This window comes from Chanos chanos, chromosome 1, assembly GCF_902362185.1.
Source record: "Chanos chanos chromosome 1, fChaCha1.1, whole genome shotgun sequence".
NCBI classification, from domain to species: Eukaryota; Metazoa; Chordata; class Actinopteri; order Gonorynchiformes; family Chanidae; genus Chanos; species Chanos chanos.
The window spans coordinates 18,792,301-18,852,674 of NC_044495.1; the positions used below are offsets into that span (position 1 = coordinate 18,792,301).

The 60,374-nt window shown below is 39.9% G+C and overlaps 2 protein-coding genes across 2 annotated transcripts; one reads left to right on the top strand and one right to left on the bottom strand.

Annotated features, from left to right (window-relative positions):
- The first annotated feature begins 31,206 nt into the window (after nucleotides 1–31,206).
- Nucleotides 31,207–47,735, top strand: cpm (carboxypeptidase M). Its single transcript, XM_030782682.1, has 9 exons — nucleotides 31,207–31,227; nucleotides 31,645–31,825; nucleotides 35,457–35,554; nucleotides 38,274–38,443; nucleotides 43,152–43,339; nucleotides 43,733–43,903; nucleotides 44,211–44,363; nucleotides 44,815–44,963; nucleotides 46,731–47,735. The coding sequence occupies exons 2-9, from the start codon at nucleotides 31,660–31,662 to the stop codon at nucleotides 46,977–46,979; spliced, it is 1,344 nt and encodes a 447-aa protein (XP_030638542.1). The 5' UTR covers nucleotides 31,207–31,227; nucleotides 31,645–31,659; the 3' UTR covers nucleotides 46,980–47,735.
- A 3,504-nt stretch (nucleotides 47,736–51,239) lies between these two features.
- Nucleotides 51,240–57,508, bottom strand: mdm2 (MDM2 proto-oncogene). Its single transcript, XM_030776855.1, has 10 exons — nucleotides 57,449–57,508; nucleotides 57,262–57,336; nucleotides 56,039–56,172; nucleotides 55,630–55,679; nucleotides 55,357–55,415; nucleotides 54,019–54,085; nucleotides 52,925–53,082; nucleotides 52,622–52,765; nucleotides 52,463–52,534; nucleotides 51,240–52,264 (listed from the first exon to the last, which is right to left on the bottom strand). The coding sequence occupies exons 1-10, from the start codon at nucleotides 57,506–57,508 to the stop codon at nucleotides 51,695–51,697; spliced, it is 1,389 nt and encodes a 462-aa protein (XP_030632715.1). The 3' UTR covers nucleotides 51,240–51,694.
- Between the last annotated feature and the right edge of the window lie 2,866 nt (nucleotides 57,509–60,374).

Consider the following 60,374-nt stretch of genomic DNA (forward strand, 5'->3'; position numbering starts at 1 on the left):
GCTGTGAAGGACATGATACGAACCACTGGTCTGAAGCAGCAGTGCTGTCATTTACTCATTTTGTTCTAGTTGGACGGAGATAACTGATAACATTCTCTTGACGGTACCTCACCCTGTATGTTAATGATATAGTTTATATTTATTACAATAACATCATCTGACCAACCAAAACATAATGTGGTCATGTAACTCCATTAAGAGTCAAAGTGACTGATGCTTTTCACAAGTGCACAATTTATTAAATGTTGAGAGAGCATTGGTAGCAGCAGCCTTGATGTCCGGTGCCATAAACAGCATCATAATGATGATGGAATGCAGACAAAGCAGTCATGGCAATAGAACAACCGTCTGGGCAAGGTGAGAAATCGGTGGTCATTGTTTCATGGCAGAGACATTATCACAAAATTGAAAACCGGACAGCATCCGTCTCAAGCAAAAAAGCTTGGCTAATAGCCCCTGAAAAGTCACTGAAAACAGGAGAATTGGACATCTGTCTCAGTATATGAGGGGTGGAAAAGAAAACGAATTAGCTTCATGACAGCGAACAAATATGCTCATTAGTACTCCAAATCCTCAGTGGGTGGGACACACAGGAGCCAGGTGACTTTGGGTTGTTAGTGAAGTGAGTTCATAAAGGACTGTGTGGCTGCTCAAGCTCCTGTGGGTGTTTGAGATGAGGCCACAGCCAACGTGAGCTGGTTTCTACAGTCTGCTCTGATCTCTCAGCCGTCGTATAGGCTCTCAAATTGTAAGAGAGTTTCATGTGTTAATTTTTTGTAGTATTTACAGCTGCTATTTGCTTTTTTTCTGTTGTAGACTGGGTAGACGTATATTTTGTAGCGTGAAACAAAAGAACATACGGGATAGATATGGTTGGCTGCAAACTGTCCTTACTTACTAATTGGCCTAGCATTATACAAACACACACACATATATATATATGTGTGTGTGTGTGTGTGTATGTGTGTGTGTGTGTGTGTGTGTATATATATATATATATATATATATATATATATATATATATATATATATATATATATTTTTTTTTTTTTAGTCAGTTTGACACAGCTTGTGTTTGTAGTCATGTTTGTTGAGCTTCTTCCTACACGCCTGCAGGCATGGATCATCGACGCCCCATGTACAGGTCTCTCATTATCCACTTTCTGCCATAGACTTCAAGTTTGAATAGCTTGGTCTCTTCTGTGTCAAAGCAATAGACAGATCTCTGTGCACAGCTACATACAAGCTTAAAATATTACTGGCTTTCTGACATGGCTGATTGAAAACCAAGGCATTCTGAGCCCAGCATGGCACAGTAGGAGATACTGAGGAGAACTGAGAAACTGCAAGGAACAGTGTTTCTTATGGAAATGGTATGAGAATTTCACACCCCTTAAAAAACCCTGGCTTGTTTGTTAAGGTACACGGGATTTATGCAATACCTCAGAAATAATAATACTGCCTTTGAAGTGTTTGAACTTTGAACAATTCTGAGGTCTCTTTTTAACCTTTTTCAGTTGATTAAATGTATTCTGTATGTGGTAATGGAATGGATTAGCAACATGAAGAAAATAGCTCCCACATTGGTAGCCCTGGAATCTACAGTCTATAATACCATATGGAGTGTATGAATACTGTTATTTGCTGCCATTATTTGATAAAATGGCAGAGGATGGCAGGGGAGTAAAGAGAATATCTCCGGTATGAATTCTGAAGCCAATTGGTACTTCTGCACACTTAAACACATTACAGAAAAACCCTTCACATCGTCAACTATTCAGCTTTTCTCATAAGAGACTTAATATTCTCAAACTAACCTTGGGAAATTTCAAATGGATAGGTGCTCTTACATTCCCTCAGAAGCAAAGAAAGGATACATTTTCATTGACACAGACGCTTAATTTCCTGCAACTTCAGTGTTAGATTTGCACATATTAACCTTTCATTCCTTGGGACTATCAATTTCCTAGAAATGAGGCTTTTCCAGAATAATTTGATAAAACCATCCCTGAAAGCATCTTCTCAGGCACATCAAAGCAGACAGTTGGAACTGGAGTAAATATTCAACATTGTCGTGTTCCTCCAGTTTTCACTCACTGCCACCACTTCAAAGCCATTTCTCGTGGCATAACGCCTGTTATTCTGAGAGGATTATTACAATTGATGGTGTTTACTTAAGAGTGGAGCAGAGATTAGAGTGGCTGTTGTATGCAAACGCTGATGAAATTTTCCTCTTCAAACATAAGAAGGATAAATATAACTAAGAAAATTATAATTACAAGAGCCAATACAAAGGGAGGTCCCCAATGAGTTATTAAGCAGGTCTATCAGTCAGATGTGTTAAAAATGCTGTTCAATCTCTCATGGCTTTTTTTTTAGCCCTCAGCACATCTTAGGAGGTTGTATTGTCAGTGCAATAGCCCTGAGTGTGAGTTCATTTGATATGTGCAAGTAGCCTATACCAGCACTCTGAACTCTCAGAGATTTGCATTTCATGAAAAAAGTTTAACACTTTCAATAAAAATAGCTATTATACTGTATCTCTTAAATAGCCCATGGTGCATATGTACATTGTTCATCTCTGTGGTATAATTTTGCTCACTAAGACTACCTGACGTCAGACATCACACAGCCACTATACCATGTACACAGCATGGCAACACTCCACACGCACAACCACTCCTGTCAGACAATGCTCTCCAAATGACCATAAAATCCCACTTTGCTTTTGAAGCACATACAGCCATGAGTAGCAGCAGAGCATCTGTGCAGATACTGCCCTCTCACTTGTCAAACTATAAATGAGTGTGAACAGCACTCTACAGCTTGCTGTGCAGGATAATTATGTAAATGCAGCAGGGAAGGTAAAAGAGAAGAGCTTTGGGAAGGATCTCTATCTTCCCTGCACTGAGAAAAGCATGCTGTGCAGTGAACAGTGACAGCACAGGTCAACGGATAGAATTCAAAGGATAGAACTGCTAAAATCTTTTATGGCAATCATTGTCATATTTACACTCTGTTGCAAGGTAAACATAGGCATGTTCTTACACAACGGTGGTGTGAATGGAGAATAATACACATTGAGGGTGCATACATTCATTCATTCACTCATTCATTTTCCAAGCCGTTTATCCTAATTTGGGAAACACCCTGGACAGGTCGCAAGTCCATCGGAGACACACAGACAAACACATTCACACACACATTCACACCTAGAGGCAATTTAGTACCTCCAATTCGCCTAACTGTGGGAGGAAACCAGAGCTCCTGGCAGAGACGGGGAGAACATGCAAACTCCACACAGAGAGGACTCTGGCCACCCAGCAGGGAATCGAACCCAGGAACCCCTTCTTGCTGTGAGGCGACAGCGATAACCGCTGCCCTCCCATGCCGTCCAGGGTGCATACAGAGATACAATAATAATCTCCTAAATGTTTTACTTCATGACCTCGGCTAAGTCAGCCACTTCCTTGTTCGTAAGGCCCATATAGAAATTATATATTATCCCTTTCACAAACAAGCTGTGTCCAGACTCCAGAGCTCAAAATTTCCTTTCACAAGTCATTTTTTTACCATCCAAATCACTGGATGTTAAAGTCACATTAAGGCATTAGACCCCCCTTAAGGAATATAATGGAATATTGATACTGTTCTAAAAGAGACACCTGAGACCTTAGTGGACAGATTGATCGGTGTCCTTGTCCCCTATAGATTTGTGACTCCAACAGATCCTCATTACAGAACCTCAAAGCATTGCAGCATTGCATTCCAGACACACATCTACCTCAGGCCTCATTTCTGCCACTCATCTGAGCCAAGCCCTTACAATAAACAGGTCAGGGTGAACTGTCTAAACCAATGGAGGTCACTGAAGACCTGACAGAAGGCCATATCCTTCCACTGAATATCAATGATGACTCACCATGGCTCAGTGCAGCACTGTGCGAACAGGAATGTTCAGCCACACCTGGTGTTCCGGTGACCTCACAGCAGTCCAAATTATTTACATCACTGGTAGAGCAGTGACTGTGACAGAGACATGTGGGGAAAAGAGTCCCACACCCACATACACAATAGGCTTCACTAGACGGTACTATCATCCGTACTGAAGAACAGTTCTGTTTTACCAGGAATTAGTGACAGCATCACCAAGATGATCTCCATTCCAGACATGGAAGTATTAAGATCAGAGAGATGACTGCCCAGATTCTCTGTTCAGAACAAGAGATTTACCTGAGATCAGGCTGTGGGATATACAGTGAGCGTAGATTAAGAATTTCCTCAGACTTTCATCGTTCTTAGCAAATGTGAATAATGATTAGTAATCTTCACTCTTCTGCTTATTAAGGAATCCATCTGACCCCTTTGAGAAACTGTTCAATTTGACATAGAAGTTTGTTACCGACAAGGAGAACTATGGGTCTAACGTGCTATCAGAAAGCAAGTATACAGAATTCAGAAAGGGACCGTGTATACAAAATTTCAAACAGTGCATTGTTTTAATTAGTGCCTATTTTATTCTTAAATTTCAGCAAGTCTGTAAAACTATCTGCATTGCAAACACAACCACACAGAGGATCCCCATTTAAAATAATGTCACTTTTTCATTTTTACAGTATTTAAATTTTCAAATATAAATAAAATTATATAAATAATTTAAAAATATCGCTTCATAGAAATATGGGAATTGTGATTGTAAAATATGATTACATAAAAGCATTACTTTTACCATGAATTTGATATCTCATAGCATAAAATAATCATAACGTGTTCTTGGCATTTATGATCAGCTGATGTTTCTGTGCTAAACTTCATATTCAATTCAAGCATGAATCAAAAGAGATTCATTTCTGGTATGTTTTAGACGTACTCTAAATCATATTAAAGGCTTTCAAAATATATTACAAATATATATTTTGGGCTTAAATTGGTCCTTCCTCAGTGTTCCGAATAAGATTTAGAATCTTAATAAAAGTGACATTAAGTAAAAACGTGGATGTGGTTTCCGGAAAATAAAAATTCATCATCCATGCCTGGATTGCAGCTGGTTGACAGAATTCAGCAGCCCCTTGACACCAATCACTACGCCTTAAATTGTTTGACTTGTCAAAATCTTTTGGCACTTTGTTAAATTAGGCAGGCATAGATTTCACAGAACTGCAGTATAATGTCAGTGCAAAAGAAAACTTCTAAACGCTTTTTTTCTCTGTAGTTGAGGAGTGCCTGCTGTACAGAGGTGTGTTCAGTGACATACACATTGTACAAAAACATTGCTGATTGCTGGCCCAAGGTACATGTGTGTGTGTGTGTGTGTGTGTGTGTGTGTGTATTTGGCGGGGGGGTTCTTCTGTAGCCTATAGTCATAATTTCAACAGCTGTAGTCACAGCAACATTCTCACCTGATGGTCTTTTTCATCCTGAAATCTTTGCAGATTTGGAAGGTGATACAGTATGGTGTGAAGATGTTGCTCAGCGCTAGCCATGACTCCTTTAGCATTGTAAGCAAAAGGCTTACTAATGAGAGACTTATGTACTTTTATCTTGCTCTAAATTATAAGGGATTGAAAAGTGTTTCTATCAGATCCTGTGTGTAGGTGAATACGTCCAACTGTTGACCTCAAAAACATGCCTCAGAACAGTGGAAAAGAAGATTTTGAAGGGTAATGATGTAGATAATGAACACTTCTGACTGAATTTTGGCCTTCACATTCTCAAGGTAGAGGACACGCCTCATAGCATACTTTACCCTGTAGAACAACTGTACCACACTTGACACAATTAAGGCTAATAAAACACAGCGAGTGTACTTTAGTGAACTTTTCTTATACAGGTCCATATTCCATTTTAATATACTCAATTTACATTTAGTTGTGTGCATATATGCTGGAGACTATAAACATGATTCATACCAATATGGACAGACAGACAGACAAACAGATAGATAGACAGATAGATAGATAGATAGATAGATAGATAGATAGATAGATAGATAGATAGATAGATAGATAGATAGATAGATAGTTAATTCACTGAAAACAACACGGTTCTGTTTCAATCCACCACTTCTTTTTATGCCAGATAACAGTATGACAGCCCATGGTAACATGGAATCGGGTTGGAAAAAATCATTTGTCAGTGAGTGACAATGATGGACGACCAGCCTGCCCTGCAACAGTAATGCATTGCAAGCCTAAATACAGCATTGTCAATCTGCCATGCAGAGCAAGATGACATGGAGTGTGAAGGACAAGAAAGATGCTTTAAGAGCCTAAGGCAGAATTGAGGGGCATTCACAAAGTCACCCACACACATTATACACACTATCTAAGCATTACCCTGAAACTCAGGCTTCATCAGAGACCTTCAACACCGTGCAGACGGAATCAGAAATCACTAAGCAATCAGTAAGATTTACCCTTTTCATACAGCTAGCATGAGCTATAGGAGTTTGATATTTACAATCGATAGCGCAAACAGCGTTTTGAGGCAAATAAATTAGTAGGTGTTTTGTTGGCTTTAAAAAGCTGAAACTAGAGATAGCAGAAATCGAGGGGACCTTGTTCAGAACAGAACAAATCTGGGGGAAAAAAGTGCATTAGCCTGTCTAATTGCTTTGGTTCATGCCAAGAGGTACAGAGCACTCCACACAATCACTGCTAGTAAATTTGGCTGCGTGCTGAGAAGAACTCCCTGACATTTCAAACACAACACCTCAAAGTGTGAAAGGTCAGACATGAAAAACTCACTTTACGAATGCCAATTGTTAATGTGTCATAAGATGCTGTAAACTTTTGACTAGCAAAGCATATATTTATAACTTTGTATTCAACATCTTTGAATTCCCCACGCAAGTGTCCTAATTCACATTCAACATCTTTGGAAAGGAACAGAGCACACTCATGTTTTATGCATGCCATAAATGGAAGATTGGAAGTGGAAAATTGAAAAAGTATCAAAGCTGAACATTTGTTGCATGACTTAGCCGAGGGAATAGCCTTGGTGTACCAATGGCTGTCCTGTTACAAAACAGGCATTTTGAAATCTTTGAGACAAGTTGTGTCTGTTCAACTCCTATGTGTCCTCCCTGCCCTACAGTTAATAGTATATCCAGGTCATAACCTCTGCTCTTGAGGACTGATCTTGGTATGGAATTCAAAAAAAGTCATGTCAAAGAGCAAAGGCTCTCCATATTACAGCAGGACACATACGTAATGTTCACCACCTTAAAACACAAAGCAAAGCCTTGAATACTTCTGGTTAACTGTAATGTTTATTGACACATTACATTCTGTCTTAAGGTCGACTATTCGAGTCTTTAACTATCATAATTTAGGATTCTGTGTGAATAATTCCCACCTCAAACCACACAGATTTCACATTTTGTCTATATTCATATGTATTCATAAAAATGTACGTATACACCATTCATAAATAAAAAGATAGAACTTTCTCTTTAGTGAGTGGCTGCTGGTAATCCATCTAATAATGATTTCCAATTCATTTTCACTGAACCTGAAATAAAAAATTACCTCATTTTAGGAAGTAATTGTAGTTGGATGTTACAGGAAATTAATGACACAGACTTCTTGTACATCTCACAGTTTCTCTACATCTTATGGCTTCTTGAACTCCCCTTTGAGGACTTTGTACAAATAACTTACACATTTGACTTCCCGCTGTCATTTAATGAGCTCAGTGGTTGCTGTCGCCTTAAGCTAGACACTCCAGTAAACACATTTGACACAAAAATGGGAGAGATGCTTCTTGCTCTCCTTGTTTTGCTCTGATTTATCACACAAAGATATCAAAACATTTCCCTCTCGAATAATATTTAATCAACTGAAACAGAGAGGCGGATGGTGGAGCAGAGTTTTGACAGAGAACTTTATTTTCGCCCCCAGGTTTGGAAGCTTATCACACATTTGGATCATTTACAGCAGGATCACAAAATCAACACTCACAAGGACATCAGAAGGTGATGCACCTCCAATGGCCAGTGGAACTGTGTGTATGAGTATGTGTGTGTGTGTGTGTGTGTGTGTGTGTGTGTGTGTGTGCATTAGTGTGACAGTGCACAAAGCCGTAGCGTGTCATGTCTGATGTGTTCCACGTCCTACCTGGTTACATTCCCAATCCAACTGAAATGACGTAACGTAAAGAGCAGCAGAAGTCCCAGAGACCTAGACAGCTCTCTGTTAACCTATCATGTCACTGGTCAAAAGAAGCCACTGAAAAAAGCAAAAAGAAAACAAAACAAAACCCCACAATGAGAATACCATAAGAAATGTAATTAATTGCAGATCTTAAGTTTTTCTCCCTCCATCAACAGTTGTTTATTCATTTGTTCATTCATTCTCTAAGCTGCTTATCCTAATTAGGGTCGCGGGTGGTTCTGGAGCCTAGCCCAGCACTCATTGGGCAAAAGGTGGAGAAACAACCAGGACAGGTCCCCAGTCTATTTCAGGACAGGCACATATACAAATACATTCACACCTAGGGGCAATTTAAACCTAGGGGCCTTCTTGCTGTGAGTCGACAGCACTACCCACTGTGCCACTGTGCCGCCCATAAAGATAGACAAAGAATTCATCATTTCAAGACTGAGAGTGTCACTCAGCAACAGAGTTCATAACTGTGCCTCTCACTCATACAGATACATATAAAGAACCCTAATAAGTCTGCATCGTGCAAGATTAAAGCATGAGGAAATAACCAGAGATGTTAGATAGAAAAACACTAATTACTAAATGATTAGATGCTCTGACTGGGGATGTGGTCTTTTTAACCTTTCCATCATATTGTATCATATGGAGTGAAATGGAGTGATAAATTATGTAACAATAATATCTCTAATGTTTTACTTAAGCGTTTGAAAAATGCACAGATAAATGTCTAATTAACCATTTTGTATACATACCTGCAAAAAAAAGGATCCATAATTTCATGCATTATTTGCTCTTGTGTTCTTCCACTGTGGCTGAAATCAAACATTTACCCTCCTAAAGCTCTCATAAGGGGAATACAGTCAGTAATGTGCTTTATTTGGGATGTGCAAGTAGCCTGAAAACAACATCACTAAACAAACAAGAGCCATGCAACACATCAGCCTAATCCCCAGCCCTGCAAATGCGCTTACAAAAACCATGCCTCTGTTTGCGTGTCAAGATCAACGGCAGACACACCTGTTTCAACATATCGCTATCTCTGAAAGATTTGTTTGCAAATAAGATAAGCATATTTATTTGCCAGCAGCACAGCGATTGACATCATAGAATTTCTTATCAGCAGCAAAATAGAGCCTTGCAATACTTTATACTAATACTATACAGCATATGAGTGTGTGACTTAATTTGAAGGTGTGATTGCTTTTGGGATGTTGACATATTCTTTTGTTAAATATTCTATCTATCTTGGTGAGGGAGGCCAGTTGCACCTGACCTAGCTGGATTAATAGTGTTTATAAACCTATGCCTTTGAAAATCACATTAAGACCTCTGTTCAGTAGACAACTTTCAATGATAAACTACATCAGCAAGATTCTGGCTTCATTTGGTAAATACATACTATATTATGTGTAGTTTACACCAATGACTCAGCTCCCACCACAATCAAATGTCGTCAAATGACTGAGAGGAGTTAGTCACCATTTATCTTATACAGCACTTTTATTACTTTAGTCATTAAGGATGTATTGAGGCACAGAAAAAAGCGAGTGCATTGTTATATTCTTCATAAAGAAATTGGACGTGGTCTTTAAATAATCATACCACAAAAGGCAAAGCTTTTTTTTTTTTTTTTTTTTTTTTTTTAAGATCAATTTTAATGGGGTGAAGTTATCCATGAATATGTGCTGTTCGTAAATAAATAAAGCCCTGAACAATCAGCTAGGCAATTATATCCCAACAGCGCTAGGACAGACCTGAACACCTGAAAATGTTACATGACAAATGAGACAATGCACATACAGCTGTGCCCTGCTCTTACAGCAGGTGGAGATGGAACACTAGCAACTCTCTGGAGAGATGTGAAAAGCAAGATGTGAAGACTAAAGAGAAAAAAAAGGATCGCAGGTCTGCTTTAATTGTCTGAGGGGAAAGAGAGAAAGAGAGAGAGAGGGTGGTTGATATCTGCTTTTCAGGGCACCATTATCACTTGAATGTATTTTGGCTCTATGTATTTTTGTTTCTGGAATGAGGCGGGGGGTGTGTGTGCACACTAGAGCGCATCACACTCTGGACATACACGGTGGATGTTAACATCACTCCCAGACTCCCCAGACACATAGCTTAGTGCCAGCACAACACAATGTGTGAGGAATCTGGTGGTTAATTAGTCTCTGTTCTGACATGAGGCCATCTGCAGCCTTTTTTCACTCATCTAAACACGGTGAAAAATGACACAAATTGCAGCAAGGAAATGAGAGATGTTTGTAACACAAACAATAATTCATCATCATAGCTAGACAATGGTCAAATGCTCACACTGTAGGGACCAGTATCCATAGGTACCACGTATTTAATCATTTACCACTTAATTAATGACATAAGCAGTCAAGAACTTCCCAACTGCTGGACCTTCCATAGCTTGTCAAAGCAATAGCTATTCATGCATTGATATGAGAAAAGCCACATCAATCTATATTAATTAGCTAACTCAGTGTATTTAGAGGCTTTCTTGCATGCAGACTGTCTTAAACTCAGTCTGGAGTGTTGGGAGGAGACATTATTTGAGAATGTCTTGAATTATAATACTTTGTAAAAACTTTTCATGATTTGCTTGAGCACTTTAGTTTTTTTTATTGGTGCACTCTCAAAAACTTTGGAATTGAGTAATTAAAAATGCCATTCCTCTGTTTAGAATGAGACAATTGTCATTTTCTCAGATAACAAAACGAACAACAAAAGAATGAATGAATTTATAAGTTCACCATTTTTCTCCACTGCAGTCGGTCTGGCCATGCTTTAGTTTAGAGGCAGTGTCTGGAGAGTGAAAGCGTCCTCACTGAAGTGTGGACAGAGCAAACTCTATTGTTATTCCATCACATCTGTGGGGATTAGAAATATATCAAAACAGCTAATCAAAAGGAGCCAAAGTACTGATATATTCGTCCATGCTGAGAAACTCCAGGATCGTGTTCGACAAGACCCCCGGTGACATTTAATCAATGTGCTGCAGGAGAGTGTGGAGTGATTGTGGGAATTTCATCAGCGTGTGTCAACACAAGGCAGAACAGAGAGAGAAAGCAAGTGAGAGAAAAGGGGGGTGAAAGAAAAGGGGGATTTCAATCCTTCAAAGGAAAAATATTGGCGGTTCTCTCTGGTCAGGCTGCGTAGATCCATCAGACCACCTAACTAATATGAACTCAGGACGGAAACTAAAATTGGAAATGACAACAGGCAGTACTTTGCAACATTTATTCTTTTTTTTTTTTTTTTTGGTCACCATCATGTCTGTTCTCTTATGACCACACTGTAAAAGCAGAAAGTCCTGTTATGTATTCACCCCACTGAAAATCAGCCAGAGCAGAAGACCTTGCTTCACCTGAGTCAAGTGGGGGGGGGGGGGGGGGGGGGGGCTTGCAAGCGAAAAAAAGCTTAATTGTGTTGAGCCGCCAGCATTGTGAATACTTCACCTAATCACTCATGCTGTCAGTTGCCACTAGATGACTATCCTTTTTTCTGTTTTTGTGAGAGATGGAGAAGGACAGAGAGTGACATCACTGGCACCTGGGGATACATTATTCTGTGTCTTCTATCGATCTGTAAGGCTCATTGAGCTCATGTGGTGGGACTTGCATTAGAGTTGTGAAAGGCCACAAGAAAGTGAGAGAAATTACCACAGACAGGGGAATTATCATGTACCCTCCAACATCACACATGTCATCACTTCCCAAAGCACAGCTGGTTTTCATACATGTCACAAGACATCATAAGACCATACAATTTACAGCCTTGATTATTTTTATAGTGGTTTTCGGTCATTGTCATAGTGGTTGGTCGTTATTGTATTGTCTTATTAAATAGATGTTTTGCTCTTGACAGCAAAACTGTATTAGTATGATTTAAACAGAGGCACATCACTAGACCATCCCAGAAAATGGCAGTACAATATACTTTGTAATGCTCATAAGTTGCAATGTAACCCATATGCTTGGGAACAATGCAGAAAGATCTCTGCAGATCTCTGAATAAAACCAAGACTGTTTGGCCCTAATATCTGGCTGAGTTTAGATGCATTACAGTATGCAACTCCAGTGAAGCAGTGGTAGTAAAGCAGATTTTGAAAGCCAGACAAGAGTACAGACAAGTACAATTAAAGTGTGGGCTTCAGAGGACACAAAAAATTTGATTCTGAATTAGATTCTTTTTTTTTTATTATTCCTGTCCTTTTGAACTGAATACATGACACATACAACATAGTAACGCTAAATCTGACCAAATTATTCATTGTAATTAATCATGACAACGTTCTCTATGAACTGCATAAATTTTTAAATCTTTTGACATCCCTCATTACTGTTTTATTCCCTATATCAAGTCACAAAATTATTGATGAACTGTCCAGGAATTGAAGCAACAGTTTGAAGTAACATGTCAAGACTTTGTGCAACGTAGCCTCGTTTGGTGTGTGAGTTATTAACACAATCATCACAGCCTCTGCCATCTACTGTGAGGTTGCCCTCATCATCAAAGTGACTAAAGCCATAGGGAGGGTACAGACATACACAAAAAGTGCCAAGATTTAGGTCTCTGGGGCTGCGCAGGGCTGGTGATGTCAGTGTTACACTTTCTCCTCCTGCTGACTGCGGCATAACATTTGGGTCTCTGAAATAGGCCTTGACCCATATGATTCGGAGCAGGCAAGGGGAACTGTGTTGAGTAATAATTGGTGAGGGCACCAACCAGGATGGCTTGACGTCAACAGAGTGGGTGACTATTAAAATGTTAATCCGACCGGGAAATCCTCCAGCACGAGAAGGATTTAGCTCTGTCTTCAGAGTACTGGGGTTTATGCTAATGAGGTGTGCATAGCCTTGAGACGCTACCATCCGTTCCAAATGTGTATATGGTAAAAGCATGAGGAACAATTCTTCACACCAACCAAACAGCTGTGCACCAAATCATGAGACAAGAGAAAGGGAGGACAGGTGATCATAAAAAAACTGTTAAAGTGTCCTCAGATGCTACTGATGATTATTTAATAAAAGCACCACAGTGAATGATGCTAAGACAAACAATTTGAAGCATTTCAACATTTCTCTGCACAACTTCTTATCAAAAGACTACACAGAGAAAAAAAATCTTTTTTGTATTGCAAACCAAAATTATAAATTATGCTAAGAGTTACTCTGACATGTTACATTAGCTGTTTTGTGCATGACAGTCTGGGATGCACAAAAATGGCTGTCAGGCTGTACCATAGCTGACAATATGCTTGCCTCAGGAAAGCCCCTAGCTAATCCCAAAATGACCTACAGTTTGATGTGAACCCACAGTAGTCATTGATCGTCAGTGAATGCCGTGCCAAAGGGAGAAAGCAGAAGGCATGCAGGGATTTAGCAGGAGGGAGACCGGCAAAATTCCATTAAGTGGAGATGATAGGTAATCCACAGAACATTCAGATATCTGTCTGAACTGGGCAACAGGGGGAGGCTGATGTTGGCAGTAGAGACAGCCAATGACAGATGTGCTTTTTTCACTGCATTATAGCTCAATGTATGCTTAAAGTTAACGGTTTCTCTACAGTGTCTCTCATGCTGCAACCTCAGCAGAGAAGTTAACTTTTGAAGAAATGACCTAAGCGCTTGATCCAATGAAAAAAAAAAAAAAAAAGGCAGAGCGATAGAATCGATGAAAAGATATATATCGGTATAAAAGATGTATATCGGTTAAGAACAGATTTGTAATGGACTGAGGTCATTTTCTATATTATCTCTGCCCCTCAACATTTATTCATATAATAGCATTATGTTGGTTTTGACATACTGGTCAATATAAAAGTTTGAGATTTGAAATGGCTTTTGGCAGCAAGACGAACAAGTCAGCTGATGAAAGAATGGGCAGTTATCAAGAGTTTGATTGCTTCCATCGATTTGTATTTGTATCAATCTGTCTCAGGCAACTCAGCAAAAACCCAATATCCTCCACATAGCCAATATCTCATGATGATCCAAACAACTGATTTAAGCCTGGGTCTTGTTGGCATCTCACAATTCACTGTCTCTTAAGCCATCCAGTCACGTGTCTTTCTGCCCAGGCTGCTGGAGTTAAAGCCACTAAGCAATAAAATCTTTTGAGAATCTCACATGTTTCTTTCTTTTCTCTCAAAGTTTCTTACTGGTCATTGCCAAATGGGCAACTGTAAGCATAAGTTTATTTATTTACTTATTTATTTATTTTAGGCCTTACGGCACTGTTGGTTTGGTATGAAGATGACACTTGGCCCATGTCTACTTGGTCGTGTTTTAATATGAGAAAAAATATCATTTATGACATAAAACTTTAAAGGGCAGGTTATAAAATTTCAGTGAGACGACCGGTGCTATAAAGTGTCAGGCTGTGAGGTGACTGGTGCAGTGCATACCCTATGCCCACTGATTTTAACTATAACTTTTAAATGCATCTCAAGCTCAGTTCAGCTGTTTTACTACATAATAATCTACAATCTTGGACAAAACTTCTGCAGACACAACAGTTTTAAATTTTAATTGATATGAATGGTTGTGTGAAACTGGACCAGTTGGCCATTTGCACACATATACACACACACACACCCTTCTAACACCTTGTCTCTCATTTTATCCACACTGCTGAAATTTCCTCTTACACCATTAAAATCAACTTGGCCCAGTCTGGAAAGCAACTGTAAGACACACCGCCACACTTTGACAGAACTGAGGTTGGAATCCTTTATTCACTGTCATCCAACAAAGGTCAGTAGATCAGACACAAAGACTTAACAGGAAATCTTAACAGGACAAGTGAGGGTCGGATTCCTACTAATAATACGGATTGCAAGAGCTGTCTGGGGGTGAACAGCAGTGAAAAATTGTCATAAAATATAATTACATTTTACAAATAAAATTCCAAAGAAGAACATTAGGATGGATGTGATTTATTTTTCTCTTAAGTTTCAAACTGTTCCATTCATCTCCAGTATAAATGTGACATTGCCAGATAATTTACTGCAAATCACCCACCAAGTCCACATCTTTCCAAATATGATATTTTCAATCCTGGGAGTCATAAAAAGCATGTTACATCACAGCCAAAGGAGAATATGCAGTTCAGTGGCACCTCATGTCAACTGAAATTTACCTCCCACACCACAGCCAGTACAGTATTACCAGTTGTTGGTGACAAATGCTCCATTGGGCATTGGAGTTAAATTCTTGCAGGAGAAATGGTGGCTGATTAAATGTAAATGCGCAGTGGTAGGAGGATAGGCATTTTAATCTGTCTGATCTGTCTTGTTGCATTTACCATGATGTTCAACAGAGCACTACCAGAAATGTGTTAGGGATTTGAAACAAAAGCACCCACATAGGACTAGCTGTGTGCCAAATCCACTACGGTATCATTTCATTCCAGCTCGACTCGGGATAGTACGATGGCACGTGCAGTGTTTGTTTCCTGAGTATGTCAGTGTTAGTTGTCGAGGCAGTCACTGTCTATGGGCATTATCACATAACTGATGTCAACACTTCATGCATTATGCAGCAGCTCTCATTTACACATATATTAAAAAAGAGCAATGAAAATCCCACTTGATGTTAGCTGATATGACTGATGGCCAATTGAGGTTCTACAGAAACTAATTAAGGCATATTTTCTTTGAATTTACTTTACTTTTTTAACTTTTCATGAATGATGTCATTTATTCAAATCTACTTCAGAGCAATTTGCTCCGTAAGCAGATTTCAGTTCTTTAGATGGAGCATATTGTGTGTCAGTGAGTGAGAGTGATGCACAGTGTATCAGTGTATCAGTTAATTAACAATATATATCTTTGCAATATGTCTAATTTCAAATATATAAATACAACCAGCTCATACTCATCTGACGTCTAATAAGGCATATTATCTTTAAGTATACCTATTGATGTTCTCATGTATCACATGACAGCCATACTAAACAAAGTAATACCATCGCCTGCACATGTGAGTGAGAAGCTGGAATCTCTCTGTGCCTGAGGTGTCATTGATGAGCAATAGCAGCGACCATCGTATTTGAATGGAACGATAAACAATGTAGTTACCCTGCACGGCTCAAAGGCAGACAGCATCGACTGGCCGGGGTCTCAGCTGAGTGTGACGGCTCTACTTTCTTCCAAAAATCTTAAATGTGGAGAAGGAGAACAGCAGCACAAACTTTTCCTGAATTTTACGAGCATACATACATTCAGCCTCACAGCTTTCTCCCCTCCGAATGCTCCTGCCTGGCTCAGTGATAGCACAGCTCTCTGTTTACCCAGGCAGAGTGTAATTATGCACTGTATTATGGAGGAGAACAGACACAGGATGAGAAAGAAACAATATCTGTCTTTCCTCCTGGCCTTTGAGGCAAAGAGGAAGGATGTGTGTGCACTGGAAATAATGAAAGCCATAAGTAGAGATATCGGATTTTTATTTAGAGTTCAGTCCCATTTTATCTCTTGCTGCGATGCCAGACATGTCATACGTCAATGTGGAGAGTGACCTTTATGCCCAGAGTACTGCCTATAAGACAAATATTTGAGGAGAGGAAAAGGTCTTGTGCATTTATTTGTGCATACCTGTCACTCACGCCTCTGTGGCTTCTGTTATTATTTTAATTTTTCTCAAGGAGGGCCAATGTTTGGGATACATACAGAGTGGTAAAGACTTCCTGCTATCTTGTGGTTTTTGATTAGAGTGAATTTCATTGGAGATTGTTATTCTGACAATAGCAGTCTCGTTTACAGATTAGCCTATGTTCAATTCAGGAAGTAAGGATTACATTTCAAGTGAAAATAGCATTTCATTAGTTGAGATTACAGCGATAGGAAATCAGATATATGGTTTTTATTACACTGAATTAACCACAGGAGTCCTGCCTGACCTAACTGATGCATATCAGACTTGCTGCAGTAAAGTCAAGATCAAATAGTTAATAAAGCATGAGATGAAAACCACAATTACTAGGATGTAATAACTATTGGAGATATATAGCTGCATCATATGGAGTTAGAATATTTAATCTATATCCATTGTGGTATTCTCCAGTGTGGTAGTAAAACGCATTTTGTTTCTAAAAAATGTAGGATAATGCTGGTATTGTAATGTACTGTGTCCATTGTAAGTGACCCTGACTAATATCCCTGGTTGTCAGAGTTTCCAGAATGCTATCTGCTAGAAACCTACCACCATCTGTGAACTGGTTTCCCTCCTAACCCATTATTTTTCCCTATGGCAATGATACAGTCGTTACATCTGTAATTCAGAGATTAATCTAAATTAGGAGACATCACAACCTCACAAGCCCAAAACTCTTTCCACTGTTATAAGTGCTAGATAGTCATTAGGGCTGAGATACCATATTAGTGTCAGTGCAAGAAAAAGAAAATGTGTGAATGTAAGTGACAATGCCTCTTTGGCTGCCTGGTACACCAGAGAGACACAGAAAAGTCTGATAATTATGCCGTATGCTGCTGTCCTAACAATAGCTGCTTATTTGTAATTGCATCTTGTCATAAACGTAAAAGTCAGAGTGTCGAACGTTGGCGTTGCCTTGACAACCGGAGGAGAAAATCATCGTAATTAATCCAGGGGAGACAAAAGAAAAAACTGCACACTGTGTCTAAACAACTATTTTAAAACCGTCTTTGTCTGTGGAGTTAGACTGTTTGCTTCAGGTTGCATCTTGCAGAGCCGATCTGCTTAAAATTTTACCTCAGATTAAGTAATAGCACTTACATCGTATACACAGATTAAACATCATATTTCTTACTATGTTTTTTTATGAAGAGATGCATGAGGGGTGTATGGATAACATGGATCTTCTCACATGTTTGTGAATGAATAATGTATTATTTCATCTCAGGTGTGTTGATGTTATATAAGCACTTTGAGGGTTTTTTTTTTTTAATACCTTTTGAATGTCAGCTTTGTCTATACACTATCTCAAAAGTGAGCTCAAACTGAGGTAAGAGCACACAGATGCAGACAAAATTCCGTTTTAACCTCTGCTATCATGCATAATTATGTGTGTATCCTTTGAAACAGTGAAGAGCAAGTTTCTCATGGCTCCGCTCTGTCAGGTGTGATGGGATTTAGCACTGTGTCAAGAGTTGGTTCAGCCCCGAGGTTGACATTGAATCTACTTAAATCACTCAATGAAGTGCTTCATAAATCATCCCCTTATCAAAACGGTGTAAATCGCATCTTGAAGTCTGTCTTTTGATTATGGCCACGTGTGACTTTGGCTAATGCATGGGAATGTGGATCCCCGGAGATCATGTGATGGTTCATTTTCATTCTGCCACTGTGCTTTATTTCAAAACTCTGTGGGATCCAAGGAATCGCTGGTGTTTGTCAAGATAGCTGGATACCGAACGCATGATAAATCATCTTGTGGTATGGCTGTGGTTGAGATGGTAAACGCAAACATGAACAGCAAGCAACACAGAGCTCAAAGCCATCTTACCCGCCAGTGTTAAAACGACTTTCATCAATTCATTCATCAAATAATGTAGATAGTGCCAACTATACCAAATATTCTTTTCATAAACTTGGATGGAATGAATTATGGAAATAATAAATGACGAGCCAGATAAATGTGTGATGGGATTTGCTTCAGTCTCTTGACAGGTTTACGGTCTCTTTTCAATGGCCTAGTCCTTAGCTCTGATATTTAATCTCTATCACCAGCACTTGCTGGACCTTTTATGAGTTCGTTTTAATTTCAGCTTCTGCTGCAGACACTCGGTAGGATAGAAGCATGACAGAGCTGCGTTTAATACCATCATCAGTGAAATGTCAGAGCCTGTGTGCCTTTATTGATTGTGTGGCTCTCAAAAACCAGTTACACACACAATTAAATCAGCATAATTGCACCCTTTGACTACACCTTCCTCCCCAACATCTAGAGAGTTAGAAAACAGGGATCTTTTCAGAAGAGAGGAGTTCTCGCTTGTGAGTGCCTGTTAACGGTCAGGATTCACAAGTTCAGAGTAGAGAATGAATGTGAATGTGAAACTTCCTCACGGGCTTTTGTGGAGCTGTACCGTCGAGGGATATGGGGCATGTGACAGTGAGAGTGTTGCACTGACAGAGTAATAGAATCTCATCTGTGTGTTGGTGCACTGGCCTGATCTCCTGTGAGTGGAGATCCTCAGGGGAATTGCCATGGTAAAAGCTAACACTTTAAGAAAGAGCAAAAGACGTTGTATTTTTCCTCTTGAGCAACGGGAACAAACGCCAGCTTTGCTTAGGACTCCAGAAGACACAAGAAGGGTTTTTTTTCTTCTTCTTTTTTTTTTTTGAGCTTGTTTGAGTCTTGAGAGTTCTCAGGATAACCTAACTAAAATGAGTACTAAGGTGGAGGGCGGGTTACTCCTGGATATGGCTAAGGTAAATCCCTGTGTGGAGTCAATGTATGTATGACAAAACAGTGGTTCAAAGCGACTGAAACCAGGCCTCAGGCTATTCACTACTGATAGCAACTGCAACTGGATTTTCATTACCAGCAGCCAGACAGTCAATCACAGACCTGGGGATGAATACATGAATGCATAATTGTGTGCCTCACTAATTTAATTCACTTTGGCTTGATGAGTTTACTGAGTAATGAAACAAATAATAATTAAAACTAAAATCTCATTAGGTGAGTCGACACCTGAAACAGCAAACCGTTGCATTAATTTAACATATTCACTCCCCTGACTGAAATATTTCTGTAACGTCAGTAGGAAGTTTCAATTTAATGAGTTTCACAACACGTTCTTGATTACACAGCAAGGTCAGTCGAATAACCACAAATTGTTTGGGACATAATTCCCTTGTCACAAATCTGTTTTATTTACAAATTCATTGGCTACACCAGCATTCACACACCAATCCATACATTTGTAAAGCACATTAAAGAATAGCACTGTAGGCATGGCGTAAGTGCATGTATACAGATTCAATTTAGACTACATACATGATTCATTTCTCCACAGTTAACTGGAGCTGAGTAACAGCTGTGATTGTGATTTTGGCTTGATTTCTCATAAATCGCCCTCTCCATCTGTTCTTTGATTTTGTCCCTATACTTACATAATGAAAGCACACGGATGTCTCGGCTTTGATTGCGGAGGGGAAATAACCTGTTGAGAAAGATTCAGGCTAGGTTTCCTGCCTTCCTGTCACACCCCTGGGAGTCTGAGAGAAAGTTGAAACTGAACTTTGCCAACCTCTCCCTGCATCCCAGGTTTCCATCTTACGTAAGACAGATGACTCAGCAGTTCGCCCACACTAGCTGATGCATCTCTATGAAAGGTCGACCCCCATCGATTCCTGCTGATGTTGTTATACACACGGATTGTACGGTCACTGTTCAGCAGGGGCCAAACACAACATTTAAATGAGGCCTCAGTGAGCCAGCTAGATTTCACTAGATGTGCCATGTATTCTTTCGTGACATTTGGAGGCAGTTTCTATGGAGTTCCCATTTTATGACATTCGGGAAAGTATTTCACCCACTTCATCCACCCACCACCATGACATTTGGATCAAGAGTTGTGCATTGTAGCTTCACAATACCACAGAGTCTGGTCACAGTTCACGACACGGAACCATTATGTCACCTGCACTTCTGAATTTTTACAGCCATGGTATGACCATGGCCCTCTCAGTCATTATGAATGGAAATTGACTGCTTTGAAGTGAATAGTCAATGTGTCACAAATAGCACTCCATGTGCCATATTTCAGTGTAACTGATTTGCTGCCAAACAACCAGAGCCTTTGCTGGGCATCCTTTAAGGGGTTTGGTTTGATAAGACCTGCATGAGGATCAATGAGCTTTGAAAGATCAGACAGGAGAGAGATCTATTGATCTGAATACAGACTAAGGCTCTGCCTTCCCCATTATCTCATCACTGGGCCAAAGAGCGTAGAACCTGCCAGATGCATGTTTAGTGAAAAGGGCAAAAAACCATTTTTTTTTTAAAGGAGCAAGGTTCTCTTCTTTAAAATGTATTTTGGACAAGGGTGCAAGTTGAGGTTCTGTCCTCTACAATACTAAGGACAGATACCAAAGGCAGCTGAACATTAAAACCATGATGATGAACATCATACAGACATTTTCCCATCTCAGAAAATAGTATATCCTGTAGTCTGAACAAAAGAACCAGTAGACTGAACAGAAATTTTACAAGATATTTCTCTAAGGCATGACATTTACATCAGCTCTGATAACTTATGAATTAGCTTCATTCCTGTTCTTAGAAATTACTGTGAATTAGGCAGAGAAAAAAAAATCTAATTTAAACTTCTGATAAAAAGAATTATAGCTGCCCCAAAATAAACACCATAAGTTATGTAGAGAATGCAAATTTCATGTGGTGAAGGACAGGCATGTTTACTTCTTCCTGTGGATGCAAGCAAGATATCTATATGAGACAGAACTGAATTATGAATGAGAGTCAGGTGCGTGTGTGTGTGTGTGTGAGTGAGAGAGAGAGAGAGAGTCAGAGAGAGACAGTAGAGAGAGTAGAGAGAAAGAGAAACTGCTGACAGTTGTCATATGAGATCAAGTGAAGTCACTACAGGAGGAATAAACCAAGCTCACTCTACAGTCACATTCGTCCTTACACTTGACACTGTTTCATTCTTCTGCCCTTTTATGATTCAAAGACTAGAGTACCAGAAAAACCAAAACCAAACACATAACCTGAACAAAAACGGACAGTGTCAATGTGCCCAATTGCAGCTTTTCTTTCAGAAATGAAATTTATGGTGAATAAATACATTGTTACATTGTTTCTACCAGATACAGGAGTATGATTGGACCCTTGGATGCAGCCCCTCATTACTGGAGAAATAACAGCTGGTTAGCTTGCCTAACTGTGTCTCCTGCAAGTCACAGTGGAAGAGGACATCTACTTGCTTACTGAGTAATGAGTGCGGATAAATGATATCAAGGAGGTTTATGTGTGGGAGGGACATTACAGGATAACCATGGACCAGTTTGCAGTACAGTCAGCCTTTGGAGGTTCCAACAAATAAGATGTGGCCTTGACTTGTTGCAAATACAAAAGCAAAGCATCTTGTCTTTTTTACATGGACTAATTGAATGCGCCTATTAGCATCTCTGTTGGGATTTCAGCGAAGCCTCCGGTGGTATGTTTACAGGCACTGCCGTTTACAGAGTGTGCTTGGCAAAACGACACTGGGGACATTATTAGCATGACTGTTGTGCTGTCACTCGTATAATGGTGGGAAAAGCTCGCGACTGGAGAAGCAGTGTCCTCAGCCAAAGAGCAGCCCAAAGATAACTGCAATGCCAAAGGTACTGGGCCTCTGTCAGAAATTAGAAATCAAAATATGGCAGTGAAGCCATAAATTTACAACACAGTTTTACCACAAGTATACACCTTGTGCAGAGAACAGAGAGAGAGCCAAGAGAGAGAGAGAGAGAACAGAGAGAGAGAGAGAGAGAGAGAGAGAGAGAGAGAGAGAGAGAGAGAGAACTGCATCTTCTCTCAAAAAAAAGGTACAGATTTGCTGCACCTTTTTGCTTTTCATCTACTACAGTCTCTTCCTAGGATGTGCAAGAGGGGGACTTTATAGTTTACAATGCAAATGACATCGTTTTAAAACAACAGCACGAAACAAGAACCACAGGGCGCCTCTGATTATGTAGAGATAAGCGTGTGGCTCGCCTGGCTGATAACTATAGATCCATTAACTGACACAGTCCTCCCGCCAAAAACCACTGACATTAAGACTAACTGAAAGGCGTGATATTCCATTCATTATTGCTCTTGACATCCATGAGAATAATATAGGCCAAATTGCAGGAGGTGTGTTTCTGCTCTACTGACACAGTGGCACAGCTGCATGGAGCTCTGATATTACTCAGAATACCACATCTTTTGCCGACGGCTGTGTTTTTGGGTTTTTTTTTTTTTATTGTTTTTTTTTTGTTCACTGTGTGCCCTCCAAGCACAATGACCTTCTCAGTGTTTCAGTGATGGCCCTGAAGACAATTTACTACCAGTTTGATTTCAGTTATGGCACTTTGTGCTCTGTCGAGGTCAAACGCAGCTGATATGGTTAAATTCACATCTCCCTCAGAATGGAAGTCTATGTATAGTATTCAGTTACATTAGTGTTTTCTGAAAGGACTGCAGTTGGAGTGTTTTAAGAAAACTCTCTTTAAATTATACAATGCCCTATCATTCTCGTGTTCATATAAAGCAATCCAGCTTCCATTTCTATTGTAACTTAAAAAAAAAAAAAAGTTTTTTTTTTTTTTCAGGATACCGAGGGAAGCAATCTTACTGAGGTGAAATGCATTTCTCCCCCATTTAGAGGAAACTCAAAAGTGAGCAAAAGCATTCACACTAAACGCTTGCCTTCCTCTGAGCAAGGATCTAATCTCCTCCCTCTTCTCACAAATATCTCCGTCTGGGCCTTCTTCACACATTTGGCACGGCGCTCAGCGCGCTGCTTAACCAGCCATGCCAGCAGCGGCAAATTGAGTGCATTATTTGCTGTTACGAACTGTCACTTTTCTCAAAGACGCGTCGTTGTTCTTTCTCCGCTGAACAAGCATTTTAAAAATTCAAAGAGTTGAGGAAGGGAGTTTAGAGGATTGCATGGTGCGGGTGATATTTGATATTGAAGCCGAGAGAAAAGTTCTTCCCAACTAGGGTGGAATGACTGGCAACAAAGACTTTGAGGATATGGAAGCTGAAATTTCATGTTTATGTTCTGGTAGTTTTTAAGCATTGTATGGTAGTTGCAGTTATAGAGGTTGGAATTTAATGATAAACTTAAATACCTGAAGGCAACTGTTGCCCAGAGAGACTGAAGATAAGAAACTAACCCAATTCACTCTTACAAAATTCCAAGACAAGGAGAACAGTCAGGATATAGACCTGGAACAAGAGCTATCAGTGCAGCGCACTACACGGGATGCTGATCTGGGCTCTGCGATCACAATGAATGATAGCATTAAACAAACACCAGTGAGATAAAACTGTAGTCGTCAGTCTCTTAACAACTCAGACATGTCAGCAGCATCTCATCGCCACCCTCCTTCACACGTTCTTTTCATCAAATCAGAGCTCACATTCAAATAAGAACCATTTCCACAGCAGACTCTAAATTATGTCATTCAATATGGACACAATGTCATTGTGGCCCAGACTGAAACAGAATGAGCAGGGCTTTCATTTCTATGATTCGCTCCTCCAAAAATGATGAGTCAGAGTCAAACCGCAGACTATCAACTTTTGAAAAGAATAAAAGTGAGGAAAAGAGAGAGATTATTAAGAAGAGATGAAAGAATTAGATTTTAGACCTGCTACTGCCACCCAGTGGCCATGCAATAAGAGGAAATGAGAGAGTGTTGTCAATATGAGCTGGCTTTAGTACTGGTGTTTTCACTATCAGCTGAGGGCTATTAACAGAACTGCTTTTCACTCAAATGGTTTGCACTTATTAAATGATAAACAAGTTGGATGTGCAATATTATGACTTAAAATCTAGACAGCTGTTGATTTCATCCAGATGGCATTTTGAACCATAATGATGTGACACATTTTTCAGTGAAACATTCAACATTTATGTCCTTCATCAAGGACAGTGTGATACCATGTGTAGGTTTTTGAATATTTTATGATAGACTATCTGATTAAAGTAACTAACACAGATAATAATTCCACAAACTAATAGTGTTGATGTTTGCTTCAGCACCATGGAGAGCAGCCTTTTGGGTTACCACCAAAGCTATCTTGAGGATTACAGGCGTCCACCAGTCGGATGTATAATACAACCATATAACATGAGATGCAAGATGGAGAAGAGGTTTGATTTAGGAGTGTCATTCTGCTAGACAGGATCAGATCTCAGTGTCATTACAATTCCACTCCACCAAAGGCCTCAGTGGTGACTCTTTTGCATCCATAAGTCATTATGTCAGCTGTAACCTGAACACTGCCATGGAGGACATTACAAGCCTAGAGTGTCATAAGATTTTCTGTTACCAAGCTCACTCACAACACACACGCACACACACACACACACATACACAATACTTAATCATAGTTTCATCACTAGAGCACAGTAGATGAGTGTCCCCTCTGCAGTTAATCCATGCTGAATGTATCATTTTCTGCCTCACCTCAGAACTGTGTGGGTGTTTATTATAGCAGCTATCAAACTTACTTGGTCAATAATATATTACATGAGTAAATAACAAGTGTTGTTCAGATTGATTCCATCTCTATTCTCTGAAAAGTTGACACTGACATAATAAACCACATTAACATCTTATTTCAAATACAATTAATTTGTTCATGTGCCACTGCATGTAAATAGCTTCAAAGTTTTACACACAGTCAGCTCAGCAATTTCATGACACTCTTATGTACTAGAGTAAAATGATTGTGAATATCTGTGTCACTGGATGTATATTTTATTATTTCATTACTGCCACGCAGTGGTTCGAGCAACTGAACAGCACGCAATTACAATGAATCAGATATTAAATATGCAGCAGGGTATTTGGGGTGGGTGATTCTTCCAGCGTAGTGAGCTTACACTCTGAGCATCTCATAGAATCATAATATGTACCAGGCTCCTGCTGAGCAGAGCAGGCAGAGTCACGTTTATTAGATCTAATTAAACAAAACAGCATGGATCATGTGTGCCTATCCACTCATAACAGACTTATAACCCATACTCACATTAGCAACATAAGTCAAGAAGCAAAAACAAGCACTTTTCAGCAACACTTTTACTGGCTCTATAGCAAAGACCCCACACTTACTTTACCGACATTGGCTGCAGCCATTTCAATATACATGAACAGGTGGCACTGGCTACAGTTTATCAGCTTAGATCCCCCTAAACAGGCCCTTGCTTGACTATTTCCACACTTACGCTAATGCAAGCACTACAGATAAATGAGACAGTATCTGTTGCTAGCTGTCACAACAGCTGTGACTGTGACAGGTACTGTTGTTCCTTCCTTTTCCTGGATTTTAGTAGTACTTGTAATAGTAGTAGCAGTTGTAGTAGAAGTAGTAGTACTTCTAGTAGCAGTAGTAGTAGTAGTAGTAGTAGTAGTAGTAGTAGTATTGCTTCTAGAAATGATTCTACTACTACCTTTGTCAGCTGAGCTGTTACTATTACCAATACTGCTGCACCAAACTATTGCTACAACCACACTTAGGTCCTAATACTGTGATTGTTAAGAAAGCACCAGTTACACAGAGTCTCCCAGTAGCTGGAGTAGCAGCCCCTAATTACAGTAACAAAATTTTCCTCCATAAATATGCATGTATTAGGAACAGTAAGCTCACCAGGAAGCTTCCTCTGCATCCGTCAGCGTTAATAGGCAATTAAAATCAGTTTCATTCTTCAAAGGGACTGAATCTGCATGCCACAGGATTTGTTCATGGAGTTCAGTCTAGTCTAAGTAACTCTATGCATAATAAGGACATTCTCTCAGAAACACATACACACAGTATAGTGACTGCTAATTCCTGTATTGGTTTCTGCTGTCGGCATACAGGCTGTTGTATAAATGAGCGTACAGTGCAATTCATTATTCTTCAGTGACATTTCTGCTGTCACGCATGCAATTCAATTTTGATACAAATGTAAAAAAGATAAACACATAACACTGCATATTCTATGTGAGAGCCATCCTTTTTTTTCCTCATTATTCCTACAGAAGTAGGTGATGGCAGTATTTTCTTTTCTTTTCTTGTTTTTACATTTTATAATCTTTCACAATGAAATTTACACACGCTGAGAAAGGTGGCACATGAGGATCTGGTGTGACATTTGTTTACCGCAATGCTTCCTCATCAAAATGCAAACCGCATTCAGTCTGCATTTCTGTTGCTACCTCCTAAATCTCGTAGTGCAGTAACTGCATTGGCTCCGCTTGTATTGCCATGTTTACGCAGTGAGTAGTAATGTGTCAATTAAGCCAACAACACTGAGTGCCATCTGCCCTGCCCACCTCTAAAGAGGAGGGCAGGGCCACTTTTCTAAAAGAACAGCCCGAGAGTGGCACAGATGTTACATTGGCATGTGTGATTGGGAAAGAGGAGAGTTAAATGGAGATGAGAGGCAGAGAGAGAAGAGAGAGCATCAGAAATCTAAGGCATGGGAGAGGAGAGGAGAGGAGAGGAGAGGAGAGGAGAGGAGAGGAGAGGAGAGGAGAGGAGAGGAGAGGAGAGGAGAGGAGAGGAGAGGTGTGTTCCTGAGGAGAGTTAAAGAGGGGGAAGAGGAAGAAGGAAAAGAAGAAGATAAGGACTGTGCTGATTGTTTTTGGGCTGCACTAGCACTGAGCAAGGTCGTATGCTGAGAAGAAAGGAAGCCGGTCACATTAAAGAAAACAGATAGTTATTAAGGACATGGCATGATGAGGGGAACTCTCACAGGCACAGATAAAAAGAAAGTAGAAGCTTGTACAGTGACCTTTTGGTGACCCACAGTAATCGCATAAAGATACGCAAATATACACGTACACATGCACAATCATGTGCAAGGCGATTTTATGCTGTGAATAAATCATAGTGTGGTGTAAAAAAGGTTAAATAAGTAGGCAACTGCAGTGGTCGTCATGAGCAGCTGGGTTTGCTACTTGTACGTTTTCAGATACTGAAGGCAGTTTGAGGGCTCCCAGAACCAAAAGTGTTGCTTGGCTCAAACACTCTACTGATACCAAAAAAAAAAAAAAAAAAAAATCACAGATATTGCACAGAGAGCACTTGCAGTAAAAATCATAGTAAAGGAAACTCACAGTAAAATCACAGTAAAGGCACAGTAAACGGGGTATAGCCCATGTTTTCTCTTTTACAGTTCATCAGCTAAAATAAATTTACAAAATGCATATATTTTAAATAGGAGAAAGATGAGACTCTGGATGCTAACCTCTGACCACAGGTTTTTAAACTGAAATACACAACTATTCATTTTACCTGAAAACATTATGAAAACACATTGCCTTGACTGAATTAACCAAAATATTAATTTGTGCTGATGCAAACTCAAGCTTTACATGAGTTAAGTTAGGATTAACGGTTTACTGTTTAATAATTACTTGACCCCATAATAGCAATTAATTTGCATAAGATGTTAAAGTTAACCAACTGCAACAGCAATAGTATTTCAGAATTACTACATAAGATGGAAAATATTCAAATAATTGTAAGGAAGAATACACAGATCTCCAGGTTTTTGGTTTTGTTTTGGTTTTGTTTTGTTTGTTTGTTTGTTTGTTTGTTTTTGTTTGGTTGCATGTGGTGGGTTTTTTGTTTGTTTGTTTGTTTGTTTGTTTGTTTGTTTTTTGTTTGCTTTTTTGGTCAGACATTTCTTCAGCAGGATTATACTGCCCTCATATGGCTTTACCCTATAACTGCATTTCACAAGACAGTGATCTGCCTCAGTAGTGCCAAACTCAGAACTGACACGGTCACTGACTGAATTGTTCATGCTACGTACTTAGACTGCTGTCATACAAGAGGGCCAGCCTGCAATTCGCTTCAGGACTGGATGTCAGTTTCAAGTTGCTGACTGCTGCTGTAAGAAAGGAAGAATACTTAACATAGTTTGCTGCTGTAACCAGAAGGTGGCTCCCTGTGTCATGAACTCTAAATGACAAATAGGAAGTTTGCTGTTGGGAGTTCTTGAACTGGGAGTTCTGTTTCAAATTGTATTTATTGTGTGAGCATATAAAAAATTACCTCTAAGATCATTTGTTTGGAGGACTAATGGATTCGTTTTTGGAATTACCATGCCAAAGAGACAAAAGAGAAGAAAAAACTAGAACATCAGAAATATGTAAGCAAAGTTGAATGGTGCTATAATATTCCATAATATTTAATTGTCTGATTTTTATGTACTAGGCAAAAACATACGGCCTTGAAATGAAATCACTCTCATTTGCAAAAGGATGTGAAATAGCGTAACACAGTTATTATTTATGGACACATAATTTCAAACAATTCATTCTTTCAATTTACACAAAAATAACAGATATTATAATGAAGACAATAAACACTAGAAAAACATAGTGTGACTGACATAAAGATCCACATCATCTAAACTAGTCAGAGTAATGGAAAAAGTTTGGGTGGTTATTTTATTAAGCTGAAATTCATTTGAAGTGAGAATGGCCCCGAGCAGTACCCATCCCAATACCATCCCACACATCTGTCTATACTGTATAAACTCCATGAGATGGGGACGCAAGACACCTTAACAAAACGATATAACTGAAGCTGTCTCTAGCGTAAACCCAGAAATGTCAATTACTCTCTGAAAGTCACCTAAGACCGCTGTGTAATGCTACCAGAAAAGACAGACAGGGGAAAGAATCAAGAGTTCTGCCTGCAGGGCTCAGATATAGGCTTCCAGGTGTGTTCATGGGTTTACCTCTGTATGTGCACATATGCATTCCTTAAATGACATACCTGTACAACCACAAAGCTTTAAGGATCAGTGGGCAAGACACAAACACAACAGGGAGTACAGTAATATCCAACCCTCTGAAGCACACAGATCAGGACCTGCCATTTAGAAAGAAATGGATGAATGGATAATAGCAAAGCCTTGAAGAGACTACACAAGACTACACATTTCTATAGTGGTGGTGGTATATAAAAAGAGTGACATGTGCTTTCTGCTGTGTGATTTTAACATCACCTCCAAAAAACAGCCACAGAATCTGTACGTGTTTACACGCAGACTGTGAACTTCTTCCTGTCCTTAGCTTCCTCCAATGAGCGCATCATTTACAGAAATGATGTATGCAGTGATACTAAATAAATAGAGTCCAATGCATACAGACAAAAGGTTTTTTTTTTTTTTTTTGCTGGACATATTTATCCATTTCTATGCTCTTCTGTAAGCTAAAACAGCTGGCAATCCATCCTGAGGGTATTTATTCTTCCTCAAAGATAACTCTTTTTTGTGTGTGTGTCTTTCTTTGTTTGCTTTTTTGTAGAATTGGAAATACTGAAAAGAGTCTCTTGTTACTTTTTAATCACTTTCGTTCGTGGATAGGTCAATATGAATTAACATTCTTAGTTTTAAAAAAACACTGGACACGTTGCTAAAGAAAAGAAAAGAAAAGTTGTGAATATTTTAATTTACCACTGCTATTTTAAATATAAGACATGATTTTCTGGGTGTAAAACGGATTTCCTTTTTGGTTTGAACAGAACATGGCCACAACAGAGCAGACCGTTATCCAACGCCCTCGCATATAACGTTAAATTTAATCTTCAACTTTCCCCACATTACACAGCAAGGTCAAGCGTAAAACACTGCCCTAAAATAACTGTCAAACAAAAAGCAGATGACGCAGCATAGTGGCTTTAGGTGACACAGTACCCAGGATGACACGTAACTTTACACTGAACTTCACAATAGCCTTCCTGGAATAGAACATCGAAACAGTAATTAATTCATTACGTTTTCAAAACGAGTGAAATACAGTTAACAAGGAAAAACTAAATCTACCCAAAGTATATTTGCTTTTCACGAATGTTCGTGGAGGATGAAAGACGTGAGGAGTTACACTAGACCAGTCACAACATTTTTGTTTTAAGGCCACGGCAGAATTCACTAGAGGAGACTTACACTCTACAGCAGAAGGGCGCACTGGTTGTGTGCCCAAAGCCTCGATCAATTAATGAACTTGTTATCAGTGGTTGTTGTGTCGCTCCTGTTGATATGTCACTGTACATCCGAGAAGCTCCGCCTTGACGTACGATTTCTAAGCGGACGTGTTGAAACATAATATGTGATGACAAAGTGTGCGAATCAGGCACTGCGGCACGGCAGAGTGGGAAGTTTACTAACCCCTAGGTATGTCCCGCAGACGCTGTTAGCTGGTCCGTAGTGTGGGTTTGTTTTGGTAGTGTGTGACTGGACAGCCGACAGCGGCAGATTTTGCTCAGAAATCGCGACGTCTCATAAGAACTGGCATTTCAACGTGGTGTCAGCGGAAACTTTGACAGGCTACACACTGACAAGGTAAACTCTTCTGCCATTTCGCAAAGGTTTCTGTTGAACCACACTTTTCGACCTGTTTTTGTACGACTAAGATTTCATTCATCTTTAGTTTTTTGAATCATTGCGAACTGTCTGTGAGTTCCATATTCTCTGCAAGTGTTAATTGTTTTGTGTATATTTAAACTTCAGAAATGACGGGTGATAAGAATAAATGGTGGTTAACGATAAACTCAGTTAAAGCATGACCCAAACTACGGAGTAAACAATGTACGAGTCGTCGAAGTTATTATTTAACCAGTTAGGTTTTGTCAGAGCGTAACAGAGATTCTAAGTATAATTTTAATTTAATCCTCTCTTCATTTTATTTCTCATCGTTCTTGACTCAGTAGAAAAGGTGTTCGGAGTCTTTTTCACTGTGAAATTTCTCCCACTGTACAGGTTACGGTCGTCACAATGTTTGTCGTTTCGCTGTGCTTGTATTTTGGAGTATGGGTGTCATCAGCTCGTGGTCTTGAGTTCCGCTACCATAACTCAATTGAAGTTGAACAGTACTTAAAAACTGTCAACAGGAACCACCCAGAATTCACGCATCTCCACAGTATTGGTAAATCCGTGGAAGGTAAGCAAACAAACTCTTCTGTTGAAAAATAAATAAATAAATGAATAAATCCACAGATCAGAACTGTTATAATAACGCTTTAGAAAGTACATGGGATTCTACACTCTCCAACTGTGTGAAATACACATTATTTCCTCTAGCAGGTAGCTCAGTCTTGCTTCCACCCTCATGTGTCTGGACCCAACTCATATACAGAGCTGAATGATTGCAGGACATTGAGTGCACTTTCATCATCAGCTCTGGTACTATATGGCATAGTGACTTTGTGGTGCTTGTGAAGGAAGGCATGTAATGTGCTGCATTTGGGGCTGAGGATGGTGACAGATATGCACAGCAGGTTGAGTCTTCTCCTCTCATCAGAGGACCCTTTGTGATGGTCTCTCTGCTGGTGCCAGCAGCTGGCAACTCAGAGGCATGTGTGAAGACTAAACAAGCTGTTAATATTTCACCCTGGCCACAGCTCTACTGCCTCAGCCTGCCACCTATTCCCATAAGCCTAGCAGACAAACTGCTCACAAGTGCCCATACTGGAAATATCAAAAAGACACAAGTCTAAATTGGCAAAGAAAAAGTCGTGAACCATGTGTACGGTATACGGGAAATACAGCTTTTTGGAATAGTTGTGTGTTAAGGACACCTAAGGAAAATTAGCCTCACCCATTTTTTTAAATTTCCAAACTAATTCAAATATAAGTGACAAATGACGGATGTCACTTACAAAATATCAGCAATGAATATTTTTTGCGGGGATTTTCCCCCCGCTTCAGATTAAAAATATATTTAATCTGTTTCAGCTCTCAGGGAAAACTGTATAACTTTTTTCAACACCGTCTGATAACAACCCACCAGCCATTTTCCCTAGGCAGCAAAATCTCCTAATTGCACACATATGGCACTGCACCGTAAACATTCTGAATGCAACTTGCATTCTTTTGAAGTGCAGACATGTGTGCAGTGTGAATGAAGCACTCAGTAATTTGAGAATTCACATGCACACAGAACTTGCTACTCCCCATAGTTTCAGTGGAGGGATGCAGGCAAATGCTTCCTCTTCCTTTTCAGGCTCTTCCGGCTGACAGTATTTGTCACAGACTTTTACACCTCCGAAGTGGCACCAGGCTCCTCCGCAGTCCAAACGAGGGCCGTGACTGGGCCGCCCGGGCCCCACATCTTGAGTTGCTGCGTATTGTTAAGGGTTTAGATCCCAAGGTGCAAAGGTGGTCATCACCACTACTGGGAAGAAAATGTGAGTCAGTAGACAAGATGGGTGCTTTGATGTGTGGGAACAGTCCTGTATTTTGTTACATTTAGTCAACACTTAGACACAACAGCAGATAGAGATCTTGCCACGAGCTTTGGTACGTTGCGAGCGGTACTTCCCTTGAAGTGCTGCTCTGACACGAAAGTTGTCATGTCGTGTGGCGTGGCTCACTGTATCAGCTGCTGCTTGCTGGGTGATAACAGGGCAAGCATAGAAACAGCAGTTGAAAGCAGAGAGCTCAGAAGTGTTTCTGGCTGCACTGGCCCAGCTAGGTAAGGAATGACGGGCTGTCCTTTCTGCTACACAGTGTATTACATCACAGTAATCCATATGCAGGCTTTGACAAAAAAAAAAAAGAAAGAAAGAAAGAAAGTTCAGTCAGCAGTCATTTTCCAGTTGGATTGAACGGATAGTGTGCTCATCATATGTCTGATCTCGAGGTCAGATATGCCTTTGTCTGGTTCTGCTGTTCCAAAGCCATTCAAGTCAAACAACCATAACAGGAAAGTAAATATGTAACTATGCTTGTGCCATGTAAGCTCCGTTGTGACCTGAGCTCAAAAACTCTAAGATAAAAAAAAACAACAACAAAAAAAAAGCCTCTGATCTCAGTTTTTGCATGGTCACTGAATAGTAAATGCTGATGATTGTAAATAATGATGTCACCCAGCGGCATTTCACTGGAAACTCACCGTGTGCATGAGGTTTCACTCTTGGCTATGCTAGGATATAATGCTGGTATTGAGGAAAAAAACACTGCTGCCAAGTCCCTCCCTCTCTCTCTCTCTCTCTCTCTCTCTTTCTCTCTCTCTCTCTCTCTCTCTCTCTCGCAGTAGAGCTCAGATACAAATATGTAGCTCAACGGCATACTACAACCTCTGGAGCGGATAGCATGAGAGGTTCTCTCACCACAGGTAGTGACATAGATCTGCCACATTTACAAGAGACAGCAAGATTTCTTCATGTTTGCTCTGAGACTGGAATTTGTGCTCAATTAGCTGATTAAAACCTCAACTGAACCTGTGACAGAAGTCTTTAAAGACTCCTTACTAGAACCAAATCAGGTTAAGAGGCACTCAAAGCTAATCCCAAGACATAACCGCTCCACTTATAAATTAGTTAACGTTCCAGGAAACAAATTAATCTATATAATGCCATGAACCATGTGCCTCTGAGTGGCTCAACATCACCATATTCATGTGAGTAGCTTCATTCCTACTCCCATGATTTGGGAGTTTGTTTGGTCACAGATGACTGTATTAGCTTGGTTTGACTAACGCCAGTTTAATCTCATTGTCTGCAGTCTATGCAAGGTCAGGGGCATGATGCTGAAAAACTAGAGTTAATCCAGGACACCGGCTGCTGTGGCTGGACTTTGGTCTGACTTCTCTGACCTCGCTTGCTTTCCTCCGTCAAAGTCGTCGTCAAAGTGGGGGAGCTGTGATGGAGCCCCTCTGTACCATTTTATTCTCAGCATTTGTTTATTTGGCGACAGTGAACTGGGAACTAATAAAAGCTAATAACTAGATGAGCTCACAGTATAATCAGCTGCCAATAAAACCTTATGAAGCCAAAACATTATGTACTGTTCTGTGCACATTGTGACTTAATTGTTTACTTACTGTTATTAGCAATAGTAAAAGTAAATTATACTGCTTTCCAGAAATAAGTAGTCTTGTGACAGGAGTATACCAGAATTCAAATCAAATTTTCTGTGTCTCAGAGTATCTTAACAAAGTTTAACAGCCTTTCAGAGTTGTAGACATGAACAATAAAGACCTTGTTTAAGCTTTGCTTTGCATGTACAGTGAAAAAGGAAGCAGGTACAGTGCCTTATGTGATCAGATGGTGATTTGGTTGTTGGCTCAAAACATATGTTATCAGAATCAGATATCAGTCTGATTGAAGTGCTTTTGGATGATTCACCACATAAAACCTCAGTATCTACCAGACTTTGGATGTGAATATATATAATGGAGCTGCTTTAGTTTACTCTCGTGAAGAAATAAGATGGGGCCCAAGTTTGGATGACTGTGCAAACAGCAATGTCTCCTTCCTCTGTCCCAGCATTAGACTGGCTTGAGGATTTTGCGCTTCTGACACACTCCTCAAAGAGCATGCTCAGACTTGCTCAATGTGCACTGACCTCCCATTCATGATGCAGCATTGGAGAGAGTCTGCCATGGGATTGGGTTGCCAGGTGCCAGTTTAGATTATTGAAAACATTATTTGAATGTCTTACTGAGATTCTAGATAACAAAACATAAGGAATCATGAGCTCAGTGTAAGTTTCATTAGCAGCGTATTCACTTGCAAATGACATGGTGATTCTCCAATGGAGACAGTGGTGTATTTCTGATTTGTTTGCAGGAAGAGATCTCTGGGTCCTTATCCTTGGCAAACATCCCCGAGAACACAAGACTGGGATTCCAGAATTCAAATATGTTGGCAACATGCATGGAAACGAGGTAAGCTCATCAGCACACAGGACGTGCTCTCTCTAAACAAACAGGCCAGTTGTGTCAATATTCCTTGCCTTTTCCGTTATTATTTCATTGGACAAAATCTCCCTCACGTGACCAATATTGTTCGCAGGGACAAGCTTCTTATAATGAAGAAGAGCTCTCAAGGGTATTCTTTGAAATTGTTAGCCTCATTTGATACAGTAGACAAACCCACTTCTAAGAAATTCCTCAGAAAGTAACAAAATGGACCCAGCCTTGCATGTCCGATTCTTTTTAACATAGCTAAATTTGGAGTTGGAACAAGCTCCTTAAATAGATGTGTCTCTACGTCATGTTTGGGGTGGACAACGACACACCAAGGCCTGTGGGAAAGGAGGTCTGCGCACAAAGACGTTACAGTCCGCGGACCTCCCAAGCCACAGATGCAAGCAGCGGAGTGTGACTCACGCTGGAGAATGCCGGGAGCAAGGGGAACTCTTTCACCAAATCCCCAAACCCCCTCCTCAAACTGAGTGCTATTGTTAGTCCAGTGGAGGGTTAAATCAAGCTGAATTTCTAGAACAAGAGAGATGGAAAGGGTGAGAGAGGAAGCTGAAAGGACAGAAAACAGTGGTGAGTATAGTTTTAAGATAATAATTAGCAGGCCAGTAAAGTCAGGTGCACTCAACAAGGATCAGCCAGCACACTTCCATATCAACATTCTATGAAATCTATTCATATATCCCAAACATTTGCATTTTTTCTAAGTCTTCTGCGTAAAAGTATAAATACTATACTAGAGAGACGGGTAATTATAGTGAGAACATTAAATTTTTCTACATTGTCTTCACAAACTGATGTTTTGAAAACAGAGCCCAGCTGTCGCAGACAGCTTGTGCAACTCTGATGAGCACTAATGACTGTTTTAGTCCATGACACAGTCCTTTTGTCAAGCTGTGAATGGCCAGGTGCTTTCTTTATGAGGCCGTTTAAGAGACGTCAGAGATGGTTGAGATACTGATGAATGACTGACTGTACATGATAGCAGAAAGGAGAACAGTGGAACCTGGAGCAGGAAAAGCCATACATGGTCAGAGGGATTAAACGGGGACAAGAGTCCTGGACCAAAGAAGCCAGCTCAGTGTGACGAGGCTGTCTTTTTCCAGCTCCGGTTTTGCTTTCACCTTAAATTATGCTACTTCATGTCCTGAGGGGCAAAATTGCTGTTTGAACAAGCTGCACTGCATAAAGGCATGATTGTGAATATTTGCTCAGCCACTAGTCCTGCAAGAACCTTTAACAGTAGTTTCTCTTCTTTCTTTCTCTCACTTCTCGCATGTTGTTTCGACTTTACTGCTCTCGTGCGTGCCAGCTTAATTTGATTTTCTAACAGTTTTACGAGGAACAGAGCAGGACCAAAAGTTGGGTGGTCCTGACCTTATTGAAACAGTCTTAGAGTATGAGGGCTGTGGAAATGAAACCTGAATGACTGGTAGTCTTGGAGAATGCTGTTGATGTACACCTGCCAGGTCCCTACGGATGAGGGTGGAACATGTGTGCAACACAAAGAACTGACACGCACGAGTCAACAGACATTCAGTCAAAATACTGCAATAGTAAAACAATGCCCTCCATTTCCACAGGTGTTAGGCATCATCTATAGTCTGTAGCCATGCCTCTTTTGAAATAACTCACTGTGAGAGAAAGTCTATAGACCCACAGGTGTAAGGAGTGCACTCAGATAATAAAAAAAAGGTTGCCTGCTAAATGAGGCGAAAAATAAATGGGAAATCTAGGTGGGGTTGACATGGAACAAACAATGCAACACTCCCCAAAATCACAAAATTACATAGTTGTCATTATGCATCATCAGTCCAAATCTCGGGTGATATTTGGAGCCCTAAGAGCAAGGACTAGAACTCACGAAAGAGGGATTTTACTTCTTTTTTTTATTTCTTGTAGACTGGGGCGTCATTATTTCCCTCCAGCTAAAAAGCTTATACCTGAACTCTCTTCTGTCTTAACATTCTGTGTGTGTGTGTGTGTGTGTGTGTGTGTGTGTGTGTGTGTGTGTGTGTGTGTGTGTGTGTGTTCTCAATGCAAGTATGTGTCTGTCCACACACTGACAAATTAGTTCATTGAATGACTTGTTGAAACTGCTGTGATTTAAAGTGAGTGTGTCTCTTTGTGTATAAGGGAGTTTGTGTGTGTGAGGAACTTCAGGGTGTTACGAGATCCCTTTTAGAAGAAGAAAATAACAGTAATTGTAGAGACAGGACAACAGTGAAAATCAGTCCAGTAGTGAAGACTGAGGTTCTGCCCTGGGCTCTGCTGGTTCTAACTTGTGCTTCATAATCACAGCTTTGTGTGTGAAGGCTCCTATCACCCGACACGGGGTTAGCGTGTGGTTCATGGGAGGTTCACATAAACTGAAGTTTTACTCTGTACTTGCTCATGGGATATTGGCAAGGCTTATCTGCTATGAAGATCATAACACATGAGGGAAATACAGACAAATCATGAGACTGATGATTATATATTGCATCAAGGAACATCAAAGCTCTGTGTTTGCATCTCACTACACATAGTATGACATGTTTTCACAGCCAGGTCTCCTTCAACATACTCCTTTATTTGGTTCAGTGCAAATGATGTTGTAATGTTTGTTGAAAGGCGACAGATAGATGAACATCAGCTGTACCTGTGCAGGTGCGTAACAGTGTTTGTCTTTCGGTGTGTGTAGGTGATTGGACGAGTGCTACTGCTCCAGCTGATTGACCACCTGACCAAAGGTTATCTGACTGACCCTCTGGTGACTCGCCTGCTGAATAGCACACGTGTGCACATCCTGCCGTCCATGAACCCAGACGGCTTTGAGGCTGCCGACCGGAATTGCTTATACTCACAGGGCAGGTGAGTGAAAGAGAGAGAGAGAGAGAGAGGGAGATTTAAAGGTTTCTCTTTTGTAGATTGTAGCACTGCATTTTACATTATTTATTTACCGACATAAGGCTGCTAAATAAAACAAAATACAAAGCTATTAAACATACAAAGCATTTCTTTGTCACTGTTGTTTTGAATGGGGAAGCTTTTGTAAATGTAAGTCAAGCTTTATATAACTGCAGCAACGTTTTGAATAGAAATACGGTCACTCTTCACACTGAACATAATTTAAAGGACGGGCTTATTAACGACTGAATAGTTCAAGGTCAGGAAATGTAACATTTGTGTAACATTTGAGAAGAACTTGTGTTTGTGATCTATACTGATTTCCTCATGGGCACTGAAGAACACTGTCAGTTTGTGTAATGCACACAGGGAACATTGGGTAGCTGTCTTGTGTGTTTAGGCCTCAGTAGTCCAAGCAGGATCTGATCCCTGCGTTTGATCACAGAATGTTTATGGAGACATGGTCTGTCACAATCTCAGATCATCCAAATCACTGAGATAAGCAAGAAACAAAGGCTCAAAACAGAATGCTTATCATGTCTGAGAGATTTCCCTCATATACACACACTCACACTCTCTCTCTCTCACACACACACACACACACATGCACACGCACACGCACACATTTCCATATTCTCATTTTCTTCTTAAACACACAGGTTATTCCTGTTCAGAGGCAGTTTGGATGTTCAGAGACACTGTGTTGGTACACACCAAACCCAAAACAAAGGAAAAGTCTCATCTATGTTTTGCTAAGACAATGCTGATATACAGACCTCAAAGAGATAAGCTAAATCGTGGTTTTCTGAAAAAGTTTATTTTCTATGTATGGTTGGAGTTAGGCTCCGCTTATCTGATTAGGAAGGAGACCATCTTTCACAGAACAGATTTGTTCCCTTCTACCGAACTTCTTTTTACCGGAAATGTCATTATCAAACATTTCCTTCTGATTGAAGAGACGATAATCAAAGAATCTTTGAAATCAAAGCACAACATTTTATTGTTTGTTTTACTCTGATTATGAAACCAATGATTTTTCCATCACAAACAGTAAGATGAAGGAAGTGAATAATTAAGTCAGACAGACAGTGGTAGACCACTGGGAGAGAGTAACATTAATCAAAGAAAGGCCCTCATGAGTCATGAAAGGTGAACAGAGCGACATCTGGAGGCCCAATTAACATGGCCTCTCTAACCCTGGATTCTCATTAATGGGAATGTATCCATTCCTCAAGTCCAGGCCATGGCCACTCAACAATGTAGTGCTGGTGGAGGGGTTGAAAAGACAGGTCTGAAAGGGGTGGGGGAAGGGGGACTTTCCCGAAGTCACTTCAACCAACTAATACCGAACCAGCCAACGCCCTTGAACAAAGAACCAAACCACACTGCAAAGGTTTCGCCTGAGCTACTCCATCTTTCTCTAGATCTAGATGAAACATTTTACAGGGTTTTTTTTTTTTTGTTGTTGTTTTTTTTTCTCGAGACAGCAGCAAAGTTGAGTGGATAGAGCTGAGGCTAAACAGAGCTATTTCATTTCTCTGAGGGATAGTGAGACAGAGGAAAGCAGCTGGGACTGCTGTGGTATTTTTACTCACTGGATCCTCTCCTCCCTCTTTGCGGTCTGTTCCCGCTCTCGCACTTGGCTTCCTGTGAGGCTGCCCCAATTACCCCTGTTCTCACTGTGAAGAAACCAGCTGTGACACAGTATACCAGAGCTCTTACCCCTGCACCCAGACAGATCTATTAAGTAGTGGGTACCTAGAGGTATACTAGGTTTAAATATTGTTTCCAAAAATATTCCTCTGTTACCCCCAGAGATTTTACATGTTTGTTCTATTCCCAAATTACATTTTATGTTTTTGCTAATTAAGAGTTTTAGGATTAGTTTACTTCATGAATCATGTGTCATGAGTTTGAGGTTACCTAGGAAATGAATTTAAGGAACTCTGTCTCCAAAGACTGTGATTCATTTCATAAGCTTCAGAAACACATTTATTCGATAAAACATTGCTAATCAATCTCCATTCTGTTCCTATATTTGACAGTTTACAGATTTATGTTATGTTATTCTATCCAGAAAAGCCTTAGCTGAAGAAAACACAGATGTTCTACAGAAACACATCACATCCCATTCATTTTTTCTTTTTTTTTTTTTTGTTCATAAGAAGCTGCGATGCCTTTTCTATATTCAGTAACTATCATTCTGCGGTGCTGCTCAGATTTCTGTTCAGTGCGACAGTCATGTTTCCTTCAAATTTGCAAAAAGAAAACTTTTGAGGGCTTTGCGGCCATACATAAAGATCAAAATGTTCCATGAATGTGCCAACCTTGTGCCCTGTGCCCTCTATATACTGAAGATGGACACACACACACACACACACACACACACACATCTAATTAAAGCCACCAGTGTCTCAAATGAGAATGCTGTAACATGAAACAGATGTTGAAAATAACAGAACCAAAGCCACAGTGGTCATCTCTTGATCCATGAGGTCAGTCATAGTCCTGTAGCTGCACATGTGGCCAAACAACATCTTGAATTCATATCAACATCTCATGCAGCTAAGAAACTGACATGGACATCGACAGCGACAGCGATAGCAGCACCCTACAAGAGAAGAGCTGCAGTAGAATGAAAATGGTTTTGTCATGAGGTTATAAACCACGGTTCATTTGAATGTAAACACTGTCTTGGTCCTTTTACTGGACTCATTCATCACTGTTTGAGGGGTCAGAGAAGAGGAGGGGATGGCAGGTCTGCGCTGCACCTTACAGCTCAGGTCACAGTTGAGTAAGAGGCCAAGCACACGCACCATCCCTAATGGAAACTCCCAAGAGTAGTTTTAGGGAAATTGTTTATAGATCTAGAGGCTGTTTATCAAGTGTTTTCATGAGAAGACGTGACTTAGTAGACATATATCAGCCTAAATGTGCCCTCTGGTTCTGGGATGTCGAGTGCCTGACAAAGCCAAAGAATGAAAAGCAGACATTGTATATTTCAGTGTATGACTAATTTAGTGGAAGAGGATAAACTATATTAGAGAGGGATCATGTGTGTGTAACCAATTATCATTTAAGGGCTTTCAAGCAGCAGGCAGGAGCCAATACTTGTAGAGGAACTTGCATTAATAGTAGCCAGCTCATTCTTTCTTTCCACCATCCAAGTTAAACAAAGAGTTGTTGAATGAAAGCAGGCCCTGCGTTTTTAATTGGCTAATGAGTGTCAGCTGTATTGTGAGAGCAGGAACAAACTGTTTGCGTGAATAGAAACAACCTCTATTTGCATTCCCAACAAAAATCACAGTAAAAATGTGCCATATTTCCTGTTTACTATGACGTTTTTTATGTTTTCTGTGACCACCCAAAGAAGTTTATCAAAATGCCTTAACTGATTTCATCAAAATGTAGCACAGAAGTTCCTAGTGTGCATTTCAAAACAGTGTTTTCATCTTATCCCGTGGTTGCAAAAGATGTCAAGAAAAAGGGGATAAAGTGTCTTCAGGACTTAAAAAAAAATATACAACTGCGCCATAAAACACAAAGCTACTTTGGCTGTTATATGTGACATGAAATGAGAAGAAATGAGAGCTAAATGGAGCTGAATGAGTGAAACACTGCAGTGGTATATCAAATTACTGTTACAGTAAACACAGAGGAATCCCTGAGAGAGGCATTTCTCAGTGAGTGCTGACAGTGCTGCTCTGTAGCGGGGATCAAGACAGAACATCACACTGTGTTTAAACAGCGCCAGCCCCCTCCCGCCAGTACCACTGCAAACCAAGCTAATCCCCCAGTCAGCGGCAGGGCTTTCTCTGCCCAACCCTAACCCTAACAGAAATGTCTGGCTTTGCTAATCTCCATTAAGGACCAACATCACTCAAAACTTCAAAACAACAAACCAAAGATAACAATTGTTAATTGTTGATAGGCAACAATTAGAGAGTACTAAGACCTTTGTTCTGATGGCTTCAGAACTGCATAACTTCATCACGCCCATCTACATTTCATGTCAGTCAGAATAATAAGAAGCTAGTGTAGTAGGTAGTTTGGGTTTGGCAAAAAATGACAATGAAATCTTGTAATGTTTAACAAAACGTTCGTCCAGTTTGAGTGATGCAAAGTCCTGAGGTTCACCGATCTTCACTGTTCTGAATTAGGTCACTCGTACAGATGCCAAAGGTCCAATTAAACCTGAAGACAGAGCTAACGCAAGGTCTCAGGAAGCTAAATTAAATCAAAAGCGCAGTTTCCTAGCCATTTTCTATGTGAATAGTTTCATGTCAAGTGGAGAGGGTGGGGTGTACAAAGAGCCTCCTGTGTGTAGAGAGAGGAGGCAAGGCAGTGGGATTTTTAATAGCACTGTGATATTTATCTTCCCCCTCTTCACCGAGTTTGAACAAAGTCAGTAAATATACTGAGCAGTCTTTTAACCTCTCGTCTCCCTGTGAGAATATTTAGATTTGGGCTATTGATATTGGGTTTAATTCAGGACTTAGTCCTTTTAAAAGTCAGCTTCTTCTCCAGAAAATCTAAAATTCTATATTGACTAATGCATAAGCTTATGTACATGTAATAATCCAGTAGAAACTGTAAACTCGTTTTAGTCATGCTTGTGTCAATGCTGTTATGATAATTGAACGTATTGCTTTTACCTCATGACCCCTGGCAGGTTCAATAAGAACGGAGTGGATCTGAACCGTAACTTTCCAGATGCGTTCTCCAGCAGTGAGGAGCAGGAACCCGAGAAGGAAGTGCAGGCAGTGATGAACTGGTTGAACTCCGAGGCCTTTGTCCTTTCAGCTAACCTCCACGGAGGTGCTGTGGTGGCCAGCTACCCCTATGACAACAGCAATGGAGGTCAGTCAGTCTCACGCATATACCCACAGGAACACACACACACAAAGAGAGAGAGTATAAAAGCTGTCTCTTTAAATTCTGTGATTCTTGTGAAGATTGATGAAGCGGATGGTAATCATGTGGCTTACACTAAACCCAACATTTAAACTTCAGAGTTACGTTTCATTAACTCTAAGAATGTGTGAAATATGATGTGTGACAGATGATTATTTTTCCAAGATTTTGTGCTCGGTCATAAATCAAGTTCTACCTCAGCTGTAATTCTGAGCGTAACTCCTGATTTACTGGAACTGGCCTGATCTGCATTTGAGTAGTGTGTAAACAAATACAGCATATTTGTTGAATAGAGGTATTTCATCTAAATCTGGGATATTTCATCTTAATCTAAACTAGGAGGTGAGCTGCAAGGAGGTGCTAGCATTTCTCCCGACAATGACGTTTTCATCCACCTGGCAAAAAACTATTCCTTCACTCATAACAGTATGCACAAGAGTGACAGCTGCTACGATTCCTTGAGCTTCACAGATGGCATCACCAATGGGTATCACTGGTACCGTCTCCCAGGTTAGTCTGGGAGGCCCTCTTTGGAATGGTGTCATTTCAGAACATAAAACCAAGAACTTTCTTGGAAGTTAATTTACCATGGTTGTTGGCCTAAATTAGCACTGAATAATAGGAGCTATGACAAATCCTGCTCCACCTCATTGTGCTATTCAGCACTCTTTCCCTCTCTACCCTGGTTTTTTCTGCTTACACAACACTAATGGAAATTAGCCATGCAATGCTAAACAGATGAAGCAATGAAATGGTTGCTTATGTCCAAATATTTGCCAATTCTGTGACCCACTGAAATGCCTTCGTCTGTTGTCAGGAGGCATGCAGGACTATAACTATGTCTGGCACCAGTGTTTGGAGATCACCCTGGAGTTGTCCTGCTGCAAGTATCCCCCAGAGAGAGAACTGCCAGGACTCTGGCAAGACAACAAGGCTGCACTGCTAGCCTACATGCAACAGGTCCACCTAGGTCGGCTCTCTTAATATACCCTACTCACACTCATGAAAGTATTTTAACTTGTTTTATTTAACTTGTTTAATAAAAAAAACAACAAAATAAATCCCAGAAATATAGATTAGTACAACATAAAATTATACATTCAATACTCAGTACATTTAATACAATCTTGTAGTACAACAAAAGGTAATATAAAATGAATTTCATAAAAGGGTTCAGTTACAGCTCAGTTTACTGTACACTGTACCACACCTAACAATTATGTGACTGTAACTGCAGTCTGAGGAATTTGAGATCTTAATTGACCCTAAACTGAGGTCATAGTCAGTCACATAACAATGTCAGTATTACCCAAATCCTGCTGTCTTGACCACAGGAAGAGATAATGGGATATCAGATTTTGTGCTAGTGCTGAGATTGACATTGACTATGAGACTTAATGGCATTCTCTTGGCTGGTGCAGGCGTAAAGGGCCAGGTGATGGACTCCAATGGAAACCCCCTACCAAACGCCGTGGTAGAGGTGGAGGGACGACACAACCTCTGCCCCTTCAGGACAGATCGCAACGGGGAGTACTACAGACTGTTACTGCCTGGAAAATACACCATAAAGGTATGATGAAGCCCTCTAGTGGTAAAAGTCTTTTTTATGTAGTTGAAACGAGGCAGAACTATGAAAAGACGAAGGAGGACCTCTAAGGGACGTTTTTTTTTTCCAAGGAGGACAAATTTCAAGAACATCTGTAAAAGGACACAGCTTAAAAACTAACAGCTTAACTTTTTTCACTTGACAAAAGTGAAAGACAAAACCCACATAGTGGGACAGCTGGCACAAATTTCTTCGGCACTGGAAAGAAAGTTGACACCATAGGTTTTCAGTTAGTCAGGGATTTTTTAAACAAACAACAGAGGAATGTGCAGAGCACGCCAAAATTCTACTATTTTATGCCACTATTCTCTAGGAACTGAGCCTATACCAAAAAGTAACAAAATGTATTTAACTTTAAAGCAGAGGTGAGCATTCAGGGCCCTATCTGTGATCCAGCGAACAAAGTAAAAGGTTCAAATGTAAAAGGGCAAAAGTATTATCTGCAATGAAAATAAAGCTGATGGCTTTAGGTGAAACAAAAAGAGTAATGGTTAGGTTTAGGTAAGTAAGTTAAAGATGTAAAAGCTACATAGAAAAGCATGTTGTCTGGGGTAATAACTAGTTTTATTTTGTGAATTTTATTTCCTGTGCACTGCCATATTGTTATTATATCCCACTGTGAATTGTCGCAACTCAGCAACGTTAAGTAGGACATACGTAATTTGTAGTATTTCTAAATCCATCAATCTTTACAGCGGCAGAATGAAATGAAAATCACACTCAAAAGAGAAGCAATTTGTCATAATAGCAAGTTCACTGTACCCATCTCAGATACCTGTCCCATACTCCGTCTGGTCCACATCTCACTTTTTTCCAGAGTCATATTAATCATGGTCTTAGAATATGCTTTCAAAACACTGAAGAGCTGGCAGATGTAGGTTATGCTGGATCATTTCTGCTGGTTTCTAGCTAAGGGTCTTCACTTACTTAGAACTTTTATAAAGATTATGTTGAGTTGATGAGTCCCCTTTGATACATACAATACAGTAATTAAAATATTAATAAAAATCTTAAAGAAAATTATAAAATATTATTGAACAATATAGTGTAAAGAAAATCAAACGGATGTGGGTTATTTGATCTGAAATCACACAGAGAAATGGCATTTTGACATCCGCCAACTCCTATTCCTCTCAAATGATTTGTAGGCACATAGTTAAAGACAGATAAGCACTCATATGAAGTTCTTTAAAAAAATATATTATTTGATTTGTGAAAAAAGTTTAGTGACTGCATCAGAAGGGATATTTTGACTATGCAGAAGTCACAAACTAAGAGTTTCCATCACCCGATCATATCGAACTCTCCCTTCCCTGTGATTGCATGTAAGAACAATCAAGGATCTAACTGAATAAAATCATGTCTTCTTTTCAACGGACAGACAGTACATTCAGACAAACCCGTGCATCCATGTGTATCATGCTCAATTCTGTCTAAATGCTCCTGTCAAAATTTATGCAAGGTGCAAAAGCCTTATTGAAGTCATATGTCTGAATTTGCTAGGCTCACTAACATATAAATCTGTGGTAATAAATTTTGATACGACGACCTGTGATAAAACTCTATATCAGAGGTAACTACACTCTAAATGAAGACTCTAAATGTCTTGTCCTCTAAAAGTGCATAAAAAGAGAAACAATTCTCTAAAAAGATAAAGTCCTGCCTGAGGTAATTTTATGCCAGTAAGTTGTAAAAGCAATAATAAAGAAATGCTTCTGTTACTTTTCACAGGTGGTCTTTCCAGGACACAAGACACACATAGAGTCCATATCTGTACCATATGGCCCAGATAAATTCTCAGCCCTCACACACAATATCTACCTTCAGAGAAGTGACAGCAACACTGTCAACAGTGTGACCCAACCTGCTCCCCTGTGCACTTCTCAGGTGCTCAACTCTAAGGAAAACAGTGGTAGGGCCCTGCTGCCAGCCCACCTGACAGTCATACTAGCCTTAGCAATCCACAGACTACTATGGTGAGGAAAAAGCGTCATCCTCAGGATCATCATCATCATCCTCAGGATCATCATCATCATCCTCATCGTCGTCGTCATCATCATCATTATCACCTTAATATTATCATTATTATTATTATTCCCTAAGAGTTCTGCTTGTCTTGCACAAACACCTGAACCATTTTAACAGATCTGGATGTTTCATAACCACATGAGTTTACCAGTTATTTGGTACTAAAAAAGGACAAATCCAAGAAGCTGGAGAAAGTGTACGTGCCTTGGGCATGGTAAGCCTTCATTGGAACATTACACGCAGTGTCGTAGATATCTACATGGACAGGGCCGGGACCTGGATTGTATCTACAAACGCAGCTGTCACCCAGAAAAAAAATCACCCTCAAGTATAAGATTACTACAGAATGTGAACTTTTCTGTGTGAGCTGGCCCTGGGATTTGCCTGCACAGATATGCTTGATGTAAAACTGAAAGATAAGAAACCACAGCCTAAACATAAACTCAGGACAGTGATATTCATCAGTTCTTGGTATGGAAAAAATGATACAAAATCACAGTTGTGCATTGCGACAAGAATTAATTGGAGGGCTCTTCATCCTCTTGATCTCCAAGCAGTTGAGAGATTGTGTGTTGGTTAAGTCTGGCAATAAATGGGCCTATGAACAATGTGGAAACACGTGTGTAGCAAACAATGTAATGCTAGTGATTCTCACAGATGCCCACTAGAGGGAGCTCTTGTCCAAAGTAAAGTTAAGGGTGAATTGGCTTTTAAATTAGCGGATTTGTGACATCCCATTTTCAGGTGTCACAGCTGAGAGAAACCAAGGGAACAACCCAAGCAGACAATGACTAATTTTTTATAAATTAAAAAAATAATGTTTAGGACCATTTGAAAAGATATTTTTAAGGGCTCACTCATCTATCAATACCTGATTCCTTATTGAATTTGACCTATCTCTTTCAGTACTTCTTGGAAGTGTTATTTTGTATTTACAGAATTTAACAGATTTTTTAAGTTTTATAATTCAAATCCAAGATCAAATGTACACTCAGACCTTTATTAACTAAGGGATATCCAAATGGCCTTGCTAGCTCACTCCATGTCTCTAGGGACATTTTTCAAAAAGGATGAAAGTCCTCAAATATCTACAGCTGTGTTGTGCATTGGTTGTTTTTCTGTACTTTTTATGTATGTATCTCTTTGTGCTTTCTATATGTGGTGCTCCTTTGATGAGTTTATTAACTGGGAAAATATATGAGAGAAATTGTTGTCAAAAAAGAAAATTCAGACAGCAAGTACCTCCATGGAGGAGCAATGTATTTATTCATAAGCCAAAGAAGGATCTTAAGGCTGTTTGTCAAACCTTCCTCAGATCAACATACCTATTCTACCTCAAACTATAACTCACTAACCATTGCCTTCTGAAATAAACAAAAACATATCATTGCTATAATTTCTTTTTATTGTTGTTATTCTTATAATTAGTTGTAGTAGTAACAGTATTGTAAAGAGGGTTCTACTTTAGCATGTCTGAACACATACTGTAAATCCCTTAAAAATTAGGGTATTAAATATGTAGTGAAATTATGCAACTGATTTTAATCGTCTAGACATTACCTGACAGAGCCAAAGTTCAGATATCTTCAAAGAGGACACCAGGTCCTGCAGCCAAATGGACTAAATGCATACCTGGAGAGTTCTCTGATGTTTATCAGGGTTGTGTATAATTAAACATACATCTATCAAAATACATTGAAATGGCACCCTTCATAGAATCTGAACCCCTCTGTTTGTTTCTGAGAGATTCCTATAGGCAGAAGACAAAAAATAAGGCTACTTCATTTAGAGACCACATAGTTTTGGATGTGCAGATTCTAAAGGTTCCAATAGCTCCCAGTATCTACTGTGAACTGGAATCAGGATATGACTACAAAGTGCATTGAAAGGATCCAGTATGTTTTTATTATTATTATTATTTTATAACAACACAAAAGCAGATATTCATACATATAAGACCACTTAGTTAAACACCACCCTACTTGTTAATAACCCCCATGTTCACAAACTGTGGGATAAGCAGTAATCTGTCAGTGCATTTGGAAGCAGCATTTGTCACACAGTGCCACAAAGGCAACATAAAATGGTCCAAAAAAAAAAAAAAACCCTCCCGTGGGACATCAGGTCTAAAATTTGACTCATTATCCTTTCCTCTGAGTTACTGACTTTTATGAAGGTGTCTATTAAAGGTGTCTATTACATGTTAATAGATCAGAAAAGTATGAATTATTTTTAAATTTACTACATCGAAGGCCTGACAATTTAGAGAAGATTCCTCTCAGAAAAGAGAGAAATATGAAAACTTAAGCGGTAAGAGTTGCCAGTATTTATCCCAGAGGTCTTTAAAATGACATATTCAACATTTTAAACCAAGTCTAAATCTGTTACTTCTCAGTAACTGCATGGAAAGGAAAAACTAGAACCACAATCTAGAATTCTCCATTTGCTACCACCTGATGTGTTTACACAGTTCAAGAGGAATGTCATCTTTGTTACAGCACTGATGCTTTGCTACATGTAGCGTATTAAGCTCCCTCCCACATGCTTCATTACAGAGCTGCTCTGGTTTGTAAAGTGCTAAGTTGCTGGTGAAGTAAGGACTTGAAAACACAACTGAAATGAGTGTGTGAGTGAGAGTGTGTTTGCCAACTTGGCATCAGGGGGTCTAGACAGACAGCAAGTTGGGACATGTTTCCTGAGATTTAATGAAAAGTGGGCTCCTAGTAACAAAAGCGTTCTCTAGGTGATGAATGCAAAGAAGTCAACAAATGAAAAAGCCAGCTGACAAAGCGTATAGCTGTGACCTGACACTTACACTCAGTGCGTGTCAACTTTTTTTTTTTTTTTTTTTTTTTTAACAGACTGCAGAAATAAAGCATCAGCATTAGAACCATGATTTATTATTCTAAGCATAATTCTTGATGTGAGAGTGAGGGTGAAGGAAATTGAATTTATGCAGCAAAACAGCATGTGTGGGTGCTTCACATTTTAGCACCCAAGGCAAGAGCTTAAAACAGTGTTAAGCAAAGGTGAACTAACAAAAGACATTTTAGTGAAGAGGAAAAAAATCTGCAGATCAAGTGGGATAATCTATTCACTCAGTATCATCAACTTTCTGAGGTCTAAATAGTATTGCAACATTGTAACAGCTTTACAGTCTTTAAATATGTATTTTAAGAACAAACTCAAACATTAAATTAAAAGTAATCTGTTATACAGTAGTCCCCCGTTATCCGCGGGGTTATACGTTCCAAAACCCCCGTGGATGCCTGAAACCGCGGAAAATACCGAACCCTAGATACAGGCTACTATTTTTCCCCCTATACATACATGCCTGTGATAAAGTTTAATTTATATATTAGGCACAGTAAGAGATTAACAACAATAACTAATAATAAAATAGAACAATTATGACTTAAGCAATTTGAGGTGCGACAGCAACACTACCGCGAATATCTTTCTCCTTTTTCATAACTTCACGGATAGAAGATTCGTTCTTGCCGTAGGCCTACATTTTGGCAACCGCAGCATACGTTTTTTTTCTTTCTGCATCGAGAATTTTCATCTTTTCACTTAACGGAAGCACTTCGTGTTTTCTCTTTGGCTTAGCCGAATTGTCAGCATCAATACTTTTACGCTTTGGGGCCATATTAAGTAAAATAAGTAATTTAAACACTACAGCACTGCAATACCGCAACAATTGATCTGCACACCTAGACGTGTACTACGAGACTAACTGCGGGTAGCGTGTACAGCGTGAATACACTGGACAACGAGATGATTCACGTCCCGTGCAGGACGGCGCGACATGATTATCACACTACTCAAGTTTATTTCTGTTATTTTTCCTACAATATTTTCAAACGGCGGTTAACCGCGATTAACTGAACCCACGGAAAGCGAATCCGCGGATAAGGAGGGTTTGCTGTATACATTATGCATTCATACATTTCAATGGCTATACCTTTCTTTTTTTCTTGTTTAATCTGTACTTAAAGCCTTTTCTTTATAAATGTGCGTCAACTTCATCTTACTTACAAAGCATGCAACATACCTGCAGAGTGGTGCTGCAAGAGGTTTTAATTTATTTTGTATGTACTGAGAACTTAACGTTTGTGGAAAATTGCACAATTGCACCTCTGTAGTTCTTTCACTTGATTAAAAATATTTACTATACTGATGTTTACTTTCTCAAATCACAATATACAGAAATGACTGGGATAATGATTTCAGGGGCAAAGGCCTTGTGCTAAATGATACACCCCACTGCTCTATGCACAGATGCCACTGTTAGTATACTGAGACTGGAGCTATAACAGCCAATGGAGTGCATCGACCTCCTGTCTATTGAGCTATTTTTAAAGTACAAACTCAACAGTTAAAAAAAAAATACAATAAACTGGTACACCTTTCCTTTAATAATAGACAGGCAACAAAACATACCCAAACTGTAAAGAAAATCAGCCTAAATCAAACAGCTGTGTGATTACACAATCCAGCATCTGAGGAATCACTCAAAAACACAACACACGCAATAAATAAAGAATTTCCGATCAATACATTAACTATTTACATTAATTAATAACGTTAATTTAACGCAAGTACTGTATTGTGGCGGCGCTAGAACAGAAGTCAAGGTGCAATGACAAAGGGGATGTCTGCCTAATTCAGCTGACATATGTCAGCACCACTGATTGGATGGGCTCACGGCAAACAGGGCACAGTTTGTTGCGGTTCTTCAGCTTCTTTGCACAAGTGTAGCACGCCATGAGGTGGCCAGTACGTCCATGTACTATGCAGCCATTTTTTGGCCGGCTCTGGCATATGACACAGGGCTCCAGGCAACTGGTTGGGAGACAGGCCTCCAGGCTATTGAATCGTTCCAGTTCTGGGGTCTCTTCCTGGCTAGAGAGTGCACTGCCACTGGCCCCTGAGGAGGTTGAGGGCTGAGATAAACAAGCAGAGTCCTGGGAGTCTGACATGGGCAGAGAGGCTGGGGTCTCATCCTTGGCTGGGGGAGAACGAGAGCGTATACTATCAGGGACATCAAAACCCTCCTCAGTATCAGGGAAGGAGGGCTTGGATGGTAAGGGTTTGGTTTCAGTGGAGGCATTGGTGGGAGAAGTGGGGCTGGTGTGGGTATCTGGGAGCCAATCAGAGCGCAGTGTCCAGCAGCGTTTGCAGTGACGAGGGAGAGGAGGGTTGAGTTCCTCACACTCTGAGCACTTCCAGTAGTCCTGATAAAACAACCACCATACAATTTAAAGGGTCAGTTTGAAGCCAGTGAGAGAAATGAATGTTGATGGCCTTTTTATTTGCTTTATCCCAACAAATACGAGCAGCAAACAGTGAGGAGCAAGGCATCCAAAAGAATGAGGATTAAACCTTTAACTCCAATTTGTTTACAGGCAAGGACAAGAGAAGAAAATACATACTGCCTCTGTTATCTCAGTATCCTCATCAAATGAGTCTTCATCCTCCGCTTCAAAGATAGTGACTTCATAAACCTACAGAAAGAGAAAGTATGAACTGGGGCCCTCGGTTTTTTTTGCAATATTCACTGCAAATCCATTAAAGGAAGTATGAGCTGGAACCTCATCATCTCCAGACAAAGAAGCCTCATCGTTCTCACTGTAGGCATCTGAATCAATAGACTCCACCTCGAACTCCACACTGAAGTTATCAGAGTCTGAGTCCTGGCCTTCCTCTGAGTCCTCACTGTGTGATATACCTACCTCCTGTTGAAAAGGAGAGGCACAGGTCAGTGATTTAGACTAGATGGAAATCTTGACTGTAAATCAGGCTCAGCTTCACTGCTGATTGAAAATCAGAGGGTATGTCTATATGTATGTATGTATCTACTTGCAGTGCTACTAAGTGTGTGTGTGTCCACTCACAGTGTTACTGAGGGAATCCGAAGACTCGCTGCTCCTTTGTTCCCTGTGAAGGCCTCCAATCACACACCACGATAGGCTGTCATCAAATGTCAGGGAGAAACTGTCCGATTTGTGCCTTTTCCTGCGCTCACAACTCTCCTCTCCCGCTGACAAGTCTGCTAGAATATAATGTGTAGTACCAGAGTTAAACAGGATGTTTTGCATAGGGCATCAATTTGGAAGTTTGATCACATGAGATAAGAGTGCTTAAATGTTTAAAATCAGTCCTTGTCTCTCTATCCCACAAGAATTTTACCCACAATGACCCTGCACAAAGCATAATGTTCTCTTATTCCATGCATCTGGATATGGATTCTTATGGTTGCAGGCAAGAGGTACTAGTGCTTAGAACAATAACCAAGTTTTGATAGTGTGCATAAATAATTTAGGCTGTCGCTATAGTGCATCTGTCTAGCAAACAGACTCTCTTTGTGTTGATATCCTGTACTGTGAAATGAGCTACTGAAGCAGGCAGTCATCTGAACGCATTCTCCACAGCCTCCAGACTCTGGTGTCCTTTAAAGCTAATGGGCGGTTATACAGAGATAAAGGCTGCAGTCACTGGTGTCCCACATGTTTGTCTACAGATGACTTTGCTCCAGGCTACGGGTGGGCTACAGCGCCTTAACCAAACCTGATTTCTGTCTTCAACTCATTTTAGCTGAGCTCTTTCTAACAAGGAAATATCAGAAGCAACCAAGTGTGATCTTTAAAGGGTATTAATGGTGCCGATAATTACATCTTTTGTGAAATAGAGACTGTAAGAACATCATTCTGATAGTGATTAACTTCTCTTGAGCTCAACCTATCACTTAATCATCTAATCCCTAACATCGATCGTAGTGAGCTAAACAGAGCAGAGCAACCTTGAATCCTTCCCTAAGAGCATCGATTTGCAGAAAATACGTCAATATGCAAAACTTACGTATTAAGAGCATTTGCAGACATATCTAAATGATAAACTACTCATGTATGTAGATAGTAACAAGTCCACACTGAACATTAACTGGTTTTAACAGTCACTTGAATGGAGAGATGTGGAAAGGTTCCCTCACCAGGGTCACTGCTCCGTCTCCTCCTTCGCTGGCCTGAGGTAGATGAACGCGAGTCAGAGACTGTCTCCTGGAACAGAGAGAGGGGGGCATCAGACCAATAAACCAAAACAATAGGACCATAAAACCCAGTCAGGCACAACACCGAAATGAGAGGAGCAACCAACATAGAACCAAATCACTCTGAAATAACAAGACCTCTGAGGCAACTCTCTGGAGTGTGGCACTACACAAACATTTTTTACACACACTCAACACTACTTATGAACATTTTATATCCTTTCCAAACCTCTTAATTACATATTCTATTCTCTTCTACTTCTGATCCACTTGGGAATGATGAAGATTTTGCCACTCTGTGGCTGCATTCATGCCATGAAGAGGTATGACATCCAATAATTAAGAGCAGACAGTTCTGTTCTTCAGCACATACATGCCTAAGAGCAAGGACATATTGATTGTGGACGATGAACTGCATTCAGTCCTACACTGAGCTTATGATAATGTGATATTGTGCTCTCAACATAAACCGCACTTTCTCAATATCACAGACCAGATGTGAGCTTGATCATAAAAATGAATGCAGGCACACAAACACACCTTTATAATAAGTACATACTCCACAATTTACACATGCATAGCTGACTTAATGTGCATGTTAATTAGAGCCAAGTTTGGTTGCTGCTGCCTGTTCCCTTCATGACAAGTTAACACATCTGTCACCCCTGTTAGAAATCATACTGGCCCTCATTTATCAATCTAACGTAGAAAAAAAGTGCAGATCCGAGCGCAGAAATCATCTTATTACAGGGTTCATGTGTGATTCATGAAACGTTCGTATCTCACCAATTACAGCGTAAGAATGATCGGGCGTTGATAAATGTGGTGGCTGAAAACGATCATTCTTTAAATGTCACGCCCCTAAATATTCTCGGTTTAGAGGCCTGACCCCTAGAGTTTACGACATGGAGGGGCGTAATACATACAAGAATATATGTCAGAATATATGGTCTAATAACAATTCTAAGACTCACCACTATGCTGCACCGCAAATCCACGACTCACAAACTTGCGTATACGGGTTAAGATTTGACGTGAGATTTGATCGTAGCCTTTGCTCATGTCCATATTGTTAAATGCCGAGCTTTGCGCAGAAATGAACATACGCCCAGTTTTCTGTCGTACCTTCATTTCGTAAACGAGGGCCACTAAACGTTGGCTTAACTGCATTAAGAACCAAGTGAGAACTGACAAACATATTTAGCTATAGCCTTAACTCAGCCAAAGAAACACAATCAGCCTTGAAGAATGTGGTCATTTATGTTGGACTAGTGTGCTTACCTCTTGCCCTCTGTCAGGCTGACTCTGACTCTGGGGTTCAGTGAAAACAGACTGTGACTCTGAAGAAAAGACAACAGAGAAAACATCACAAAATGTTTGAGAAACAGTATTTTACTAGATTCTGTCATAGCTTGTGCCACTGGTAATACTGAGACTTAGTACAATGTATGTTCATATAGTCATGTTTATATACATCTTCAGTAATCAGAATCTATACAACAATATTAACATAACTTTAATAAACTGACAGAGTATACTGTTATTGAAAAATACCTGGGTTTTTCACAGCAACTAGGTTTTTAGAGATCATTGCAAACAGGGCACTGAAAAACAAAAACAAAAAAATTACACATAAAATTGAGCTTCATTTCAACTCCACAGTTCTGTTTAATCGGTTAGTTAAGGCTACTCCATGAAACTGCATTGTCAGACACACTAAACCCTACCATAAAGAAAAAAAAAAACACATGTTCGCTCCTCTCAGCCCAGGCAACACCAGTAATAAATGATGGCAAAGTTTGCCAGAGATATTAGCAAAGAGGAGAGCCTAGATCCACCTGTGCAGCCAAAAAAAAAAACCCCACTGCCCTGAATTCCCATGAGTCATTAGTAGTAAAACTGTTACAGGTCCCTTGGGCCAGAGCCATACAACATAAGTGTAAATCTAGGGAGGAGTGTTTACCGTGGCTCTTTGACAGAGAAGCTATCCACCCCAAGCACAGCCCCTAGTGCGTCATCTCGACAATGGACGATGTGCTGCTGTTTCTTATCGTAGAGCTCTTTGTGCATGATGTACTTCCCCAGATAGAACATAACCTGACAAATACAGAACAATAAAATCTGTTCAGATGTTTAAGGGAGATGAAGAGCAGCTGTCTTACCCTGTTTCTCTGTCACTTCTAATGGCATTGCCATTAAGTTGCTTATCCTGCCAAAGTGTTTTAGTTGTGATTGTCCTGAGGTAGTGAGAGACTTTCATACATTAAAAATTCGCCTGCTCAGGGTCAAGTCTTGGAATCACTGATGAGTCCTGATAACGTTTTCATAACATTCTTCAAAACATATTAAAGCATTATATGTAATGGTGATTTTAAACTCTTGCTTTACTATAGCGTGCATGTCTGGAGAGAACATACTAATCAGTGACAACCATAGACCCACACTGGTCATAACCCATTCCACTGAGTCACATATTTAGAATGTACTTGTATTTAAAGCGCTGTGGTTAAAGTGACTCATGCTTCCTCATCACAAACCAGGAAATTGTTGCAGGTTTAGCACCCACTGACTGTAAGTTGATTGTATTCAAACATGTTCAGTATTACATATGCATGGATCTCAGATCAGTGTCGCCTGAACCTGGTGAGAGCTGTTCTGCATAGTCATAACTACAAACTTGTTATCTGTAAACAAAGTGAACACCCACACAATCCACAGACTGGTTTGACAACCAGTCTAGGACTAAGTTTGACTACCCAAACACATCGGGAGAGGCACTGAAACTGAAAGCTGAGAGAATGGATTATTTTTAACCAGCTTGAAGAAGGATTGCCTTAAAATATAATGCTGACAGCTAGGACTAACGCAAACCAGTGTCATTGTTAAGAAGCTCATATCAGAATTTAGCAATGCAGAATGCATGTATAAGTAGTTCCTTGGTTTCTGGGGAAAGGTTCTATAGTTTTGACAACCTACAAAACACCATTCTCAAGTGAATACTGGCAATCAAATAGTTCTACTTTTCCTACTAGCAGACAGTGGTGAAACAGAGGAACCTAAGCATAACTTAAATATTAACACTTGAATATTAAAAGTTTCTGGACAGAGAAACATAAATATTATGTAGATAACACATTAACAGATGATGATAACCATTACTGTAATCAGCAAATGTATTCCTCCTACCTCTTTCATGGTGAAAATGTCTTTTTCTGCACCTGCCTGTTGTAACAGGATTTGTAATTGCACTTTTGGTCTTACCTGAAACAAAACAGTAAAACATTACCAAACTGTCAATTACTCTAATAATACATGGAAATTACCACTGGACAACATATTCTGCCTCTATTCCATAAAATAGCAGGTTACTCACCAGTTTCTCATTGTCAGCTGCGCTGATCGATGAACTGCTCAAACAGTTTTCTGTTGCCATATCTGTCAAGAGAAAAAAAAGTAACTTAGTTGCAAATTTTTATGTTTTTTTATATGTATATATACATGTTATTCCAAGAAAGGAGTGGCTTGTAAATACACTTGCTGAACAACAACAAACTTACCCAAATAAATAGAGATACTAAAGCTAAATCATATATACATCTGTACACTCTCCTGTACATAAAGTGCTGAGAAACAGCCTGGTGACGAGTAGGAAGCCCTTGCGTGCCGGCCGCGGAGTTAAATACGTTTGGCGAGACATGTCAGGACTAGCAGCACTAGACTGTGTGATGTGTTGGTAGGGTGGAGAGCGTCGGGGTTGGCTGAAACTGACATGTCGAAGCATGACTCGCTCATCGAGCTGACTCACCTAGCGGTGGAGATGCGTCTAGACAGCCATTTCACTGCTGAGCTGTCCGCTCGTGCAGTGCATGTCCGGGCATGTTCCTACTTACTTCATACACCAACAGTGCAGCGCAAGCAGTTCCTCTTGTGTAATAAAAGCGCCTTTGACTGACAAGGCAAACCGTCTAATCACTACCATAATCTAAGAGTCGGACAAATGACAGGTGACGTATCTGAGCATTTGGAATTGCACAGACTATTGTGGACGATCTTTGAACAAGTACCAACAATGTTTGCATGCCATTATCTCCTGTTTTGTTTCAACTGCTGAAAATGTGGATTGAACGGAACAAGTTTTGCCCACTCTGCCTGAACGTTAAAACCCACGTTTGCTTACAGTGGCATTGTCTAGAGTTAACAGATTATTCTGCACACTGGATAAACGCTACCACACCGTGACAGCGAGCTGCTGAAGACATACACTCCTCCGACAAGAGCCAACAGAAGAGCAACGTTACCCTGCACTCTGGCTTTGAAGTTAGCGAATGCACTCCCTCATATAAACTTTGTTTGATGTCTATACTGTGTTTAAAGCTAATGTTAAATATTAAAGTCCTTTCACTGACTGTAAAGTATCCCACGACAATTACAACTTTAAAATAGAATAGTTTGTATAGCTAGACCTTTTACTCTAGAAGAAAAAAATAATGAAAACATGGATGAATGGATGCCTGTGTTTCTCAGCTGTATTTGTTTTCCCCGTGGCTGCACCTTGGCAGTATTTGAGTGCTTAAACTGAAATGAGTTATCGAAAGCAAGATGACTTCACAATTCAGTATGCTGGTGAAGTATTTTCACTTTTAAACGAGTTAAATCAATCATCGTTTGCATAGCATGTGCATTACGCAGCTCAGCTGTGACAAAACTATGTGCTATTAAGCGGAAACCATAGCTAGCTTATTGTCCTTTCGGCCACCCTGTACAGGAAAATCCGAGGCTACATGGGGCCTTGTTATGCTAAACCAAGTTTTAGCTAACAAGCAAATGTGGTAAGTGGCATGTTTTCGTTTTTAGATTTAATAAGCATTACTTGGAATGATCAATGCATGTGGTGTCAGTTTACGAAAGGCACAGTATTAGCCAGGCTGTTTGGAAATATTTATGATTTAAGACAGAGCTCTAGTATTTTTGAACGGCTAAAATTTCCTTACCTTCCCTTGCCTTCTGCACTTTGTCCGTTGTGCCGTTGTATCGCCCTCAGCTGGTACGTTGTGGATTTGAAATTTGAATTTGCCAAGCGAGCACGTGCGAAAACATGCGGTGTATCTCAATGTAGTATAATAGCAACGCGTTTCAAAGTTAATATGATGGAATGCTTAAGCATCAATGAGCACAACAGTTTTTGTCCTCTCGAAGTCCTCGGGAATGTCTATTTACATATTAAAATAGATTTAAGAAACACGTGCAACTGAACTACATTTTACTCCTGAGTAGAGTGGAATGTGGATAAAAAGAGTAATGATTTTTTTTTTTTTAAATAAAGTGTTATCGACTTAACCGTGTAACACAGATTGATGAATGAGACTTTTTAGGAAATTCTGGCGACCGTTCTGTTTAAGTACTCTGATTTAATTAAATTATGGGTGAAAACAACATGAGATTTATGTTGACTACCTGTCAGCAACTGTGATTAAGGAAAAAGTGGTTCACCTTTGATCACGATCTCTAATGGTGCTTCATAGAACTGATCAACTTGACAGTATTGTAAGGTTGGCCTTTAACTCCACTTGTTATGATTTTTTTTTTTTTCTAATGAGAGAGAAATCACTTGATGAATCGACCTGACAGGAGTACTATGAGTTTCACATCGTGACTGTGAAATCAGCTGGGTACAGCCACCCATTTGTGCGGGAGAAAATTATTTCTCTGAAAAGGAGATGTCTAAGTCTGTTGATGTACCCTCCTCTTATCACTGCAAACACCACACTGTAGTCTCCCTCAGTTCATAAAACGAATACAGTCTATTTTGTCCTTAGAGACAAATCAACACCTGGTTAATTACATCGCAACATAATATGTGCTGTTGACATCATTTTGAAGTGTATTGGGTAAGTTGAAAATAACTTGCTGAAAACCTCATTGTTTTCTTGTCTGCAGGAAGGGATACAGCAGCAGTTTTCTTATCTTCAGCCATAACAGACTAGAAGGATTTTATTATTTATGTATCTAACCCCTACCCCCACCCCACCCGGCTGTCGCACATGTGAGTACCTCAAGGGAGATGGAGGAAAATGACTCAGAATTTCTCTTAGAACAACATGTTCTTTTCAATTCAACATGTTAGGACATGCAGATCCAAATTCCTTGACCACTATAAAATCAGTAGAAGAAAGCCATCAAATCTGTTAAGTAAAATCAGAATGAGTTGAAATTCTCAAGTTCTAAGTTCTGAATCATTACATCCTCAAACTGCAACTATATCTAAAATCTTAAATAGGCTAGATTTTAGGTTGATGAAG

Bases quoted from the DNA above. Each gene is read 5' to 3' on its own strand.
- cpm (XM_030782682.1), top strand. From the start codon at position 31,660: ATGTTTGTCGTTTCGCTGTGCTTGTATTTTGGAGTATGGGTGTCATCA. The intron at 31,826-35,456 runs GTAAGCAAACAA...ATTTGTTTGCAG, and splicing joins TATTGGTAAATCCGTGGAAG to GAAGAGATCTCTGGGTCCTT. The intron at 38,444-43,151 runs GTGAGTGAAAGA...GACCCCTGGCAG, and splicing joins TGCTTATACTCACAGGGCAG to GTTCAATAAGAACGGAGTGG.
- mdm2 (XM_030776855.1), bottom strand. From the start codon at position 57,508: ATGGCAACAGAAAACTGTTTGAGCAGTTCATCGATCAGCGCAGCTGAC. The intron at 57,337-57,448 runs GTGAGTAACCTG...GTTTTGTTTCAG, and splicing joins CAGCTGACAATGAGAAACTG to GTAAGACCAAAAGTGCAATT. The intron at 52,265-52,462 runs GTATGTATTTTC...TTGTTTTATCAG, and splicing joins ATACTGAGATAACAGAGGCA to GACTACTGGAAGTGCTCAGA.